The sequence below is a fragment of the Danio aesculapii genome, chromosome 10 (genome assembly GCF_903798145.1).
Source record: "Danio aesculapii chromosome 10, fDanAes4.1, whole genome shotgun sequence".
Classification (NCBI taxonomy): Eukaryota; Metazoa; Chordata; class Actinopteri; order Cypriniformes; family Danionidae; genus Danio; species Danio aesculapii.
Genome location: NC_079444.1, coordinates 5,924,815 through 5,996,903, shown reverse-complemented (window position 1 = coordinate 5,996,903; position 72,089 = coordinate 5,924,815). Strand labels below are relative to the sequence as shown.

The 72,089-nt window shown below is 44.4% G+C and overlaps 1 protein-coding gene across 1 annotated transcript; it reads right to left on the bottom strand.

Annotated features, from left to right (window-relative positions):
- Positions 1–18,919: 18,919 nt before the first annotated feature.
- On the bottom strand, positions 18,920–42,382 carry LOC130236683 (uncharacterized protein K02A2.6-like). Its single transcript, XM_056467433.1, has 3 exons — positions 42,343–42,382; positions 36,162–38,405; positions 18,920–18,990 (listed from the first exon to the last, which is right to left on the bottom strand). Exons 1-3 carry the CDS (start codon positions 42,380–42,382, stop codon positions 18,920–18,922), a joined length of 2,355 nt encoding a protein of 784 aa, XP_056323408.1.
- Between the last annotated feature and the right edge of the window lie 29,707 nt (positions 42,383–72,089).

Genomic DNA, 72,089 nt, shown 5'->3' with positions numbered 1-72,089 from the left:
GGGACGTCCCGGAAAAAGGGTCTCCCTCTCGGGCATGGCTTGGCGGGCTGGGGCCTGGGTCTCATAAAGTACCCCGGTGAGCGTCGCCAAGCCCTTGCCACCGGCCGTTCCCGAGACCAACCATCTTCATCATGGCCCCAAATGGACTTTGGTTTCAAAAGCTTGCTGGAAAGACCCAACCATCATCCCAAATGCTGATGCTGACACCAGGGCCACCGCTCCCACCCCTGTACCCCAGGGCACACACCTGTCCGGGGGCAGGGCCCACGTTAGAGGGGCTGGAGCCCCTGACTCCCAAGGCCACCACTGCCACCCCCTTACCCAGGCCCACACCCTGTCCGGGGGCAAGGCCCAGTTAGAGGGGCTGGAGCCCCTGACTCCCAAGGCCACCACTGACAGCCCCTTTCCCCCAGGGCCCACACCCTGTCCAGGGCCCACACCCTGTCCGGGGGCGGGGCCCAGTTACAGGGGCTGGAGCCCCTGACTCCCAAGGCCACCACTGACAGCCCCTTTCCCCCAGGGCCCACACCCTTTCCGGGGGCAGGGGCCCACGTTAGAGGGGCTGGAGCCCCTGACTCCCAAGGCCACCACTGACCCCCTTTCCCCCAGGGCCCGCACCCTTTCCGGGGCAAGCACCGGGCCCAAAGGGTCTTCTAGTTTGACACCTGCTCACCAGCAGACCCCGGGCACCCCACACTTAAGCCACGAACATTGACTTAGCTAGTGGCACTCGCTACGCAGACGTGCCGTGGTGAACCATCTGGATGTGGGGAACCACCCTCTCCATCACCTCGCCCGTACTGTGGTACAGAGATAGCTCGGGGGCACCAGCCTTTCCCACTACCGCCACCGGCGCAGTGCTCAATTGTTGAGGCGGCTGGGGTGCACCAGCGGCACGTAGTTCAGGGGCGTTCAATATGGGAGTTTTGTGCTTGCCTTCTTCCAGTGTCGGACGTTCGCCCCGGCCAAGGCCAAGGCCAAGGCCAAGGCCAAGGCCAAGGCCAAGGCCAACAGCACTGGCCGGGTTCGGGGCACTGTCTTTGGGCAAGACTTAAATGTCTGAACCGCTTGGTTGGGGCGGGACCCCCACCCTCCAAGGCCAACGGCGCTGGCCTGGATCGGGACACTTTGTGGGCAAGCCTTTAATGTCTGAACCGCTTGTTGGGGCGGGATCCCTACCCCCAATGCCAGCGGCGCTGGCCGGGATCGGGGCACTATCTCGGGGCAAGCCTTTAATGTCTGAACCGCTTGTTGGGGCGGGACCCCCACCCCCCAATGCCAGCGGCGCTGGCCGGGATCGGGGCACTATCTGGGGCAAGCCTTTAATGTCTGAACCGCTTGTTTGGGGCAGGACCCCCACCCCCAATGCCAGCGGCGCTGGCCGGGATCGGGGCACTATCTCGGGGCAAGCCTTTAATGTCTGACCCGCTTGTTGGGGCGGGACCCTACCCCCCAATGCCAGCGGCGCTGGCCGGATCGGGGCACTATCTCGGGGCAAGCCTTTAATGTCTGAACCGCTTGTTTGGGGCGGGACCCCCACCCCCAATGCCAGCGGCGCTGGCTGGATCGGGGCACTGTCTTTGGGCCTGACTTCAATGTCTGAACCGCTTGGTTGGGGCGGACCCCCATGCCCCAATGACATGGCGCTGGCCGGGATCGGGACACTTTTGTGGGCAGCCAGCCAAGCCATTGACCCCCCCTGGGTCGTTCAAAACGCAAAGCCGCCAAAACCTAAGTCCACATTTCTACGCCTTCCCCGAATTCCAGATGGCAGGTCAGAGACAATCAGCCCCAGACAGGCACCTCCAGGCGCGGGACATCCCGGAAAAGGGGTCTCCCGTCGGGCAGGGCTTGGCGGGATGGGGCCTGGGTCTCACCAAGTACTCGGTGAGCGTTGACACTAGCCACGCTAATTCTCGCTCAATCAACTGTGTCACTGGTGCCCCTGGAACCCCCTCACCACACCAGAGCCAACAGTGCTCGCCGGGGTCGGGGCACTGTTCTGGGTAAGCCTGCAATGTCTCAACCCTTGGCTGAGTTTCTCCATGCCCACGGGCGCCCGCCAGCTCGCCGGGTCGGGGCACTGTTCCTGGGTAAGCCTGCAATGTCTCAACCCCTTGGCTGAGTTTCTCCATGCACGGGCGCACACCAGCTCGCCCGGGGTCGGGGCACTGTTCTGGGTAAGCCTGCAATGTCTCAACCCCTTGGCTGAGTTTCTCCATGCCCACGGGCGCCCGCCAGCTCGCCCGGGGTCGGGGCACTGTTCCTGGGTAAGCCTGCAATGTCTCAGCCCCTTGGCTGGGTTTCCCCATGCCCACGGGCGCTCGCCAGCTCGCCCGGGTCGGGGCACTGTTCCTGGGTAAGCCTGCAATGTCTCAGCCCCTTGGCTGGGTTTCCCATGCCACGGGCGCCCGCCAGCTCGCCCGGGGTCGGGGCACTGTTCCTGGGTAAGCCTGCAATGTCTCAGCCCCTGGCTGGGTTCCCATGCCCACGGGCGCTCGCCAGCTCGCCCGGGGTCGGGGGCACTGTTCCTGGGTAAGCCAGCCTGGCCATTGAACCCCTGGGTCGTTCAAACGCAAAGCCGCCAAAACCTAAGTCCACATTTCTACGCCTTCCCCGAATTCCAGATGGCAGGTCAGAGACAATCAGCCCCAGACAGGCACCTCCAGGCGCGGGACATCCCGGAAAAGGGGTCTCCCGTCGGGCATGGCTTGGCGGGATGGGGCCTGGGTCTCACCAAGTACTCCGGTGAGCGTTGACACTAGCCACGCTAATTCTCGCTCAATCAACTGTGTCACTGGTGCCCCTGGAACCCTCGCCACACCAGAGCCAACAGTGCTCGCCCGGGGTCGGGGCACTGTTCCTGGGTAAGCCTGCAATGTCTCAACCCCTTGGCTGAGTTCTCCATGCCCACGGGGCACACCAGCTCGCCCGGGTCGGGGCACTGTTCCTGGGTAAGCCTGCAATGTCTCAACCCCTGGCTGAGTTCTCCATGCCACGGGCGCCCGCCAGCTCGCCCGGGTCGGGGCACTGTTCCTGGGTAAGCCTGCAATGTCTCAACCCCTTGGCTGAGTTTCTCCATGCCCACGGGCGCACACCAGCTCGCCGGGGTCGGGCACTGTTCCTGGGTAAGCCTGCAATGTCTCAGCCCCTTGGCTGGGTTTCCCATGCCACGGGCGCTCGCCAGCTCGCCCGGGTCGGGGCACTGTTCCTGGGTAAGCCTGCAATGTCTCAACCCCTTGGCTGAGTTTCTCCATGCCCACGGGCGCCCGCCAGCTCGCCCGGGGTCGGGGCACTGTTCCTGGGTAAGCCTGCAATGTCTCAGCCCCTTGGCTGGGTTCCCCATGCCACGGGCGCCCTCCAGCTCGCCCGGGGTCGGGGCACTGTTCCTGGGTAAGCCTGCAATGTCTCAGCCCTTGGCTGGGTTTCCCCATGCCCACGGGCGCCCGCCAGCTCGCCCGGGGTCGGGGCACTGTTCCTGGGTAAGCCTGCAATGTCTCAGCCCCTTGGCTGGGTTTCCCATGCCCACGGGCGCCCGCCAGCTCGCCCGGGGTCGGGGCACTGTTCCTGGGTAAGCCTGCAATGTCTCAGCCCCTTGGCTGGGTTCCCCATGCCCACGGGCGCCCGCCAGCTCGCCCGGGGTCGGGGCACTGTTCCGGGTAAACCTGCATGTCTCAGCCCCTTGGCTGGGTTTCCCCATGCCCACGGGCGCCCACCAGCTCGCCCGGGGTCGGGGCACTGTTCCTGGGTAAGCCTGCAATGTCTCAGCCCCTTGCTGGGTTTCCCCATGCCCACGGGCGCCACCACAGCTCGCCCGGTGGTCGGGGCACTGTTCCTGGGTAAACCTGCAATGTCTCAGCCCCCTGGCTGGGTTTCCCCATGCCCACGGGCGCCCTCCAGCTCGCCCGGGGTCGGGGCACTGTTCCTGGGTAAGCCAGCCTGGCCATTGAACCCCTGGGTAGTTCAAACGCAAAGCCGCCAAAACCTAAGTCCACATTTCTACGCCTTCCCCGAATTCCAGATGGCAGGTCAGAGACAATCAGCCCCAGACAGGCACCTCCAGGCGCGGGACATCCCGGAAAAGGGGTCTCCCGTCGGGCAGGGCTTGGCGGGATGGGGCCTGGGTTCTCACCAATACTCCGGTGAGCGTTGACACTAGCCACGCTAATTCTCGCTCAATCAACTGTGTCACTGGTGCCCCTGGAACCCCCTCACCACACCAGAGCCAACAGTGCTCGCCCGGGGTCGGGGCACTGTTCCTGGGTAAGCCTGCAATGTCTCAACCCCTTGGCTGAGTTTCCTCCATGCCCACGGGCGCCCGCCAGCTCGCCCGGGGTCGGGGCACTGTTCCTGGGTAAGCCTGCAATGTCTCAACCCCTTGGCTGAGTTTCTCCATGCCCACGGGCGCACACCAGCTCGCCCGGGGTCGGGGCACTGTTCCTGGGTAAGCCTGCAATGTCTCAACCCTTGGCTGAGTTTCTCCATGCCCACGGGCGCCCGCCAGCTCGCCCGGGGTCGGGGCACTGTTCCTGGGTAAGCCTGCAATGTCTCAGCCCCTTGGCTGGGTTCCCCCTGCCCACGGGCGCTCGCCAGCTCGCCCGGGGTCGGGGCACTGTTCCTGGGTAAGCCTGCAATGTCTCAGCCCCTTGGCTGGGTTTCCCCAATGCCCACGGGCGCCCGCCAGCTCGCCCGGGGTCGGGGCACTGTTCCTGGGTAAGCCTGCAATGTCTCAGCCCTTGGCTGGGTTTCCCCATGCCCACGGGCGCTCGCCAGCTCGCCCGGGGTCGGGGCACTGTTCCTGGGTAAGCCAGCCTGGCCATTGAACCCCTGGGTCGTTCAAACGCAAAGCCGCCAAAACCTAAGTCCACATTTCTACGCCTTCCCCGAATTCCAGATGGCAGGTCAGAGACAATCAGCCCCAGACAAGGCACCTCAGGCGCGGGACATCCCGGAAAAGGGGTCTCCCGTCGGGCATGGCTTGGCGGGATGGGGCCTGGGTCTCACCAAGTACTCGTGTGAGCGTTGACACTAGCCACGCTAATTCTCGCTCAATCAACTGTGTCACTGGTGCCCCTGGAACCCCCTCGCCACCACAGAGCCAACAGTGCTCGCCCGGGGTCGGGGCACTGTTCCTGGGTAAGCCTGCAATGTCTCAACCCTTGGCTGAGTTTCTCCATGCCCACGGGCGCACACCAGCTCGCCCGGGGTCGGGGCACTGTTCCTGGGTAAGCCTGCAATGTCTCAACCCCTTGGCTGAGTTTCTCCATGCCCACGGGCGCACGCCAGCTCGCCCGGGGTCGGGGCACTGTTCCTGGGTAAGCCTGCAATGTCTCAACCCCTTGGCTGAGTTTCTCCATGCCCACGGGCGCACACCAGCTCGCCCGGGGTCGGGGCACTGTTCCTGGGTAAGCCTGCAATGTCTCAGCCCCTTGGCTGGGTTTCCCCATGCCCACGGGCGCTCGCCAGCTCGCCCGGGTCGGGGCACTGTTCCTGGGTAAGCCTGCAATGTCTCAACCCCTTGGCTGAGTTTCTCCATGCCCACGGGCGCCCGCCAGCTCGGCCCGGGGTCGGGGCACTGTTCCTGGGTAAGCCTGCAATGTCTCAGCCCCTTGGCTGGGTTTCCCCATGCCCACGGGCGCCCTCCAGCTCGCCCGGGGTCGGGGCACTGTTCCTGGGTAAGCCTGCAATGTCTCAGCCCCTTGGCTGGGTTTCCCCATGCCCGCGGGCGCCCGCCAGCTCGCCCCGGGGTCGGGGCACTGTTCCTGGGTAAGCCTGCAATGTCTCAGCCCCTTGGCTGGGTTTCCCCATGCCCACGGGCGCCCGCCAGCTCGCCCGGGGTCGGGGCACTGTTTCCTGGGTAAGCCTGCAATGTCTCAGCCCCTTGGCTGGTTTCCCCATGCCCCACGGGCGCCCGCCAGCTCGCCCGGGGTCGGGGCACTGTTCCTGGGTAAACCTGCATGTCTCAGCCCCTTGGCTGGGTTTCCCCATGCCCACGGGCGCCACCAGCTCGCCCGGGGTCGGGGCACTGTTCCTGGGTAAGCCTGCAATGTCTCAGCCCCTTGGCTGGGTTTCCCCATGCCCACGGGCGCCCCCCAGCTCGCCCGGGGTCGGGGCACTGTTCCTGGGTAAACCTGCAATGTCTCAGCCCCCTTGGCTGGGTTTCCCCATGCCCACGGGCGCCCTCCAGCTCGCCCGGGGTCGGGGCACTGTTCCTGGGTAAGCCAGCCTGGCCATTGACCCCCTGGGTCGTTCAAACGCAAAGCCGCCAAAACCTAAGTCCACATTCTACGCCTTCCCCGAATTCCAGATGGCAGGTCAGAGACAATCAGCCCCAGACAGGCACCTCCAGGCGCGGGACATCCCGGAAAAGGGGTCTCCCGTCGGGCAGGGCTTGCGGGATGGGGCCTGGGTCTCACCAAGTACTCCGGTGAGCGTTGACACTAGCCACGCTAATTCTCGCTCAATCAACTGTGTCACTGGTGCCCCCTGGAACCCCCTCACCACACCAGAGCCACAGTGCTCGCCCGGGGTCGGGGCACTGTTCCTGGGTAAGCCTGCAATGTCTCAACCCCTTGGCTGAGTTTCTCCATGCCCACGGGCGCCGCCAGCTCGCCCGGGGTCGGGGCACTGTTCCTGGGTAAGCCTGCAATGTCTCAACCCCTTGGCTGAGTTTCTCCATGCCCACGGGCGCACACCAGCTCGCCCGGGGTCGGGGCACTGTTCCTGGGTAAGCCTGCAATGTCTCAAACCCCTTGGCTGAGTTTTCTCCATGCCCACGGGCGCCCGCCAGCTCGCCCGGGGTCGGGGCACTGTTCCTGGGTAAGCCTGCAATGTCTCAGCCCCTTGGCTGGGTTTCCCCATGCCACGGGCGCTCGCCAGCTCGCCCGGGGTAGGGGCACTGTTCCTGGGTAAGCCTGCAATGTCTCAGCCCCTTGGCTGGGTTCCCCATGCCCACGGGCGCCCGCCAGCTCGCCCGGGGTCGGGGGCACTGTTCCTGGTAAGCCTGCAATGTCTCAGCCCCTGGCTGGGTTTCCCCATGCCCACGGGCGCTCGCCAGCTCGCCCGGGGTCGGGGCACTGTTCCTGGGTAAGCCAGCCTGGCCATTGAACCCCTGGGTCGTTCAAACGCAAAGCGCCAAAACCTAAGTCCACATTTCTACGCCTTCCCCGAATTCCAGATGGCAGGTCAGAGACAATCAGCCCCAGACAGGCACCTCCAGGCGCGGGACATCCCGGAAAAGGGGTCTCCCGTCGGGCAGGGCTTGGCGGATGGGGCCTGGGTCTCACCAAGTACTCCGGTGAGCGTTGACACTAGCCACGCTAATTCTCGCTCAATCAACTGTGTCACTGGTGCCCCTGGAACCCCCTCACCACACCAGAGCCAACAGTGCTCGCCCGGGGTCGGGGCACTGTTCCTGGGTAAGCCTGCAATGTCTCAACCCCTTGGCTGAGTTTCTCCATGCCCACGGGCGCACACCAGCTCGCCCGGGGTCGGGGCACTGTTCCTGGGTAAGCCTGCAATGTCTCAACCCCTTGGCTGAGTTTCTCATGCCCACAGGCGCACACCAGCTCGCCCGGGGTCGGGGCACTGTTCCTGGGTAAGCCTGCAATGTCTCAACCCCTTGGCTGAGTTTCTCCATGCCCACGGGCGCCCGCCAGCTCGCCCGGGGTCGGGGCACTGTTCCTGGGTAAGCCTGCAATGTCTCAGCCCCTTGGCTGGGTTTCCCCATGCCCACGGGCGCTCGCCAGCTCGCCCGGGGTCGGGGCACTGTTCCTGGGTAAGCCAGCCTGGCCATTGAACCCCTGGGTCGTTCAACGCAAAGCCGCCAAAACCTAAGTCCACATTTCTACGCCTTCCCCGAATTCCAGATGGCAGGTCAGAGACAATCAGCCCCAGACAGGCACTCCAGGCGCGGGACATCCCGGAAAAGGGGTCTCCCGTCGGGCAGGGCTTGGCGGGATGGGGCCTGGGTCTCACCAAGTACTCCGGTGAGCGTTGACCACTAGCCACGCTAATTCTCGCTCAATCAACTGTGTCACTGGTTGCCCCTGGAACCCCCTCACCACACCAGAGCCAACAGTGCTCGCCCGGGGTCGGGGCACTGTTCCTGGGTAAGCCTGCAATGTCTCAACCCCTTGGCTGAGTTTTCTCCATGCCCACGGGCGCCCGCCAGCTCGCCCGGGGTCGGGGCACTGTTCCTGGGTAAGCCTGCAATGTCTCAACCCCTTGGCTGAGTTTCTCCATGCCCACGGGCGCACACCAGCTCGCCCGGGGTCGGGCACTGTTCCTGGGTAAGCCTGCAATGTCTCAACCCCTTGGCTGAGTTTCTCCATGCCCACGGGCGCCCGCCAGCTCGCCCGGGGGTCGGGGCACTGTTCCTGGGTAAGCCTGCAATGTCTCAGCCCCTTGGCTGGGTTTCCCCATGCCCACGGGCGCTCGCCAGCTCGCCCGGGGTCGGGGCACTGTTCCTGGGTAAGCCTGCAATGTCTCAACCCCTTGGCTGAGTTTCTCCATGCCCACGGGCGCCCGCCAGCTCGCCCGGGGTCGGGGCACTGTTCCTGGGTAAGCCTGCAATGTCTCAGCCCCTTGGCTGGGTTTCCCCATGCCCACGGGCGCCCTCCAGCTCGCCCGGGGTCGGGGCACTGTTCCTGGGTAAGCCTGCAATGTCTCAGCCCCTTGGCTGGGTTTCCCCATGCCCACGGGCGCCCGCCAGCTCGCCCGGGGTCGGGGCACTGTTCCTGGGTAAGCCTGCAATGTCTCAGCCCCTTGGCTGGGTTTCCCCATGCCCACGGGCGCCCGCCAGCTCGCCCGGGGGCGGGGCACTGTTCCTGGGTAAGCCGCAATGTCTCAGCCCCTTGGCTGGGTTTCCCCATGCCCACGGGCGCCCGCCAGCTCGCCCGGGGTCGGGGCACTGTTCCTGGGTAAACCTGCATGTCTCAGCCCCTTGGCTGGGTTTCCCATGCCCACGGGCGCCCTCCAGCTCGCCCGGGGTCGGGGCACTGTTCCTGGGTAAGCCTGCAATGTCTCAGCCCCTTGGCTGAGTTTCTCCATGCCCACGGGCGCACACCAGCTCGCCCGGGGTCGGTGCACTGTTCCTGGGTAAACCTGCAATGTCTCAGCCCCTTGGCTGGGTTTCCCCATGCCCACGGGCGCCCTCCAGCTCGCCCGGGGTCGGGGCACTGTTCCTGGGTAAGCCTGCAATGTCTCAGCCCCTTGGCTGGGTTTCCCCTATGCCCACGGGCGCCCTCCAGCTCGCCCGGGGTCGGGGCACTGTTCCTGGGTAAGCCTGCAATGTCTCAGCCCCTTGGCTGGGGTTTCCCCATGCCCACGGGCGCCGCCAGCTCGCCCGGGGTCGGGGCACTGTTCCTGGGTAAGCCTGCACTGTCTCAGCCCCTTGGCTGGGTTTTCCCCATGCCCACGGGCGCCCACCAGCTCGCCCGGGGTCGGGGCACTGTTCCTGGGTAAGCCTGCAATGTCTCAGCCCCCTTGGCTGGGTTCCCCCGTGCCCACGGGCGCCCACCAGCTCGCCCGGGGTCGGGGCACTGTTCCTGGGTAAGCCTGCAATGTCTCAGCCCCTTGGCTGGGTTTCCCCATGCCCACGGGCGCCCACCAGCTCGCCCGGGGTCGGGGCACTGTTCCTGGGTAAACCTGCAATGTCTCAGCCCCTTGGCTGGGTTTTCCCCATGCCCACGGGCGCCCTCCAGCTCGCCCGGGGTCGGGGCACTGTTCCTGGGTAAGCCAGCCTGGCCATTGAACCCCTGGTTCGTTCAAACGCAAGCCGCCAAAACCTAAGTCCACATTTCTTCGCCTTCCCCGAATTCCAGATGGCAGGTCAGAGACAATCAGCCCCGGACAGGCACCTCCAGGCGCGGGACATCCCGGAAAAGGGGTCTCCCGTCGGGCAGGGCTTGGCGGGCTGGGGCCTGGGTCTCACCAAGTACCCCGTCGAGCGCCGACACCACCAGCCACGCCAATTCTCACTCACCCAACTGTGCCACTGGATCCCCAAATGGGCTTGATCGTCTTTTCAAAAGCTGGCTGGAAAGACCAACCATCATCCAAATGAGGCTTTGTTGTTCCAATCAATTATTTTACTTCCTCATTATAGTAGTGTTTTATTGTTCATGTTTGTTTGAAACTTTGATTTAGAAAACTAAAATTGTTTAACATTCCCCGTGTTGGCATGGGTTTCCCCTGGGAGCTCTGGTTTCCCCCACAAGTCCAAAAACATGTGGTTAGGTGAATTGAGTAAGCTATATTGGCTGTATGTGTGTGAATGAGTGTGTATGGATGTTTCCCAGTGATGGGTTGCGGCTGTAAGGGCATCCGCTGTGTAAAACAAGTTCTGGATAAGTTAGTGGTTGATTCCGCTGCGGTGACCCAGATTAATAAAGGCACTACACCGAAAAGAAATGAATGAATGAAAATTGTTTAACCAAGTTGAATGCCTCTCATTCTATCACCCAAACAAAGGTCTTAAAGGGACAGTTCACCCAAAAAAGAAAATATTTTTGGTTCCAAGATATGAGGCATCTTGTATTGAACACAAAAGAAGATACTTCCGTAGCAGGGAAAACAAATACTATGGAAGTCAACGGTTACAGATTTCTTCAAAATATCTTATTTAAATAACGGAAGAAAAAACAGTTGACCCTTCACTAAGCCACATCCAAAAACTTCCACCCACCAATCGTGGCTTAGCAACCTTAGCTACGCGCAGAGGCTCTGTAAAGCTTTCGAGTGACAACAGTATCCTAAAAGTTTGGACAGGGTGGTGGAATTTTTTTCACTTTTCAGAACCAAAAACCCAAGAGGACAAATGCCAGCGTGGATCAAGCTGTGTGAGGGGCGCTAAAGGAGTGGAGTTAAGTTGTTTTTGTTTTGATATTCCTGACACATTTAGTGATAGACCAACGGCAATAACTCACACACCTCTTACACTAAACATTGGAATTGAAGATCTTTTCTGTTCCTCAAATGCGTTTCCTTCTTGCGTGTGACAACGCGTTCCATGAATAAAATCCAGTCTAGAGTTAAATCTGAAGAGAAAAGGGTGAGTACAGTGTTGGAAATCCCTTCTATCTTAACTGTTTCATGCAAGATTTGATTAGAGAACAGAAAGCTGACTCTACTCTTGAGTTGTTTGATCGAGTAGTTCCTAATTATGCCTTTGTTGATCTCTCGTCTGGATATTACCTAGATGGTGGTGTGTTGTGTCGAAAGTGGGTGCCCCATGGGGAGTTTGTGACTGGTGATCCTATGCTTAAAGTTGTAGTACCCAAGTCTCTCTGCCAAGTTGTTCTGCAAACTGCACATGACACATCTGGACATTTAGGAGTGATAAAAACATACAAGTTGCTTCTGAAACACTTTTTTTTGGCCAAAGATAAAGCATGACATATGTAAGTACATCAAGTCATGTCAGGCATGTCAGTTAGCTGGAAAGCCAAATCAATCTGCTAAACCTGCTCCTTTGTATCCAATTCCTGCTATTAGTCAACCATTTCAACCATCTTTTGATTGTGTGGGGCCTAGGTCGAAGTCAGGGAATGAGTACTTGTTTACAGTTATGTGTCAGGTGACCAGGTATCCAGCTGCATACCCATTGCATTCTATCACTGCAAAGTCAGTTTAAAGGCCTTGACTCAGTTCGTTTCTGTGTTTGGAATACCCAGAGTCATTCAATCTGATCATGGGAGTAATTTTACTTCCAATTTGTTTGGTGAAGTTTTGAAATCGCTCCATGTTCAACATGATCTTTCCAGTGCTTTTCATCCCCAGAGCCAGGGAGCTCTGGAATGATTTCATCAGACATTGAAATCTATGCTGATGTCATACTGCGTACAAATGGGCAAGAATTGGGGAAACTGGACTTCCCTGGTTTATCATGTCTGCTCGTGAAGCTTCTCACAGAATTTAACCCCCGCTTTTGGGCATCCCTTCTCCGACCTCTTTATGCAGCCCAAAGGACCGAGCCATCCCGGGAGACGCCTGCAAAAACCCAGAGTTGGACCATGGGCCATATGGCCATTCAACGCCGGTGCAGACCTGGACAGTTTCGTCCAGCCTGGCACCTCTTTGTGTTGAAAAAGGGATCATTTGTCCCGATGGGCTTTCAACCAAGGCTGAACCTGGACGCGGGCGTCCCACGCGACACTTTTACCACAGGAGACAGGGATCATTTGTCCCAATTGGGACTTAGCAAAGGCTGAACCTGGACGCGGCCGTTCCACGCGACACTTCTAACACTGGAGATAGGGATCATTTGTCCCATTCGAAGCTATTTTTTATCGCACAGATAGAGGAATAATAAAGACACTGAACACCATATGACCTTTATTGTTAAATATTTATTCAGAGTCTTCTGTTGCTTCGAGGGGGCATTTCCCCTTTGAAGGTGGCAATGGCAGCATCCTCCTGCTAGTTCCCTCCTGAAAAAGAGAAAAGGCCAGTTAGCTAACACCACACGTCCCTCTGTTGAGATCCATGCCAAAAAGGAACTGATTTACCAGGGGTGACCCGGGACTCTCTGTCCACTTGCTTGAGTGGCATTCTCTGCCCGCTGCCTCCTCCTCCTCCTCCACCAAGGCCCTCTCGAAGAGTCTGCGGCGCTCACGTGCTTGGAGAGGACAGAGGTGAAGCGCGTAGAACTTATTTGAGGTTGAGGTGTCGTGGCACATGAATTGTGCCACCTTCCTGCGATCCTCGGAAGAATGTGAATTCTTTGCCTGCGTCAGAGACAGACAGACAGAGACTTTTTGGCGTCAAAGCCGCTGGCAGGCATGGGGGTCAGCGGGGGGGCACTGGCATAGATACTCACGTGGGTCGCGATGGCAGTTCGGACGTCAGTGAAGGTGGGCTTGCCGGGAAGCCCCATGCTGGTCCACGCAGATTGAAAATATTTGTTCAGGGTTCGACAGGGACTGGGTCTGGAAGTAAAAAAACAATAGGAGGCCTGGTCCCCCCGGGGAGGCTAGCCCGCAGCTGCAAGAACCTCCGGAACCAGCTGTATTCTTCCTTGTTGAGAGACAACTGGGCCGCGCCGAAGGCTCGGTTTGTCTTATGCGTGGTGATCTGGGGAAAAACAGAGAGAAGATGAGTGAGCGCCTACCCCTGGTGGCCCCCACCCGCAAAGTTACACTCACGTTAATGACATAGGCGGACTCGTCCGGGCTCCTGGAGGCCTCTTCGACCTCCAGGATGGTCAGGTTCTGGAAGACCCCACAGCGATGGCCCGTGATGCAGGTCAGGTAGCCGGTCAGGTAGCCATAGAAGCGCCACTGCTGCCTGGTGTCTGGGCTGGACTCGAGGCCGTCTGACAGAAGGAAGTTAGGGGTTAGACTTTTCCAACAAACCTTGTTACACCACCAACGGTTTAAACTTAGCGATAGCCGCTGGTGCCCCAAGGCAAAAAGATAATCTCTGCTCCGGGGCACCAGCGGCTCTCGGTCAAACGAGCCACGTCAGCGGGTACGCTCAGGGGTTAAGGGGGGGTACACTGACGTGGCTCGTTTGACCGAGAGCCGCTGGTGCCCCGGAGCAGAAGAGGGAAGAACGGAGAGAAGGTCAGCGTTTCCACAAGTGGTGGAAACGCAGACTGGCGGGATCAAACACTCACCTAGAAGGGCAGGTAGTTTTCAACCAGCCGTCCTGTGACAGCGTAGAAGGGTGGCTTTGAAGATGAGTCTGCCTTCTTTGGTCTGCTTGATTCTTACCTCGTGTACCACAACGCGGCGGCGTATGCCGCGAATGAGAGCTCGAAGCTCCCTGCGAACCAGCAACAGGGTGGTACTGGAGAGGCGGCAGGAGGTCGGCAGGGTTTCGGAGAGATAATCCAGGAACTGCTCCACGTTCTTCAGGTAGTGCTGCCTTGTGGGCTCAGCCATGCCCGTTTGGCCTAGCAGGGCAGACCAGGCTCGGATGCGCGCCGGTTGGTTGAGGAAGGACAAGGTTTCTGGGTCCGTGTGGCCTTTCGCCCTGAAGCCTAGAAGGGCCTTGACCCTCGCCAGTTGGCTCGCTCCCTAATTGGAAACCCTCAAACTCTTCCAAAAGCAAGTCTGCAGAGTGGGGGCGAAAGTCAAAAGTCAGCCTAGACGACATACCCCCACCACCAGCCCAACAGAAAAGTGCCATAACCACTCAACTCAAGGCGCGGGCGTGGTCCGGGTACGGGTACTTTGTTGGACCGTAGGCTTCCACAGGCCCGGAGGCCGCCAGGAGATCTTGGGCCGCCCCTCGCTCGGGGGCGGGGTCGGGGGATGGTGCCGGCGGGGCAGGACACGACCTTGCCCGCCTGCTCTTCCTCCCCTCTTCCCCCCTCCTTAATTCTCGATAGCGGAGGGTGAATTCGAGCTGGGTGGACCTCACCTTGTCCACCTGCTTGTGGAGCTTTGAGAGCTGGGCCTGTATGCGCTCCTTTGCGAGCCTGCAGCGGGGGTCAGTGCAGGGACGCTCGGCTTCTGGGTCGTCTGGTTTTCGTACCTCTTCGGAGGACGACACCAGCCGAGACACCACTGGTACCGTCGGTTGAGTGGACTGCAACCACCGCAACTCTCGAGCCACTTTCCGACGCTTCGCTTAGTCCATGGACTTTTTCCTAGCCGAGACGGAGAGTCCACGCGGCCAGCGCCAGCAAAAGCTTCTCGTTTGCGTTCAACACCTTGTGGACTGCGGACAGGTGCAGCGAGAGGCGGCTGTAGACCTTGAAGCAGAGTGCACATTCGGTCATGACCGTCCAAGACCAAGGCTGGAGGAAGAGAGACCCACACGCCGCGTGGAGCGGTTTAAAAGATGGCGGACGAGGCGTCCACTTCCGTGTCAGCGACGCTGGTCACCCCTCCCCCTCTTAAAGGGGAAGACCGATACCTACGAGATCTCTCTGGTCCAACATATATAATTTTGGAAGCAGTTGTTATGACTTTTGGTGGATTTTTGTACCTGAAACAATGTACCGTTTCAAGCAGCCTTACCAAGTCAGCAGCGGGGACTTTTTTTTTGCGCTGCTTTTTGATTCCCTTTTCCCACACAAAGGGATGGGCATGAGCCCCGCCTAACACGCACCGTTTTGGGCAGCTTGGACTGCGCCAGACCGCAGGGGCTTTTTGCATAGGCTTTTTATAGTTCTCTTCTCTGCCCCCACAAAGGGATGGCATGAGCCCCGCCGAATATGCACTGTTTTGGGCAGCTTGGACTGCGTCAGCCGCAGGGGCTTTTTGCATAAGCTTTTTATAGTTCCCTTCTCTGCCCCCACAAAGGGATGGCATGAGCCCCGCTGAACACGCTCGGTTTTGGGCAGCTTGGACTGCACCAGCCGCGGGGGCTTTATACACGGCTTTTTACCACTTTCAAAGCAGTTGCGTAGAACCCCATCGAACACGCAGCTTTTCCGGGGCTCACTGCATCATGAACCGCAACCATCAAAGAGGGGGGGGCCAAACCGTAAGCCCGGACACCACTGACCCCGGCTTGTTTCACCTCGCCAGAGACTGGCGGCCACCCTCCACCACCACCACCCACCCCCACACACCTCCGGGGGAGAGGGGTAGGGGGCTGGTGGTGCAGGGGGAGGGACCGCTGAGGGCCGGCAAGGATAAACCCGAAGGGGTGGGCTGGCTTGCGGACGGGCGGGAGATGCAGCATTGGTCACTCGCACACACAGTGGCTGGAGCCGGCGCCAGCCCATACCCCACGCGGCCCCTGGGCTCGATTCCCCACGCTGGAGACTCTACCGAGCCCACCAACCACCCCCAGCCCTTGTCCAGGGCGAGGGGGGCGCGGACTGAGAATCAGCAGGGGGGGACAAAGCACAGGGGGTCAGGCGGGCGGGCTGACGGGCAGAGCGGCGGACATGCTCTTGGTCAAAACCAGACGGGCCATTTGAGTTTTTTCTCCCACAGATAGAGGCGGGAAAGGGGGGGGGTTGTGTGCGGAGGAACACCCCCCCACACCTCCCTCAAAGCACGCCCGAGGCAGGGAGGAACCAACCACACCCATAGGAGCCGACCCACCAATGTTGGGGGGGGTGCTGGGCAGGGGCCTAACCCATGGGGCGTCAAACGAGCTCCTATCGATCAGCATACTTGGTCCAGGTGCGAAACGGTCAAAACCTAAGTCCACTTTTTCCCGGCCGCGAAACTGTCAGAACCTAAGTCCACATTTCTTTGCCTTCCTCGAATTCCTGATGGGAGGTCAGAGACAATCAGCGCCGGACACGCACCTCCAGGCACGGGACGTCCCGGAAAAGGGGTCTCCCGTCGGGCATGGCTTGGCGGGCTGGGGCCTGGGTCTTTTCAAGTACCCCGGTGAGTGTCGCCACCTCCCCCCTCGCCACCGGCCGTTCCGGAGACCATTCATCTTCCTCATGGCCCCAAATGGACTTTGGTTTCAAAAGCTCGCTGGAAAGACCTACCTTCATCCCAAATGCTGATGCTGCCACCCAGGGCCACCTCTGCCACCCCCTGTCCCCAATGACACACACCCTGTCCGGGGGGCAGGCGCCCACGTTAGAGGGGCTGGAGCCCCTGACTCCCAGGGCCACCTCTGCCACCCCCTGTCCCCGATGACACACACCCTTTCCAGGGCAAGCATTGGGCCCAAAGGGTCTTCTAGTTTGACACCTGCTCACCCGCAGTGCCCGGGTACCCCACATCCAAATGGGTCACCACCCTCTCCACCACCTCGCCGTACTGTGGTAGAGATAGTTTGAGTGCACCAGCCTTTCCCAGTTCCACCACCCGGCGCAGTACTTAATTTGTTTTGGTGGTTGGGGTGCACCAGCGGCACATAGTTCCAGGGGCATTCCATATGAGGGTTTTGTGTTTGCCTTCCTCCAGTGTCGGAGGTTCACCCCCACCGCCCAAGGCCAACAGCGCTGGCCTGGATCAGGGCACTGTCTTTGGGCAAGCCTTTGATGACTGAAGCGCTTGGTTGAGGCGGGACCCCCAGGCCCCCAATGCCAACGGCGCTGGCCAAGATCGGGGCACTGTCTTTGGGCAAGACTTCAATGTCTGAACCGCTTGGTTGAAGCAGGACCCCCACCCCCCAAGGCCAACGGCGCTGGCCAAGATCGGGGCACTGTCTTTGGGCAAGACTTCAATGTCAGAACCGCTTGGTTGGGGCGGGACGCCCACCCCCCAAGGCCAACGGCGCTAGCCAAGATCGGGGCACTGTCTTTGGGCAAGCCTTTGATGAATGAAGCGCTTGGTTGAGGCGGGACCCGCAGGCCCCCAATGCCAATGGCGCTGGCCAAGATCAGGGCACTGACTTTGGGCAAGACTTCAATGTCTGAACCGCTTGGTTGGGGCGGGACCACCACCCCCCCAAGGCCAACGGCGCTGGCCAAGATTGGGGCACTGGCTTTGGGCAAGACTTCAATGTCTGAAATGCTTGGTTGGGGCGGGACCACCACCCCCCCAAGGCCAACGGCGCTGGCCAAGATCAGGGCACTGTCTTTGGGCAAGACTTCAATGTCTGAACTGCTTGGTTGGGGTAGGACCCCCACCCCCCAAGGCCAACGGCGCTAGCCAAGATTGGGGCACTGTCTTTGGGCAAGCCTTTAATGAATGAAGCCCTTGGTTGAGGCGGGACCCGCAGGCCCCCAATGCCAATGGCGCTGGCCAAGATCAGGGCACTGGCTTTGGGCAAGACTTCAATGTCTGAACCGCTTGGTTGGGGTGGGACCCGGGGTGGGACCCCCACCCCCCAAGGCCAACGGCGCTGGCCAAGATCGGGGCACTGTCTTTGGGCAAGACTTCAATGTCTGAACCGCTTGGTTGGGGCGGGACCACCACCCCCCAAGGCCAACGGCGCTGGCCAAGATTGGGGCACTGGCTTTGGGCAAGACTTCAATGTCTGAAACGCTTGGTTGGGGGGGGGGCCCACCCCCCCAAGGCCAGCGGCGCTGGCCGGGATCGGGGCACTGTCTTTGGGCAAGACTTCAATGTCTGAAATGCTTGGTTGGGGCGGGACCCCCACCCCCCAAGGCCAACGGCGCTGGCCTGGATCGGGGCACTGTCTTTGGGCAAGCCTTTGACGACAGAAGCGCTTGGTTGAGGCGGGACCCCCACCCCCCAAGGCCAACGGCGCTGGCCTGGATCAGGGCACTGTCTTTGGGCAAGACTTCAATGTCTCAACCCCTTGGCTGTGTTCCTCCATACCCACGTGCGCCCACCAGCTCGCCCGGGGTCGGGGCACTGTTCCTGGGAAGCCTTTAATGTCTCAACCCCTTGGCTGAGTTCCTCCATACCCACGGGCGCCCACCTGCTCGCCCGGGGTCGGGGCACTGTTCCTGGGCAAGCCTTCAATGTCTCAACCCCTTGGCTGAGTTCCTCCATACCCACGGGCGCCCTTGTTACAGACTTGTTACTTGTTACTTGTGCCTTGTTACAGACTTCTCAAAATGGAATTTCTCATCCAGTTGGCTTTTCTAGGAAGTTTAACCATTAAAAACTTAATTACTTCGTAATAGAAAAGGAAGCACTTGCTCTGATTTGGGCATTACAGCACTTTGAAGTGTATGTGGAATCATCTGTGGGACCTCTGGTGGTTTTTACAGATCACAATCCTTTTAGTTTTTCTTCATTTGTTACAAAACCCCAATCAAAGGTTGATGAGGTGTTGTTTATTTTTGCAGGGTTACCTGCTGGATATTCGCCACAAGGGCTCTGAAAATGTTACAGCAGATGCTTTATCTCGTATTTAAGGTTGTATAGAGGTTCTGTTTTTCTCTCTCTTGTCTCTGTTTCTCTTAAATTGCTTCCTAGGCGCCATGGTTGCTAGGAGGAGTTAGAGAGCTCAGGCTGAGGATGAAGAACCAGTCTGACCTTTTTCATGCTGAGTTTAGGGGGATTGTGGGTTTCTGATGTTTGATATGTTAAAAGACTTTGGTCTTCTTTTTTTAAGGGGGTGTGTGACGAGTCTCTTAGACCATCCCACTGTTCGGCCGAAGCGGGAAGGACTCATCTGCGAAGTTGGGAACACCTGGTTTATCCTCTATAAAAAGCAAGCAGTGTTTGCTTGTAGGGTGCCATGCTTTCGCTCCTGTTTGTTTCTTTCTAGCTTTAGTTAATATTTGCTTTTTGCTAACATCAAGTAAGCACTTGTTTAATCTTCAATGTTTAAATATTTTTCGTTACCAAACCATCTTGTGTATGTCCTCCCTTTAATTTGTCATTGCCTTTGAGCTGGGTCGTGAAAAAACATTTTGTACAGTATAAAATAATGGAAACTTATGGGATGTCCCCACAAACACAACTGAGTGAGTTTGTCTACTGGTTTTTGCTGTTTACAAGGACATACATTTGTTTAATTTCATGGTTTTGATCTAATTGTACTCTAAGCTGGTTTACGAAGGCATGCCTTGTGTCCTCGCAATTAAACTTTAAAAAAATCACACTTAATGGCATCTAATGACATTCAAATGACATTCAAATTGCCACAGGTTTTCTGTAAGGGTTTTTCTGTGAATGATTTAGGTAGGGCCATAAAAGAAGTGTTTTTCACTTTATAAAATACATTACACCTATGGGAATTCCTGGTAAACCAGCAATAAAAAATCAAATAAACTAAACTGATATTATAACTACAGTCTCATAACAAATAGACTGCACACTAAAGCTCTATTGACTTAAATTTAAGATTAGCCAGAACAAATGATTTGCTGAAATAATACAGCAGAAGAGTCATGAATCCTATACTAAACGGCAAATAATATCACTGATTTACGGTCCATGAAGATATTTCCTTTCACCAATTCAATTTCAAACACAATTGTGATCGCTCCCTCAAACACCAAACAGGAGCAAGCATGCCGAAAACTGCAAAACTATTTAACTCAAAGACTTTTTCCATTTACTTAAAATCATATTTCCTGCGAGTTTCTCTCTCAGGAGCCGCACACATCACATACAAATTGTAAAGCTCCCTTCTGAGAGGAATGCAAGTCTCTTTCCAACATCTGAGGCCATATTATTCCGTCACCATGTGCTTATTTGTTCCTGTCAGTAATCCAATATCTCCATGCTAGTGGCAATAAAGTGAGATAAAATAGGCTCAACAGATTCTTAACAAGGCATTAGTGGGGTCTATAGGGACTGTTCACACAGAAGTCCATTAGTTAGCCACTGGGTCATATATCTTTTGCTACAGATGGCTTTCCCTTTTAAGTGTCACCTGAAACCATTGCTTCCACCATCATGGGCTCAGCTTTGCTTTTAAACTACTATATTGTGGTAAAGACTGCTGAAGTGTGCAATGCAATGACATAATGCACTAATCCTGTGTAAATGTACTGTAGCAAAACAAATACTAGAACATTTTTTTTTTTTTTAGTTTCAACATGCAAACTGAAGCATTTCTGAATTGTTGATAATTAGGATTCTGGTTTCATAGATTAGATATTAAGTATATTTCAATGTATTGTTACCTAGTTTTAATCCAAAACTGCTAGCATATTTAACTTTTTCAAGTTACATACTTGATATTCTTTTTTTTTTATTTAGTACCTAATTAGAGAACTGATCAAGTAAAACATATACGCCAATAATATTAGGTTTTAATAATCATTTTAAAATGTTAAAATGTATTATCTATTAAATAATTTTTACAGCACTACAGTTAAACAATTGTGTTCGATATTCATTTATATTAAAATGTAATTCATACAAATGACTCAAAGATGAGCTTTCAGCATCATTACTCCAGTCTTTAGCATAATTTATTATTATTGTTAATATATCATTGGTGTTAAGACTCTAAAATGATACATGTTACTTCCAGGGTTATTTTAAAAATTGATTAATCATTTGTGACATTATTAATGTCTTTAATGTCACATGTAATCATTTCCCATTAAAATTCTTTCCCTCCAGTGAACTGTTAACATGTGAATGGCTGCAAATTGGTTGTTGAGTCAATAGTCTGTCCAATTTATGAATTCATCATCTAGTTAAATGAAAACAGTACACTCACAAGATATTTACCAGTTGTCAAATTAAATCATCAATCTGAAATTGTATTGTCTTGTAAAATAAAACCTCCCTACTATTTCAGATTCCATCAGGTTCCACACAATTCTTCATGTTGATACAAAACAAAAATCCATAAAGTTAAAGTAACTAATTTAAGTAGATTGAACATAAAACAATTCAGTTTTCCCAAAAAGTCTTTAGAATTGTGTTCGTTCTGCTCACTTTAAATAAGTAGTTTGAATTAAGAGCAAAAAAAAAATCTTTTGAGTGTACACAGTAAAAATGCTTGCTGCTATAATTTGTTTTAGTTTAATCAATTTACCTTTTTAAGTCATCTCAACGTATATCAGACTGACAAAAAATGTTAAGTTAAACTAGGTTTATCGTAAAAAAATTGTTGAAACCTCAACATATTAAAATAAGTTAAAGTAACATAAAAACATTTCTTGTCACGATTTTCTGACATTTTTGACACTCTCTGACAAGAATCCTGTATGTAATATATGATGTTTAAGACTGCAAACTGCCAAAATGAGAGGCAGTTGGGTGCAATGTACTAATACTGTATATCTACTGTACTAATATCAAAAGGGTTTTTTTATATATATATATATATATATATATGTATATATATATATATATATATATATATATATATATATATATATATATATATATATATATATTGTGGAGAGGTAAGCATGATCGAACACCCAATGAGGGGGGAGAGCAGGCTTGGAGCCCGGCGGCTAATCAGCAGGCCAATCAGAAATAATAAATAACACCTGTTTATTCTAGTGATTGGGCCGGAGAGACAACCTTCTTAAGGAGAACAGAAGGAGCAGCCGGGAGAAGAGGGAGAGAGCACACACACACATACTACGAGTGTTGTGCACTCAGCTAAAAAAATAAAACTTGACTGTTTACCTGAATTGCCGACCCTGTCTTCTTCTTCCCTCAATAACGAACTTTGCTACAGTGGTGCCGAAACCCGGGAAGAAGAAGAAACTTTGCTGCCAGAATGGTTACTCCGTCTGGCAGTCCATGTGCGGAAGTCATCCAGGCGCTCGCGGCCCTCCACCAACAACAACACCATGCGCTGAGGGACCTGAGAGAAAATCTGGAAAGACGCTTCCAAGTCCTCGTAGAGGCCCAGCGGGAGGACCGCGAGCTAATCTGAGTCTGCTGGCCCAGGAGATCCGGCCCGCTCCGACATCTGCCGCCCACCCTCCCATCTCGCTACAGAAGATGGCACCGGAGGACGACCCGGAAGTGTTCCTGAACCTCTTTGAGAGGTTGGCGGAGGCGTGTGGCTGGCCGCGGGCCGAGTGGCCGGTAAGAGTTATCCCCCTGCTGTCAGGCGAAGCCCAAATTGCCGTGCAGCAGCTACCGTCCCAGAATCTCCTGGAGTATGCTCACCTGAAGCGAGCCGTTCTCCAGCGGGCCGGCCGCAATCCGGAAGAGCAGCGTCAGCTCTTCCGCTCCATGGAGCTGACTGCCAGTGGCCGGCCCTTCGTGTTCGCTCAGCAGCTCCGTGACGGCTGCCGCAGATGGCTGGTGAAGGATGGCCGGACCACCGACCAGCTGGTGGATGCCGTGGTGCTGGAGCAATTCATCACCCGCCTCCCCTCCCGAACATCGGAGTGGGTCCAGTGCCACCGGCCAGAGGATCTGGAGACGGCCATCCGGCTGGCGGAGGATCACCTGGTGGCGAGGTCCAGGGCTGGCGAAATAACCTCTCTCTCTTCTCCCCCTCTCCCTCTCTCTCCTCCTGTTCCCAGGCCCAGACTGCGGGGACCGCCCACACCAGCACCCAGATGGCGGTGCACAGAGGCGGATCGGCCGAACGTCCCAAGAGGGGCGGGTCCATATCCGGACGACGGGGTGGAGCCACGACCCCTGACGGTTCCCCAGACAGCGCCAGGTCTCTCTCCGGTTCAATCGGTTGGTCTTGCTGGCCCTAGGGGTATAGTGAGAAGGGCTGGGCCGATGCATTGGCGCCGCGGGGGCGAGAATAGCACACCACAAATCTGCTCCATGAAGGAGGTGAGTGCGCTGATTCGGGTCCCCGCCACGCCAATCGTCGCCCCCAGTCGCGACGGGCTATACCGGATACCAGTGAGTATAAAAGGGGGTACATATCAAGCTTTGGTGGATTCGGGGAGCAACCAAACCTCCATCCACCAAAGCCTGCTTCAAGACCCGGCATTGGATATGAGCCACACAGTAAGGGTAAGGTGTGTGCACGGGGATGTAATTCACTACCCGCTAACGGCGAGACATTCAATTCCGGGGTAAAAAGCATAGCGTTGAGGTAGCAGTTAACCCGCACCTCAAACACCCGCTAATTCTGGGAACCAATTGGCCTGGATTTAATAGATTATTAGGGGTCTTATGTGCGGTGTGTCTTGGAAGAAGAAATCGCCGGATAGGGGATGTGTCGCTCAGCTGGGGGAATCCCAAGCGGTGACGTCACGCGCTGTCTCAGGGGAAGGGCTGGGAATTTCCCGGTGTAAAGACTTTCCCCTGGAACAGTCGCGTGATGACACGCTAAGACATCGATAAGACATAGATGGGGAGAACCTTCAGCCTGACCGGCCCCTCTCCTATCCATATTTTGCGATCAATGACAGGGTGTATCGAGTGACCCAAGACGCTCAGACAAAAGAAGATACTACCCAATTATTAGTACCAAAGAGCCGCCGGGAAATGCTTTTCCAGGCGGCTCATGCTAATCCTATGGCTGGACATTTAGGTCAGGCGGCCACATTAAATCGCCTCATGACCCGATTCTTTTGGCCGGGCATTCACGGGGATGTCAGCAGATGGTGCGCTGCGTGCCGTGAATGTCAGCTGGTAAATCCACCGGCCACCCCAAAAGCGCCTTTGCGCCCGTTACCAATTATGGAGATGCCCTTCGAGAGAATTGGTATGGATCTCATCGGGCCATTAGAGCGATCCGCACGCGGGCACCGGTTTGCATTAGTCCTAGTGGATTATGCAACCCGCTACCCGGAAGCAGTAGCGCTCCGTAACATCTCAGCAAAAAGTGTTGCTCTGTTTCGTATAATCTCCCGAGTGGGAATCCCCAAGGAGATTCTCACTCATCAAGGCACCGCGTTCATGTCACGCACCGTGCGCGAACTTTATGGATTATTGGGCATTAAATCCATTCGCACCAGCGTCTATCACCCACAAACAGACGGGCTGGTGGAAAGGTTTAATCGCACGCTTAAATCAATGATCCGTAAATTCGTTCACGAGGACGCGAAAAATTGGGATAAGTGGTTAGAGCCCTTGTTATTTGCTGTGCGGGAGGTTCCCCAAGCCTCCACGGGGTTTTCCCCCTTCGAGCTTCTCTATGGCAGACAGCCCAGAGGGGTTTTGGATGTCATTAGAGAGGCTTGGGAGGACGAGCCTTCTAAGAGTAAAAATGAAATTCAGTATATTCTGGACCTTAGAGCAAAACTCCACACACTGGGGCGGCTCTCTACGGAGAATTTGCTTAAGGCTCAGGATGACCAACGCCGGCGATATGACAAGGGCACTAAACTACGTAAACTTGCACAGGGAGATAAAGTCCTTGTATTGCTACCCACTTCCAGCTCTAAATTACTCGCCAAGTGGCAAGGGCCGTTTGTGGTCACACGACGAGTCGGTGATCTCGATTACGAGGTGGTTCGTTCGGACAGGGCTGATTCACGTCAGATTTATCACATTAATCTGCTGAAGCAGTGGAGGGAGCCGGAGGAAGTGGCACTGGCTACGCTTGTTACTAACGAGGATGACCTGGGGCCAGAGAGCCCCGGCCGGAAACGGCCGGGCGCTCTGGTCACCGGAGGGGATCATCTCTCAGCGAGCCAGCCATTCGTCCTCTGTTCAGATCATGCTCCTCTCCAGTGGCTTCACCGCATGAAGGATACCAACGCGCGGATCACCCGTTGGTATCTAGCGTTACAGCCTTTTAAATTCAAGGTGGTCCACAGGCCGGGGGCGCAGATGGCTGTGGCCGACTTCCTCTCCAGGGCGGGGGGGGTGGGGGGGGGCTGCAGGCCGGACGGCTCCCCGGCCTGAGGCGGGCGGTGGTGGTATGTGGAGAGGTAAGCATGATCGAACACCCAATGAGGGGGGAGAGCAGGCTTGGAGCCCGGCAGCTAATCAGCAGGCCAATCAGAAATAAAAAATAACACCTGTTTATTCTAGTGATTGGGCCGGAGAGACAACCTTCTTAAGGAGAACAGAAGGAGCAGCCGGGAGAGAGCACACACACACATACTACGAGTGTTGTGCACCCAGCTAAAAAAATAAAACTTTACTGTTTACCTGAATTACCGACCCTGTCTTCTTCTTCCCTCAATAACGAACTTTGCTACATATATATTAAACCCCCTTTTGATTTTTTAAATATTTCCCAACTTATATTTAACAGAGCAAGGAAATTTTCACAGTATGTCTGATAATATTTTTTCTTCTGGAGAAAGTCTTCTCTGTTTTATTTCGGCAAGAATAAAAGCAGTTTTAAATTTTTTTAAATCCATTTTAAGGTCAAAATTATTAGCCCCTTTAAGCTAATTTTTTTTGATAGTCTACAGAACAAATCATCGTTATACAATAACTTGCCTAATTACCCTAACCTGACTCGTTAACCTAATTAACCTAGCTAAGCCTTTAAATGTCACTTTAAGCTATATAGAAGTGTCTTGAAAAATATCTAGTCAAATATTATTTACTGTCATCATGGCAAAGATAAAATAAAACAGTTATTCGAAATGAGTTATTAAAACTATTATGTTTGAAAATGTGTTGAAAAAATCTTCTCTCCATTAAACAGAAATTTCGCCAACATACATTTATTTAAAAATCTGGTATTTAAGGGTTCAAAAAATATTTAAAAGTCTAAATGAATTGCTTAGCAATGCATATTACTAATCAAGAAAAAGTGTTTTGATATTTATAGTAGAAAATTTAAAACTATATACACTATCTGACAAAAGTCTTGTCATGTAACCCCAAACCATGACTTTTGAACCACGTGGGTTTCCTTCGGGTGCTCCAGTTTTCCCCACAGTGCAAAGACATGTGGTACAGGTGCATTGGGAAGGCTAAATTGTCCGTAGTGTGTGAGTGAGTGTGTATAGATGTTTAAAACGTAAAAACATGCGTAAAACATGTGCTGGATAAGTTGGTGGTTCATCCTGCTGTGTCGACCCCAGATTATTAAAGGGAAAAGGAAATGAATGAATGAATAATTTCATTTAGACTTTAATGCATAATTAGAATTTTGAAACATTCAAATTATTGATGTTCTACCAAAAATATAACACTAAATGGGTTTGGAATGCCTTGAAGGTGAAGACATTACATTTTACAGACGTTTCACAGAGATAATTTACATTTGTAAAAAGCTTATTGATTTAAGGAGCGTTTTGCATGCATATGTATTGCTTTCCATCGCTCTTTAATTTCAGGATATAATGCACAGTGTTGTTTAAATCAATAAAATGCCACCAATACAAGCTTTTATTTCTTTCAAGTTCAATGGCCTTCAGTGAGTTGTTCAGCGTTTATTTCAGCATGCGTCAAAGACTGTGTGTTGATGTTGCTTATAGCTGCAAAAAGGAGGAAATGCTTTCAAAATGATCTCTTTTAGATCCTCCCACTGATCGTGACAATGTGCCAATGCTCCACACTGACTCACACTCTAAATCAGGACTTAATTAATTGGCGAAGTGTAGTGAGAAAGTATCACGTTTCTTGAAACATCAACTTTAAACTCTACGCCAATAAAACACAATCTTTAACCCGATTTTCCACATGGTTGATTGCTCTGCATGGCACATGGAGCGATGCTTCTGTATCTATCATCTTTACAATGCTATAACCATACGTTCATTCTGGCATATGGTAATAAAGCAGCCTGCTGAACAGCATTCAAGCATCCAATAATAGCAACTGCATGTGCTTACAATACTAGATATATTTTCATTGGCTTGTTTCAAGCTGTTTCAAAACAAACAAGCATATATGACATTTATTTTAGTTGATTATGCGTTACCAGACCTAATAAACGTAAGCACGTAAAGTAAACTTTGTGATTTGTGTGACCGTGGGAGGATTGCACTAAACAAGCATTAAAATTACCATGTGTTAAAATACGTTTAGAAACGTTTCAAAGATATGCTGATCTTTTTTTTCTTTTTAAATAGTGGTTAAATAGTGAAGTTGTATTTAACAGTCAAGATTTTCTTTTTTAATAAAGTTAATTACTGTTGGTATCAGAAGAAAACTTTTTGTTTAATCAGGAATTCTGGTCAGTGTTTTGTTCTATGGTGTTTGAGGAGTAGTACTGTATGTATGACTATGGATGCTAGAAATAGGATCAATAAAATTATTTAAAAAGCTGGTTATTATTGGTTTAAATCTTCATTCTCTTGAGGTGACTGTTAAAAAGAGAACAATGGCTAAATTAAAGGTAATTTTGAAATATGAAGGACATCCACTAAACATAATACTTTTAGAATACTTCGGGTTCATTCAGTGAAAGACTAGTAATGCCCAGGTGGTCCACAGAGTGATTTAGAAGGTCTTTTATTCCAACCACTGTTAGGTTTTTTTAATTAAGTAGTGTAATTTGTATAGTACGTCATGATTTTGCCAAGTACGATGCAATCCTGGATTGATAACTATGTCGATCCTGGAACATCATTTTTTTTTGGAAAATGTAATCCATACCTCCCTACCCCTAAACCCAACCATAACCATGTGCAATAACCTAACCGTAACCCTAAACTTAACATAAACTGTACTGTATCCCTTAATTCTGATTGGAATGTTGTTTCAGGACATGTTCAACTTGATGAAATTAGATTGGCAAAGTTGCATATGTGTAGCTTTTAGTTTTTATATGCTCAGTTACTTACTGTGTTGTGATGTAGTTGGTGCAAATAGTGTGTTTTTGTACTGTTTTTGGTATGTTGTTTTACTTTTTTTTTATTTTTTTGGTATTTGTTGTTTATTAATTTATTGTATGTCAATGGTGGCAAATGAGTTTTCACTAAAAGTGAATATTAAAAGGTGATTTGTAACAAGTAAAGGGTGACTAAATAATGACAGTGTTATGACCATTTAGGGCTCGATCACAACAGAAAAGAAAAGAGAGCCAATACCAGAGAGAATTTGAATGTAACAAGCTTTGTTTATTATAGGAGATAAGGATATATCTTCAGGGGAAGACCAGGCCAAAAATAACAAACAAAAATAGCTTTTTTTACCAACTATCTTACCTAAAGAAAACCAAAAGAATAAATAAAAAACAGCAATTACTTACCTAACTCTCTTTTCCCAAAACAATAACAAACGTACAAAAAAAAAACATGGTGTCAATCCTTCTACATCTCCTCTCACAATTATTCACAAGTGTGTATTATATTACAAATGTGTATTGTATTAACCACAACTCTTGACATTATGGGTAGAAATGAATGAGCAAGAAACTTATAAATTGAGAGAAGAAATAACCAAAAACTAAGATCTGTAAGTGGCACTTGCCAATATTCTTTCAGCAAATCCAATTTGGTGACAAACTTAGCACTGCCTACTCGATCAACGCAATCCTCCATTCGGGGGAGTGGAAAAGAATCAGCTTTCGTTAAAGCATTAACCTTCCGATAATCAGTATAGAATCGAGAAGAACCATCTGGTTTAGGAACAATCAAACATGGGGAACACCATGGACTCAAACTGGGAATGGCTAATTTGTGCTCTAACAAGTACTTGGTTTCTTGTTTCATTATTTGTCTTTTGACCAGGTTTACACGATTAGCATTTTGCTTCACTACCTACATCAATGTCAGGGCTTATCACATGAGTAACTGAAGGAAAATCACTAAACAGAGTTGGATAATTCCCAATTAAATTGGAGATGTCTAATTGAGCAGATACTGACAAGTCTGATAAATTTTCTGACAAATGTAACAAAGTTTCAGAATTTGGCAACCGAGCTGATGACAATATTGCGGTACCCATCGTCAAATCATCACTTTCAGGTGAATATTCTGACAGTGGCACAATAATTGGTACAACAGTAGCAACAGGTTTACCAGCCTAAAATCAGAGCGTGATATATATTCTTTGAGCATATTTACATGACACACTCTAGATTTTCTTTCACGGTCTTGAGTTTTAACTACATAATCCGTATCTCCAAGTTTCTCTTTTATCTCATAAGGTCCAGCAAACTTGGCCTGAAGAGCGGAACCAGAAACTGGAATTAACACAAGGACCTTATCACCAACTTGAAATGATCGGGTGACTGATTTTTGATCGTAAGGAATTTTCATTTGGTTTTGTACTGAACTGAGCGAATCCATAGCTAATTTCCACACTTCATGCAAACAATCACGAAATGTACTAACATAATCTAAAATGTTAGTAGTTGATGACGGGTGATTAGATGACAAAATCTGCTCTTGCAGAATCTTCAAAGGTCCACGGATAGTATGTAAAAAGATCAATTCAGAAGAACTGAATCCAAGAGAAGTTTGGTTAGTGTTTCGAATCGCAAATAACAAACGTGGGACTTGCTCATCCCATTCCTTTCATGTTCTACACAAATGGTCCTAAGCATCGACTTTAAAGTTTGATCGAATCGTTCGATAGCACCTTGTGATTGTGGATGGTATACACTTGATATTTGGGGTTTAATAGCCAACTGTTTCATCACCTTTGCAAAGACACTAGACATAAAATTAGTGCCCTGGTCAGATTGAATGTACTTCGGCATTCCAAAAGTTGTACAAAATTTAACGATAGCCTTCACAATCGTATGAGCTTTAATAGAACGTAAGGATATTGCTTCTGGAAATCTGGTGGATGCACACATTAACGTCAAGAGATAGGAATTTCCAGACTTTGTTTTTGGCAATGGCCCAACACAGTCAATTAGGATTCATTCAAATGGCTCTCCTAATACAGGTATAGGTTTCAACGAAGCCAGAGGAACTACTTGGTTTGGCTTACCAGCAATTTGGCATGCGTGACAAGATTTACATAAATTGCATCTACATCTGACTTCATAGAAGGCCAAAAGAAATGTTTCATCAACTGATCATACGTCTTACGAACACCCAGATGACCGGAGAGCTCATGATCATGTGCTACACTTAACATTTGCTGTCTGTAAGGCTTCGGAACAATTACCTAAAAAACAGTACTGTAGTCATCCTTAGCATGACGTGGTGACCACTTACACATTAAAACCTCAACCTCAAAGTAGTATGTCACTGAATGCTCAGGCAAAGCAGACATTTCAACAGCTGATTTTCTGCAATGAAACAAAGTTGGATCATCACGTTGAGCTTCAATCAACATTGACTTATCTATAGGTAAATCAAGGTTCGGAAGATCACACACTTCTACCTCAACTGTGTCTCCATCATTCTTAACACTGTTAACTTTTTCAGTACAAAGAAAAGAATGAGAAAGATCCACAATATCTCTAAATCTATGTGCTTGAGACAGAGTAACTGCACATGTATTAAACACATCAGAAAACTCCTCACACAACACATCACTATCAGGCTCAACAGGGTTATCTATTACTTCATGTAAACAAAAAACTTTGTCACTTGCCAAATCATTCCCAAAATGAGCGACACTCCCTTAAAAGGCAATTGTTCACGCAATGCCAATTTTACCTTTCCTGAAATAATTCCTGACTTTAGAAACACCTGATGTAATGGAGCTTTAACGACAGTGAGATCGATTCCTTGGACTAGTACACTAGAACAACAACTAGACTGTTCAGTAAATGGCAACACGCTTTGCAAGACAAATGACTGGGCGGAGCCAGTATCATGGAGGATGCGACTACGCTTAGTCTCAGCACTGGTTTCAGTAAGTGAGACTATACCGTCATATATGAATGGCTCAAAAATTGACTCAATCTGTGAACTTATCCATTTGTTTTGTACAAGTGCTAAATCTGACCTCTCAATCAATGCAACACTTTGTGAAGAGTTTTCCTTTCTACTTGATTTGCATCTCAAAGTGGGACAATAATAGCATTCACGACTTTCCTTGCTGTCTACATTTATTATTTTTTTCTGTACTACAGCAGCATCTTTAGAAGTACTCACTCGACTAACAACATTGCGTTTTACAGGTGAAAATTTCACCCTGTGCGTCAATACAAATTCATCATAGAAAACTGCTGCTTCAGAAAGAGAAGACACTTTCTGCTCATTCAAATACACAACAATTTTCTCTGTCAGACAATTTTTAAATTCCTCCAGCAGTATTAACTCTTTAAGTTGATCAAAAGTGCTTACTTTATTTGCGGCACACCATTTATCAAACAAATTTGCTTTTTCTCTAGCGAATTCCACAAATGTTTGGCTAGGGGTTGTCACAAGATTTCGAAACTTTTGCCGGTACGCCTCAGGAACTAGCTCATATGCACGCAACAATGCATTTTTCATCACATTATAATCTAAGATTTGCTTGAGCGTTAAGGCTGAGCAGACTTCTTGGGCTTTACCCATGAGTTTGCATTGTAATAACAATGGCCAAACATTTCTTGGCCACTTCAATGTTGCAGCGATTCATTCAAATACAGTGAAATAAGTGACTCTGGTTCTGCTGTTTACTTAACTCTAGCTCAAGCTCTTTAAGTCTGATTGCATGCCGTGGATCAGTTGGAGAAGGAATGTCAGCGGGATCCATGCTGGCCATCTCCTCAGGTTTGGGAAGCTCCTCCCCCTCAACCATGAAGATTGGCACCTGTTTTGCAACACCCGCTTCACACACCTTTGACAAAACTCCATTTTCCACCAAATGCTTATAAATCACCTCTTTAATTTCATGTTTCAATGCACCTCGAGAAACTTAAATTTAATATAACTCAGCAATTGAAAATAAGTTATCCTTACGACAAACATCTAATTGCTCAACGGAAGGTTGAATTGCAAACTCTTCTAACTGGAATTTTGATGACATTTCGAATTCCCCTACCCCTACCAATCACATTGTTAAACATTTCAATACATACCTAACAAATTTAAATCTCTCTCTGGCATAGTGCTCAATGGTGGGCAAAAAAGAGAAATATGCTGGAGGAACACAAAGGCCCACAAAGCTAACGCATAACACCAGTCATTGTGGCACAAAAATCCTTGATCAGTGTTCCAGCACGTCCTTTTATTCAGGTTAGGTTGAGATAAAGACCAATCGAATCCATCCTCAAATTTCCTCCACAAACCAACTTCCTTCAAACAAAAGCATAAACACACAGAGAGAACACAAGATGGCAGCATAGATCCGCACACATCAACTAAATGTCATAACAACAGCATTTTCATTTGTGTATGAACTATCCCTTTAAGTGACTTCATATATATATATATATATATATATATATATATATATATATATATATATATATGGTGTAACGGTTCACAAAAATCACGGTTCGGTTCGATACGACACAGTGGTATCACGGTTCAGTATGTTTTCGATGCAGCAAAAAAAAAGAAAGAAGCCAGAAGATTTCTCTGATTTAACTTTTTTTTATTTTTTTTTACTTTAAACAGTGATAGAGCAAGACTTCTGGGGTTTCTGCTTAGCAGCAAATAAAACAAATCCTTCTTTATACTCAAAACCAAAAAGTTGCTTATAAAAAAAATGTAATATTGTAGTAGTTAAACAAATAAATAGAAAATAATAATTTAGTTTTTATATGGAACTCAGTTTCTATCATTTTTTAAGTTTTTTTTTTTTTTTAGAAAGATGAGTGTCCACCTTTTCTTCAGACAGCACAGATCTGCTTGATTTGACTGTCAACTGCCATTTTAGTGGATCTGAAAGCAGGAATTATCTGACTGAAATGGGCTTATGAAGGAATAATGTAACGGGACTACATTTAACATTTTCTTGAAACCCGAAATTTCCACTACGATTAAGGTCTCTCATATCCACAGCTATAGATGTACCGATCACCTCAGTGATTTGTTTTGATGTTCCAGTTCCAGTTACTGATTTCGTGATGTCAGTGTAAATGAGTTATATGCTCAAATATTACCACTAAAATAGCTTACTGTCATAGCAGTTGTGATTGTTTGTTTTTTTTCCCACCACTCTCTTGCCATCACCCTCATAACTTACAGGGAAACGAAAGTGCTCCCAAATGCCATACCCGCTGTTGGTTATAGACCTTTTTCTTGGCAAAGTCTAGATCAGATCCGGCCGGCTGGAAGTGCAATATGCACATTTAGCTGCACATATAGCTGCATTTTTTATGACACTGTATAACAATAATTAATATATTTACAGTACTGTGACAGTTGGGTTTAGGGTTGGGGTGGGAATAGGCATTAAAAAATACAATTTATTGAGTAATTTAATAGATAACATAAAATAATACTCTGTACAACTGCTGTTATTACATTACTGTGATGGTTGGGTTAAGGGTTGGGGTTTACAGTATACCCTACTGTACTGCCCCACTAACACATTGATCTAATAAGTGTGACAAAGTGAAAATAAAGTGACATTTTGAAATGACAAGCCAGCAGAATATGTGTCACAGACTTTTATTGGTCATTTTTGTAAATTTCATGCCTTTAGATACTGTTTCATGCCAGTAATCTGGTTTGCTCTAGAATGCAGTGAAGTATTGCGTGTGCGTATGTTGAAGAGCCGCTGAGCTAACAGCTGACAGGCCGGGGAAACACACACACACTGTATTTCTGACGGCAGACATGTGAACTAGGAGAATGTTTTTCTCTCGCGCTTGAATCACTTCTGACAGATTATAACGGCTTTAACACACACTTTTCAAAGTTTTGTTTCACAAAAACACTCAGTAATCCACTCAAAACGCTATTGAAACCCATTTTCAGAGCGCAAATTACCAGTTGTAATGTTAAACGCTGTAAATAGAAGTTCTAAACATTCTACCTGAAGACGCTGGTTGCTATGGCGCCCTCCATGCATCTGCCAAGAAAAAGGGCTATAGGAGGATTACATTAACGTTACTAGCCATTTTGCAAGCTAGTGCAGTATGTACCTGACTAGAGTAGTGTTTGGAGGTGGGCGGGTGTGGTGATATGTGAACAGGTTATTGAGATTGGCTGTTCAGTGTGGGGTCCAGGGTTGCTGGGGCAACTAGGGCGGAGCCAGCACGAGCAGGCTGACACAGAAGGCAGAAAGATTGCTAATGAGTGCATGCTTTAATAAAGTGATTTTCTGAGTTCAAAAGTGATGTTCTACTATGTTTAATATGACAGGGGGGAAGGCAGCATGTTGCCTGCCACGTCATTTGGGATGCCATATTGAGCGTTGTTGCACTGAAAACATTATACTTTGTACTTATTCTCTTGTATCTTTTTAGATGTTAGTCTGAATCGTTCGGTTTGTAATGCGTACCGAAAGTCTCATACCGAACGGTTCAATAGCCGACGAGTACGCATATCGTTATACCCTTTATATATATATATATATATATATATATATATATATATATATATATATATATATATATATATATATATATATATATATGTATATACATCAGGGAAAATATATATTGAACATGTCACCATTTTGCTCTGAAAATATATTTCTAAAGGTGCCACTGATTTGACATTTTCCCCGATGTTGATAACAACCAAAGAAATCAATATATGCAAAGACAAAAAATCTAATTAGTTTATAAATTAAATTATGCATAATAAAATGAAATTACGCAGGGTAAAAGTATTGAACACATGAAGAAAGGGAGGTGCAGAAAGCCATTGAAAGCCCAGTCAGCAGCTGAAATATCTCTGTACTTATTCAGCATCCCTCTGTCCTTCCTCATTATAAATAATATTTTCTGCTTTAGTCCAACATCAGCATTATCTGGATGATGAAGATGAAACCAGGGTGTATTATATCCGTGTGGATAATGAGAACGTTGCATAAAGAATAAGATGACACACAGACTGGCTTTACTGCTCTTCTTTTTACTTCGCTGTTTTAGATAACAAAACACAACCGGGGATTTCCGGTAAACACCACACTGCATTCTGGGTGCTGTAGTGAAATAACAATGCCACGAAATATACAACATTTCCTTCTAGCACCATGCAGAATGAATGAGTAACATTCAGTTTACTTTTTTTTACTTTCTATAAACACAGATTTTATTTATTTATTCTAAACGCTTCATGATTAAATGTCTTAAACGTCCTTGGTACATTAACACAACTAATTCCCTGGGAATGAGGGTGGACTACCTCAAACCCAAGCTTACCCTTAGGGGATTATTCTGCCCCAATGCAAATACTGTAAGGGTAGCCCTTAACTAAGTATAATCCAAAAAAACGCGGAGGTTGACGCCGCTCCCTCATGGGATACCGGCGGCTTACTTGATTCCCATTTTCAGTCGAAACAGGAGGTGACAGTTCCTTAGTAGGTGGGGAATTTTGATCTTGCTAGGCTCTGTAGTGACAGTCACAGAAGCTGGTGAGCTGCCACCTTGATCACAGAAGTCGGTACCTTCAGGAAGGTCAGTGAATGTACTGGCTCCACTCAGCAACTGATCAGTATGTCTCCTCCATAGAAGATTACCAGCAGTTTTAACCCTGTAGGACACGGGACCCGTCTGGGTTTCCACAGTAGCTGGAACCCATTTTGGACCGGTGCCATAGTTCCGGGCCAGCACCGATGAGCCAATCAAAAAGGATCTGTCCTTGGCTCGCAGTTTCCGTCGCTGTACCTGATTTTCTTGTTGTTTTAAGACAGTTTCTTTGAGTGTTGCTGGTTTAAGTAGCTCAAAGCTTGTCCTGAGCTCTCGATTAAACAACAAATATGCTGGTGACACTTTGGTAGTTGCGTGCGGAGTACTGCGATAGCACAGCAAGAAGTTATGAAGGCGTTGATGAAATGTGCCTTGTCCAATAGACGCTTTCAAAGCATTTTTCAGGGTTTGAACGAACCTTTCTGCAAGCCCATTTGTTGCAGGATGGTTGGGTGATGACTTGATATGTTATACTCCATTTGCAAGTAGAAATGTGCTCATTTCATGCGAAATAAATTGGGGTCCATTGTCTGAAACAAACTGCACTGGTGGTCCAAAACTACTGAAAATTTCCCCCAACTTTTCAATGGTCTTTTCTGCTGAAGTAGATTTCATGATGGCTACTTCAGGCCACTTACTGTGTGCATCAATGACGACCAGCAGCATTTTGTCCTCAACTGGACCTGCAAAATCAGCATGAATGCGATGCCACGGTTTCTCTGGATATTCCCAGGGGTGCAGCGGTGCCAGTTGTGGTACGTTGCATATGCTTTGACATGACGTACATGTTCTAGCCTTCTCTTCTATTTCTTGGTCCACTCCCGGCCACCAGAAGTAGCTCCTGGCAATCTCTTTCATCCGGACCATTCCACAGTGTCCCACATGCAGCTGTTTTAGCACTGATTTGCACAGCGTTGGTGGAATGATCACTCTCCTTCCCCACAACAAACAGCCTGTCTGCACTGAGAGTTCATGACGTCGAGTAAGATATGGTTTAAGCTCTAGGTCATGGTTCTCATCTTTTCCTGTCATGACAATATCCATGACCTTGGACAAGACAGGATCATTACGTGTGCCCTTGCGCACTTGTGTAGCTGTTACTGGGGTCTTTTCCAGTTGGCTAAAGTAGAAAATTTCAGCTACTTTTGTTCCTTTTACTTGGTCAGCGAGAGGCAATCTGGACAGTCCGTCTGCTTTTCCGTGCAATTCTGACTTCCGGTACTTGATGTCATAGGTATGAGCAGATAATAACAAAGCCCATCTTTGCATCCTACTAGCAGCAAGAGATGGGATGCCATGATAAGGACCAAAAATCGCCGTCAGTGGGCGATGATCAGTCAGCAGAGTAAACTTCCTTCCGAAAATATACTGGTAAAACTTGCGCACTCCAAACACAATGCTCAATGCTTCACGTTCAATTTGAGCATAATTTGCTTCGGCTTTGCTCAGACTTCTAGAAGCAAATGCGATCGGCTTCTCTTGACCGTTCGGCATGATGTGGGACAAGACAGCTCCCACACCATATGGGGAAGCGTCACAAGCCAGCTGAATTTGCAGTGAAGGATCAAAATGAGTGAGGACTTCTGACTTCAACATAGCCTCCTTCGCTCTTTGGAAAGTCTCCTGACATTCAGCGGTCCACTTCCAGCATTTTTCCTGACACAACAATTTGTGTAAAGGTTTCAACAGAGTAGCGATGTTTGGAATAAACCGGCCATAATAATTAAGCAAGCCGAGGAATGAACGCAGTTGGGTGACATTTTTAGGTGTTGGAGCCTCCACTATGGCCTTAACCTTTGATGGGGACGTATGCAGACCAGAGGCATCAATGACATGGCCTAGGTACTCAACTGCAGACTGGAAAAATTCACATCTGTCCTTCCGCACTCTCAATCCGTACTCTTTCAGTCTTTTTAGGGTACCATCCAGATGCTGCAGGTGTGATTCGTCATCAGTACCGGTCACAAGAATGTCGTCTAAGTAACATACTACTCCCGGAAGTCCTGCCAGAATCTGGTCCATCACTCGCTGAAACAGGGATGGAGCCGAAGTAATTCCAAACGGTAAGCGCTGATACCGAAATAGGCCCTTGTGTGTATTTATGGTCAGTAGTTCTCTTGACTGTTCCTCAACATGCATTTGCAGATATGCCTGGTTGAGATCAATTTTACTGAATTTTTGTCCTCCAGTGAGGCCTGCAAAGAGATCATTTATGAGAGGTAAGGGGTATTGTTCTGCTGACAACACTGGGTTCACAGTGACTTTAAAATCTCCGCAAATTCTTATGCCACCGTCTTTCTTTAAAACTGGAACAATAGGTGTTGCCCACTTGCTTACACTGACTGGCTCCAGGACACCATCTTTCACAAGTTCAGTTAAACTTGCCTCCACTTTGGGTTTGAGTGCATATGGCAAAGGTCGGGCCCTTAAGAATTTTGGCTGGCATTCCGGCTCAACGGTCAATTTCACTTTGATCCCTTGCATGCTGCCTAACTCCTTTTTGAAAACTTCGCTGTGTTTCTGAAGAACATCCTCTAAATCCAGTGTATTAGATGTCATCATGTGAAAGACCTGCCAGTTTACCTGTAGTTGTTCCAGCCAAGAACGTCCCATCAGTGAGGGGTAATCACCCGAAACCACATACAATGGCAGCTTTTTTATTTGTTTGTTATGTTCAACGGTAACCTGAAGAAGCCCTTTCATGCTCACTGATTCGCCAGTGTAAGTTTTAAGAGTCACATCAGGTGGTTTAAGTGCCAGGTGGCTCAGAATTTCACGGTATACCACATCTGACACAAGCGACACCGCAGCACCAGTGTCAATCTCCATCTTCACTGGCTGTCCTTCCACCAGCACTGTAGCTTTGTATGACTTGGTTCCTCCTTCCACGGTGAGCACATGCAAAGGAAATTCATCATCTGATGTGTCTGTATCCCTCTTGTTCTCTTGGTCAACTGTGAATACTTGTTTCTTTTGTTTTCTTCTAAATGTTGTTTTATGCTGCATTTTTCCTTTTTCTGTTTTATTTCTACATGCACGCTCTATGTGTCCTTTCTTTTTACAGCTGCGGCACTCCATGTCCTTAAACCAACACGTGGAAGGTGTGTGTCTAGTTTTTCCACAACGAAAACATGGACCTTTATTTTCCGTTTGTTTTTCCGTGACCATTTTATACACTTTGCTGTTTGAGCTCAGTTGCTGAGCTTCTTTAGCAACCAATTCCATAGCCACACTCAGTTCAATTGCTCTTTGTAGTGTCAGGTTGCTCTCAGTTAATAGCCTTTTTTGAATTCCCTCACAGCAAAGTCCACACACTAATCTGTCCCGAAGTGTGTCATTTAATGTATCACCAAATTCGCAATGTTCAGCTAATTTTTTTAACACTGCCACAAACATTGTAACAGTTTCTCCTTCTAGCTGATTTCGTCGGTGAAACCGGAATCTCTGCTATTACTAATGGCTTTGGGGAGAAATGAGCTTTGAGAGTGTTTACTATTTGCTCATACGTTTTCTCCCCCGGTTTCTCTGGTTGTAGGAGGTTACGCAGTAATGTGAATGTCTTTGGACCCATCACACTTAAAAAGGTGGGTACCACTTTATCTTCAGCAACTGAATTTGCTGCCACAAAGTACTCAAATCGTTCTGTATAAGAACTCCACTGCTCATTGCTTTCATCAAACGGACACATATTGCCGAAAACTGTTGCCATTTTGTTCCACTTTCGGTCATCAACAATCAATTCAGTCACTTATCTGAATCGCTGTCGGCCCTCCCATTTTAGAAGACGTGAAAAAGCAACCGGCCCGTAATTTTTCTCTCGCTTCACTCAAGCTGCTTCACTTCTGCGTTGTCATATCACACGCGTGAGTGTTTCAATCCTCGTCGCCACTTTATTATATCCGTGTGGATAATGAGAACGTTGCATAAAAAATAAGATGACACACAGACTGGCTTTACTGCTCTTCTTTTTACTTCGCTGTTTTAGATAACAAAACACAACCGGGGATTTCAGGTAAACACCACACTGCATTCTGGGTGCTGTAGTGAAATAACAATGCCACGAAATATACAACAGGGTGGACATTTCAGCAAGACAATAATTCAAAACACAGCCAAGGAAACTATCAAATGCTTTCAGAGAAATAAAACCAAGCAGTAGAATGGACCAGCCAATCGCCTGACTTGAATCCAATTTAAAATACAAATTAAAGATCAGATTTCATAGATGAGACCCACAAAACCATCAAGATGTTTACACTCTGTTGAAATCTGTGAAAAATATCACACCTGAGCAATGCATGTGACTTCAATCTCCATATGAGAGGCGTCTAAAAAAGCCCTTTATATATTAGTAAGTATTAAATCCGTTTTTGTAGTTCAGAACTTTCTCCTTGTCATTTGATTGTTATAACACAGTACTAATTGTTCAGATTTTTTGTTTGTTTTATTTTTATGTTGTATTGTTTTGGTTTTACCAAAATCTGGTACAATTCCATGTCAACAGCTCCTTTAGAAATATAGCATGTGAGCGGAGCTGAGTGGTGTGACATTCCACTAAGCATTCGTTCCATGGTCGTGAGCTCCACTCAGTCGCTAACTGCCCATACATGCTGAGAAAAATGGTTCAGTTTATTAGTAATTCATTGTTTTAATTAATTAACTAAACAGGCGACACAGTGGCGCAGTGGGTAGCACGATCGCCTCACAGCAAGAAGGTTGCTGGTTTGAGCATCGGCTACGTGAGTTGGCATATCTGTGTGGAGTTTGCAAGTTCTCCTCGTGTTCGCGTGGGTTTCCTCCAGGTGCTCCGGTTTCCCCCACAAGTCCAAAAACAGATGATAATGGGTGAATTGGGTGTGCTAAAATTGACTATAGTGTATGTGTGTGAATGAGTGAGTGTGGATGTTTCCCAGTGATGGGTTGCAGCTGGAAGGGCATCCGCTGTGTAAGTTGGAGGTTAATTCTGCTGTGGTGAACCCGAATTAATAAAGGTAAATGAATGAATGAATTAACTAAACAATATGGAACAATATGGATTAAAAATTACATTTATTATTTTTTGTAATAATATGGAACAACAAGATTGTAGCTTAGACAAGGTTTATTGTAAAATTACATCCAGGATCAAATTGATGGTTTAAATGTAAGCCTGCATATGTTAAAACATGTTTCCAGACAGACTTCCGTATGGGGCAACAGAATTATTGGATAAACTTTGATTTAACCTAGATTGAAGCTTCATTGTTGGTGTAACCCTCCCTGTGTGTGAACAAAAGAGTCTGACTCTGAACAATGACTTTGACAAGTCATTTAAATGGCACGGTTTGGCAAGCCTTGGGCAATAAAAAGGTTGTAGCCTTGCATGAAGTGCAGGGCATTCTGGGATAGAACAGGGGCCAGACAATCAAGTCATCCAGTGCCATTGACTTGTTTGCCAAATTAGGATATATTGTCACTTTAAATTCCCCCAAAGACCTCCCTCCATTATTTGAGTGGACCATTTCGCTTGTCGGCTGAGGAAACATTCTTTGTTCTTCTTTCAGATAAAAGGCACTTAATTACTTCCAATAATTAAGTTCGTCCTTGAGGATTTTCGCTCAGTCAATTGTGAACGTCTCTGGTGAAATATTATTCTCTTATTAAAGTTTAAGAGCCAATTCTGGCACTTTTCTGATGGATGACCATCAGCAAATGGCATTGTAATAATATGACAAGACTCTATTGTTTCTTCTTGAAGGGATAGTTCATCAAAAACTGAAAACTCTGTCACTCTTTGCTAACTTTTACTTGTCACAAACCTGTTTGATGTTCTTTTTTCTTTTGAAGTTATTTTGAAAAATGTTGAAAAGAAATACAAAGAAATATTGTATTTAACAGAAAAAAGGAAACTCAAAAGAGTTTGGAACTGCTTGAGGGTGAGTAAATAGTGTGTACATTTTTATTTTTGTGTGAACTATCCCTTTAAAAGACTAATGAACATCCAGACACTGTCTACACTGTAGATTCAATTTTTTCATGCATATACAATAGATCTGCATGCTCTCCTTTCCTCTCAACACAATAAACATTTTTGACCAAATTGACAGAGATGAGAAGACAGCAGTAACGTGATGTGGATACAGTATGTTTCAAGTGCTGTGTAATTGACTGACATCATGTCAACCGAGGTCATCAAAAGTACACATATGATTGATCATAGTTTGATTATAAGGTATATTTGAGACTACATGCCGTACAGTTCTGCCTCTGTTAGACTACAGTTTGAATGAATCACTTTAGTTGTATTGCACATTGACATTGCAGAGCACATTTAACCCATTTTACTTTTAAGTTTCTAAATCACAATGTATTGATAATCATAAAAATCATTTTCACACAAACAGTGCACAGATTTGCAGTGCTTGATTGTAAGTTTAACTGAAGTGTGCCGTAGTTTTGACAACTATTTTATGGTAAACTGAATTACATCAAACTTTGCATTTTATGAAATTCAGTTTGCCATAAAACAGTTGACAAAAAACTTTGTTGCACCAGGCTCATTATTGATACGTACCCCTAAATACATTTATGGAGAGCATAAAATACATCCCAGGAGGTACGTTTCTTTTGCAGTTTTGGTTTTTGCAAATCCACCAGAGGCCACTGTTTAGGCTTTTTCAGAACTCAAAGTTCTCTCGCGAGTGGCATTTGTGTCTGAGTGTTTTCAAAAGCAATCCAGAAAAAAGCCCTCATGGCCACCTGATTTTTACCAAGTTTTTAGATTTTACCACATTCTCACACTATTATTTACTAGTTTAATTTTTTTAGCTTTTGTTTTACCTCCTTTCTGGAACGGTTCTTCGCTGGATTTAAATCCCATCGTTGCGGTCGACTCCTCTCTGCATCTCAAATCTGCCAATGTACAAGGTGAGCTACCGAGCAAGCTGGTAACAGTGGAAAAGCCATCCTCATGAAGATAATCGGTCAGCTGGTAGTGCAAAAAGAAATGGAAGCCGTTGGCGGCGTCATACGTAGCATTCATTTTAATGAAAAAATGTAGCCATGCATAGCTCTTGCTACACAATTAATGCTCTCCAGTAATTTATACAGAAGTACATATATTGCTTCTTTCCCACTTTAACCATTTACAAAGACAATACAAAGTAAGATCTTAATAATTATATTTTAAATACAAAAAAAAGTATGTAAATATAATTGTAAAATAAAAAAGATGTACTTAATTTTTATTCTTTTGCGGATTTTTTAGACAGTCCTGGTTTAAAACATGCTCCATATTCCATCAATACTGCTTAATTTACACTTTTAACTGCTGGGTTAATAATGCGATGCAGCTCTACTCATGCATTTTATTGCACGGTGGATTAAGTTGTTAAACATTGCAGGTGCTACCAATCATGACAGTCCAAATGTTACAATAATAACAAACTTTTTCACACCAGTCAACACTGCAGACACGGGAGAACAAACATCATCTTTTTTGCCATTCTCCAGCAGGGTCCCCTCAAGAACCCTGTCACTAGACGTTTATTCAGCAGACGTCTGTATAAAGCCTGCAAAGCTAAACACTTGTGTCAGCCTGTCGCCCTGAGATGTTTATGTGGCCAACTCCTTCTCTTAGTCAGAGAGTTTATGCAAATGAGACTCTTATGCACTGACGCATATTGCACTTTGCATCCAAAAGCAGTCGAACATGCAAAGCGAACCTTTCACATTTAGCAAAAACTCAAAATATTTTAAGTTAGATGAAACATGTCAATGTTGTCAGCGCATCCAGAATGGGTCGCAGAGGGGGATCCATTGTGTTCCCCAAAAAGAGTAAATTTGTGACATTATTCGCTGAGTGACATGAAAAGAATACTCAAATCAGGGCTTGTCAGGCTCTTAATGGGGATGGGTTTCTGCCGTTGTGAACAAGATCTCTTCAGAGGAAGAAAGGAAAATGCGGGACTGCGCTGAAACAGATCCATGTTCTTGTTTAAATTATTATTTGACTTTCCCATGGTCCTCGAGCTCGCCTCTGTGTAATAAAGAGAGACAGTTTGACAGACGAGGGAAACTGCAAATCTGGCTAAAATTAGCCTTTCCTCATTCCAGCTGTCGCCACAGGTGAAGAGGCATTCAGAATCAGTAGTCCACTGCAAAAAATGTGTAAACATCAGGCCTGCAACAATATAGATGTAACATACAACAATGGAAAAAGTCTCACCAATATTTGAAATCTGCTGCATTTTTTGTTTGGGTGACAAGTTTTACGATTAAAGCTAGTCTGAGCGATTTGACTAATGGTAGAATTTCATCTATTTCAAAATTACTGAGATGACCAATCAAATCAAAGATTTCAAAGAGAGCATAGGCCTAACACTTTAGTTTTACCACTATCAAAGAGTGTGATTTAAGATGTTGGTGGGTATATGCCTGTTTTATGATATACATGCAAATATACAAAGATAACTTTCTTGTGATAGACTTCTAGATTAGACTTTTTGTCAAATACTGAAAATACGGTAACACATTACAATAGGTTGTCTTAGTTAATGTTAGTTATTCAGGCCTGCAGCCAGCCTGGTAAAATGGTTGTTTCTTTTTTTCTCAAAAACTGGACCTTACTGCAGTTATACATCTCATTTTATATTTAATTATGAGATTTAAATACTGCATTTTAATGATATTTTAAGGATTTTTTAGCTGAATTAGCTTGTCGGATGGTCATTATAACCACACTTTTTGATATGGCAAAAATAGATTTATAATAAAGAAATGTGAAATAATACTTATTTTTAAAAGACATACTTATTACATCATTGTGGTGGGGAGAGCGTGGCCGAAGACCCAGAAAGGGGGGCGAGCGAGTGGAGACACCGGCGGCTGGTCAGTAGCCTAATCAGAAATAATTAATAACACCTGCTTTCTCTAGTGATTGATCCAAGAGAGACGCCTTCTTAAGGGAGCGAGAGAGACCAGTCCGGAGAGACAGAGCTGAGCGACAACCAGCACATGAGCTTGTTACAGAAACACTGAAAATAATAATAATAATAATAATAATAATAATAATAATAATAATAATAATAAAATCTGTAATGTACCTTAACGCCGACCCTGTCTTCTTCTTCCCACAACAAAGAACCTTTCTACAACCATATATCATTAGAAAAAAATTGAAATCTTCTTTAAATTAAGTTTTAAATTAAAAACTCTGGTCTATTTTCGGCAAATAACAAACTTTCCTCAGTCAGAATTTGGCCATCTGAATAAAATTTAGTTTAAAACATAATAATAATAATAATAATAATAATAATGTAGATCTTCACATTTTATTTTTGACAATTCATGGATAAAAACAATAGCCATAATATTTTGTTTATTTTTTGTTTCAAGAAAAAGGTCCAAGATTTTGAATAAAAGTTACCTATAAAATGTTTTCTCTGTTTAAAAACATTGCACTAGCGAAAAATCCCTTCTCTTACATCCGATTGTAAAATGAAAAACTGATTAGCTGAAGTCACACCGAAGCGACAGAGGATTCCGCTTTTCCTTTTTCTATGGGTTATCTTCACCTTTATGATGGAATAGCAGTCAAAATAGAACAAATGAGCTCATTTATGGGGCAAATTCTGGACCTTTGTCAGTGAGGGGTGGGTCTTCCGAACCACACAAATTGACCCGAAATAAAGTTGTTTATTGTTAGTTCATGTTAACTCACTGTGGATTAACAATTGTTAATAAGCATGACTTTGGATTTTAATAAAGCATTAGTAAATGCTTTGACTATCAATATAAAATGCTATACAGGTTTTGTTCATCCTTTGTTCATGTTAGTAAATGCATTAACTAACGTTAACTTATAAAACCTTACTGTACTGTATTGTGAGTATTAAATTAGATTAAATTACATTACATGAGATGTTATTTTCAACATATTCACACATTTTCTGTATTTTAAAATAAAATGTTAGTAGTTGAACATGAAATTATATGCAAATGTTTCTCTTCATTTTTCACTCATTTTCCAAAAAAATTATAAACATGTATATACTGTACTTTGCTTATTTGAAACCAAAAATGATTCTGTTGTTAAGATAGTGTTTTATTGCTGGGTTAAATGGTTAAACGCTTTCATTTTATGCTATAAATTGTACTATCTTGCACTGAATGAAACGTCAACACACTGATGTGTTTATTTAAGGGACAATTATGAATTTATGTGATTTTGCTTCCCCCTTGTGGTTGGGGAAACCAGAGCCACACACATTTATCAAACATCCTCATATATTGGCCACAGTATTTTCATTTTGATTCATTGAAATGACAAACAGAAGGGTAGATCTATTGCCTTATATTAAATACTTTTTGTAATGGATTTACAATCATTCTACAGGGCAGACTAAGACAGGAGATCATGTTGAATTAATTCACATTTTAAAAACAGGCTTTTGGCACCACTCAGTGGATACTAATGTGATACACAGGTACAGATTATTCATTAATTCATTCATTATTTTTTTTTCAGCTTAGTCCAGGAGTGTCCAAACTCAGTCCTGGAGGGCCTGTGTCCAGCAAAGTTACAACCCTAATCAGACACACCTGGCCTAGCCAATCAAGCTCTTACTAGGCTTTCTAAAAACATTCTTTCAGGTGTGTTGAGGCAAGTTGGGGATAAAATGCCCAGGACACTGGCCCTCCAGGACTAAGTTTGGACACCCCTGGCTTAATCCCTTTATTCATCAGCAGTCCCTTCAGCGGAATGAACTGCCAATTTATCCAGCACATGTTTTAAATAGCGGATGCCCTTCCAGCCACAACCCAGTACTGGGAAACATCCATACACACTCATTCACACACATACAGTGCGGCCATTTTAGTTTATTCAATTCACCTATACCGTATGTTTTTGACCTGTAGGGGAAACCGGAGCACCTGGAAGAAAACCACGCAAACAGGGGAAGAACATGGAAACTCTGCTGTAACTCAAACCAGCGATCATCATGCTGTGAGGCAATAGTGCTAACCATTGATCCACGGTGTCACCCTGTACAGATTATTATTATCATTATTATTATTAATAATAATATTATTATTATTATTATTATTATTATTTATCCTCTGAGATGTTGCTCAAAATGTATTTTCAAATAGTATTATTGTAACTTTTTTGGTAATGTCCATAACATCATCATATTTTTTTCATTGGTGTTTCCAATAATAATTTTTGAGATGAACAATGAATGCTATAGCACCCATATACTGTATAAATAACTTGTTAAACCCAGTATGGTTCTTCAATACAGTATGCCAGGAAACCAGTATGGTTTCTTTGTGATTGTAAAGGTGCCATTTCACATCAGGGGCATGCAAAGAACATGAATAGTACATTTAAGGATTTCTAACTCTCTCTTTCCTGGTTTGTACTCATTGCGGAGTTTGCGGATGTTCACTTTGGGTGCGAAATATGATTTCGGCTGGTGGAGGCTCATGTTTTTTTTTTTGAGACTCAACATACAGTGCGTGAGGTGCCACATTTGATTTGAGTTGAAAATGAATCACTTTAAAGAGATTTTGTCTGAAACAGGTATGACTATACAGACATCTTTATGATCCATGATCATAGAGATAACCAGAAATTGCAACAGCCGCAGGAAAGGAGGAAAGTTTTTGTTAAAAGGTTTGGAAAAACCTGAGGAATAAGTTTGTTAAGGCCAAAAGAGGCCATGGAAAAAGTGAAGACCCAGGTGCACAAATTTAAAACAATTTAGTAGTTGCAAAACTATAATTAAGGAACTAATTTTTTTTTCAGAATCAGAATCAGAAAGAGCTTTATTGCCAGGTATGATCACACATACGAGGAATTTGTTTTCGTGACAGAGCTTCTACAGTGCAACAGGATAACAGAGACAGGACAAAAAACAGATAATAAATATATTTAAAAAAAAAAAAAAACTTTGATAACTGGAAAAGAATATTTGAACCTATCGGTTTACAATATACTGACACCCTGTTTTTCTAGGCTTTACTGGTGATAATGGTCAGGAATGTCAGACCATTATTGCCTTTTTAGCATAAGTCAGAAACTAGCCAGGCAGTAATGTGTAAATTGTGGAGCGGGCTAGATCTAAAAAATTATATTTTTTAGTAAGTCAACTTTTTTTTTTTCTTTTTTTTTGCCATAATAAAAAATATATTTGTAGAGCAAGCCATGTTCTCTTGTCATTAATATTATAAGAAATTATAATAGATAGAACGGTCCGAGATATGAACAAAAGCAAGTGATGCATCAGCGTTATAAATCCAGCTTTAGTCTCTTAGTTACTTTGGGAAAGGATTAAAAACCAACAATAGAAATATTGTTTAATTCTAATTTATTCCACTAAAGGTTTAAAAGGTTCACAAAAAGATTCTTTAGATCAATAACGTGTCCTATAATCTAATAAGTAAACTACATTATTTTAAACTATATCGTTTGGAACATTTAGGTTACATGTAGGTTACAACCAACTCTCGGTTTAGAAAATGATCTGAGAAAACAAAGCTACTGTTCTGTGGGTCAAAAAGTTTTAACACAAGAAAATTGGTCAAACTGGTCAAAACTAATGGAAGAGCATCAGTGACCTAAGAAATGTTTAATTCAATTTGAAAAAAAAAAAAAAAGTTGGGATCATATTTGGAAACTGAAACTGGAAAAAAAAGAAAGTAGTGGCTTCTAAATTTTCATTGAATTACATTATTTGATGTGTTCCTCGTGATTTTTATTTATTTATTAAAACAAACACATATTCCAATTTGGGTTCTTGCAACACAGGAACTTTTCATTTGCATTCACCATAATGTGCCAACTTGTTCTTATTTAGGGTTGTAGTATAGCTTGCAAGCGTTGCTTAATTTTTAATTATTAGGTTGGTTGTATTGGGGATTTTGTGTCTGTTGCTAAAGCATCTTCTTAAATTGATATCCACTGGACAATAACAGCAACTGAACAACTGCCATTGAGATAAATTGCTTCCTCTACATACATTAGACTTCCATGGCTGAGCTCAGAATTCTAGACCTGCACAATAGGGACTTAAGAGCAAATCAAGATAAACTGGTGAAGCAAAAAAAAAAAAAAAATCCACTGTTTCAAACAGAGTAATATAGTTTAGGGGCTTAGTTTCAACCGGGGGGAAGGAACCAGTAGGGGCTTTAAAATTATTTTAAAAACACAAAGTATAAGTAAATACATATATATACATAAAAGAATCAATCAATCAGTAAGGCAATGATGTAAATTTCTTAATTTAATGTATTCCCTTAACATGTATCATATCATAACAATTATAAACCGTGATTTATATAGGCTCCTTAACTTTAAAGTGTAATGTGAAGGAACTCTTTAAAATAATAATAATAATAATTATTATTATTATTACTTCTAGTAGTAATACTATACTAATGTATACCTTTATATTAAAAATAAAAATAATATTTTGTAACAAAACAGTATAAACAACTTTAAAAGCAATGTAATACAGTGATATTTTCAAGAACTAAATTTACAGTTATGAGGGGGAAAGTTTTTTTTAAAGAATGCTTGATAAAAACTAAGAATTTCAAGATTATAAGTCAGCAATGCAAGATATAAAAAGAATTAGGCAGGAAGTAATTTTGGAATGTAAACCCAGAAATACAAATTTGATTCACCATTACTAATTTCAACAGTAATTATAATAATATGATAACTGGTGACGCAGTGGCACAGTAGGTAGTGCTGTAGCCTCACAGCAAAAAGGTTGCTGGTTCGAGCCTCGGCTGTGTCAGTTGGCGTTTCTGTGTGGGGTTTGTATGTTCTCCCTGCGTTCGCTTGGGTTTCCTCTGGGTGCTCCTGTTTCCCCCACAGTCCAAACACATGCGATACAGGTGAATTGTGAAGGCTAAGAGTGTGAGTGAGTGTGAGTGAGTGTGTATGGTTATTTCTCAGAGATGGGCTGGAAGGGCGTCCGCTGTGTAAAACATTTGCTGGATAAGTTAGCGGTTCATTCTGCTGTGGTGACCCCAGATTAATAAAGGGACTAAGCCGAAAAGAGAATGAATGAATGAATAAATTTGATAACTTATGATTGCTTGTGGCTGGTCCCGCATTATTCAATTTATGATTCATAAATTGACGATTTCTAAGCCACTATAAATACCCTAAGTTCCATATTATAGCCATCTTCGTTTTGAAGACCACTCCACTCCATATCAGCCACCTACAGCTACCACAACAAATACTTCAAAAACAACAACTACATCTCAACTATAACTCCAACAACAACTCAACAACCACTTTAACAACAACATCAAAATATTCCGCTTGAAACTGCCTCACACAACACATCCACTGTGTCTTCAACCCGATTCTCCAGCAAGATCACAGTCCAAAACTCGATCAGCGTCCTCGAACTCCACCCAAACTCTCAAGACGCTGACGATCCAAGCCATTTCAATGAAGCCAAACTCTCACCACTCTCCTAGCGGTCCCCCTGCGGTAACATACATAGCATGCTTTAAGGGGAAGCCTCGCAAACTACTCTCCAACAAAGACTAAACATTTAAAAAATCTTTTGAAAAACGAGACTCATGTGAATAGAATGGTTTCAACCAAAGAAACTCACCTCTCAAGCCTCCAGCCAATCCACAGTTCCATACATTCTAACAGCTTTAAGTAATTTGACTGCAATGGTCCAAGCAATCCAATCCGTAAAACATTAGTCCACAGCATATTCATATATTCATAAACATCCATGGAATGCAATGTTATAATCCTAACTAGTCGCTGGAGTGCTTTCAGTAGAGTAGCGTCTTCAGACATGGGCTGTTTCTCAATATGCGTTCTTCAGTGACCTTGTGTCCTCGTGTTGTGATACGTATATTTGTAAATATGACCTACTCAGTCTTCAAGAGGTACTTCCAGGACTACCAGACAAACCACGCTCCTTCTTCTCAGCTCTCCTTCCATCTGCCATCCTGCGGGAGGACAAATGCCCACCTCTACCATCCTTGAACATTGTGACAATGAAGATATCGTACCATGCATTAACAAAAGGCGCTTCCATTCACAGTTTCCCATGCCCTTATTAAGACGCCATGCATGGATATCAGCTAAAACAATTCATTATTTCTGCCGTACATGCACCATGTTGTAAAAAGTTCACATTTCTGATTTTCTTTTGTTTCTCATTTCAGAGATCATGGCAGCCGGCTCCAGAAGATGACACTCATCCAACCTATTACACTCCACATCCATTCTAAAAGCATTTACACTCTACGAAAAGAATACATTTCACACAACGCACACCCTCGGATATGCATCGTTCACACTAGCCGTTTTTTTGTTTTTGAGATGATCTGAAATAACATAAAATTTTAATACCACAATCCACCCCACCATATCTGATCTAACTTTGCAGGTTGAAGAAATTCTAACTTTCTTTATTAAGCTAAGCAAAACAGATCAATTTCACAAAGGACATTTTATATACATTTTTGACATCCCCTCCCCACACACGCATTCCAAACCCTCTTAGCAGCCTTACACCACATCGGAACAATACCACCTTAGGGAAACCTAGCGGATCCTCTCCAGCCGACTTCCACCCACATGCGTTTCTAGGTATAAGCACGACTCTGCTATTTCCCCCTATTTCCCCTCCTATTAACACATGAGCTCCTTCACTACCCTTCCCCTTTTTTCTTGCTTTAACTTTTACCCTCCAAACTCGAACTATCCCATACTTCCATTCTCTCTCATTCACCACAGCTCCGACACATTAAGGGGTTGCCCCAAGTTTTCAATGTGAGCAGTGACACTCTAAAAGAGCTCATATACACTTAAATTTCAAAATACCACTATCGTCACACTCCCCCGCACTAATACAGCAGTAAATGCTTCTGCGGGAGTGAGATCACATACACTTCCATTTATTTAAATAAACCTCATCAAGATGGCGGCGCGGATGGCCACTTCGGTGTGGAGCTCTTCAGTGTTTGCTCTTTTTTTGTTAGTCTGTCCTGTTTTATGTTTATCAAACACGATCCGTTACACCAGGGACGAGCTGCTGGACATTCGGCAGTGCACACCAACTAATCAAGAACTGGATTTTGATTTTTGTGGCGTTTTGCGGAACATTGTTTTCGACGGAGCAGCCGCATTGTGGAAACGCTACAAGACGCGCAAGTGAGGGAAACGAGCCGGCGCGCTCGTCAGGCTAAGACAGCGCGGCTTCAGAACGGCGCTGCCCAGCATCCACCTGGCGAATCTCCGCTCTTTTCCTAACAAAATGGACGAACTACTTCTGCTCACATGCAAAAACAAGAACTTTAACAACTCTGCTGTCCTGTGTTTCACGGAAACCTGGCTAAACGAAGCCATTTCGGACAGCGCATTAAACCTACCGGACTTTCAGCTGTACAGAGCTGATCGCGATACGGAGTCAACGGGCAAAACGCGCGGTGGTGGGACATGCTTTTACATCAACAGAAGGTGGTGTATGGATGTAACTGTGTAAAGAAGATGTGCTGTCCTGATGTGGAATTGCTTTTCATTAACTGTAAGCCGTTTTATTCACCAAGAGAGTTTTCGTCGTTCATTCTCGTCTGTGTTTACATTCCACCGCAAGCACACGTGAGTACTGCGCTGCAACAGCTGGCTGATCTGATCACAGAAACAGAATAACAACACCCGGACTCTGTTTTTATCATACTTGGGGACTTTAATCAGGCAAAACTCACACATGAGCTGCCTAAATTCAAACAGCACATTACATGCCCCGCCAGAGGCAATAACATTTTGGACCATTGCTACACCACAATAAAGGATGCATATCGCTCCGTCGCCAGAGCAGCTCTAGGACTCTCCGATCACTGCCTGGTTCATCTTATACCAACTTACAGCCAAAAACTTAAAACTACTAAGCCAGGATTAAGGACTGTCAAGAGATGGACCAACGACACAGAGCAGGTCTTACAAGCCTGTTTTGAATGCACTGACTGGAATGTTTTTGAAGCTGCAGCCACAGATCTGGACGAGCTCACAGAGACTGTAACATCATACATCAGTTTCTGTGAGGAGTTATGCATCCCTACCAGGACCTACCTGTCATTTAACAATGATAAACCATGGTTCACACCAAAACTCAGACAGCTTCGTCAGGCCAAAGAGGATGCTTACAGGAGTGGTGACAGGATCTTGTACAATAAGGCCAGGAACACATTGACAAAGGAGATTGGTGTGGCTAAGAAAAGCTATGCCAAAAAGCTGTAAGACCAGTTTTTAGCTAACGACCCTGCATCAGTGTGGAGAGGCTTAAAAGATTTCACTTATTACAAGACACCGTCCCTCAGTATCGACAGCAATAAACATATTGCAAACGAGCTGAATATGTTCTACGTAGATTTGACACCTCTGACCAGACACCTCACACCCGCCTGGACCATCTCCCTACACAGCCATCAACACCACATCAACACAGCCCGGACCATCTCCTTACACAGCCATCAACACCACATCAACACAGCCCGGACCATCTCCCTACACAGCCATCAACACCACATCAACACAGCCTGGACCATCTCCCTACACGGCCATCAATACCACATCAACACAGCCCGGACCATCTCCCTACACAGCCATCAACACCACATCAACATAGCCCAGACCATCTCCCTACACAGCCATCAACACCTCCAGCCATCTTCCTCTCCCCCCTGAACTTCAGATCAGTGAGGATGATGTACGTCAGATCTTCAGTAAACAGAAGAGAAGGAAAGCACCAGGGCCAGATGGTGTCTCACCAGCCTGTCTGAGAACCTGCGCTGACCAGCTGGCTCCCATTTTCTCACATATCTTCAATAGATCACTGGAACAGCGCAAAGTTCCATCCTGCTTTAAGCGCTCCACTATCATCCCAATCCCGAAGAAGCCAAAGGTCACAGGACTCAATGACTACAGACCTGTGGCCTTAACATCTGTGGCCATGAAGTCATTCGAAAGACTGGTGCTAGCATATCTGAAGGACATCACTGGACCCCTGCTGGACCCCCTGCAGTTCGCCTATAGAGCAAACCGGTCTGTGGATGATGCAGTCAACATGGGACTGCATTATACCCTACAACATCTGGACAAACCAGGGAACTACGCAAGGATTCTGTTTGTGGACTTCAGTTCTGCCTTTAACACCATCGTTCCATCACTGCTTGAGTACAAACTGGCCCAGCTCTCTGTTCCTAGCTCTGTCTGTCAATGGATCACAAGCTTTCTGACAGATAGACAGCAGCTTGTCAAAATGGGCAAAATCACATCCGACAGCCGCACCATCAGCACTGGTGCCCCCCAGGGATGTGTTCTTTCTCCACTGCTCTTCTCCCTGTACACCAACGACTGCACTTCAAAAGACCCCTCCATCAAACTCATTAAGTTTGCAGACGACACTACTGTTATCGGCCTCATCCAGAACGGTGACGAGTCTGCATACAGACAGGAGGTGGAGCGGCTGGCGTTATGGTGCAGATACAACAACCTGGAGCTGAACATGCTCAAAACAGTGGAGATGATAGTGGACTTCAGGAGAAACCCCCCTGCACTCCCCCTGCACTCCCCATCATGAACAGCACTGTGGCTGCAGTAGAGTCATTCAGGTTCCTGGGCACCACCATCTCTCAGGGTCTGAAGTGGGACATTCATATAGACTCCATTGTGAAGAAAGCCCAGCAGAGACTGTACTTCCTTCATTAGCTGAGGAAGTTCAACCTGCCACAGGAGCTGCTCGTACAGTTCTACTCAGCTGTCATCCAATCCATCCTCTGCACTTCAATCACTGTCTGGTTCGAAAACCGACCTCCGTAGACTACAGCGAATAGTCCGGACTGCTGAACGAATCACTGGCACAACCCTTCCTACACTTCAAGAACTGTACTCTTCCAGAGTGAGTAAAAGGGCTCGCAAAATCACTCTGGACCCCTCACACCCAGCACACTACCTGTTGGAACTGTTACCGTCTGGTCGGCGCTTCAGAGCACCAAGCACAAAAACAGCCAGACACAGGAAAAGTTTCTTTCCTCAGCCTGTCTACCTTATGAACAGTTAAATATCCCCCTACTGTGCAATAAATATATGCAATACTTTTTCATACGCACTTGTACACAGCACCTTATATCAATATACAATGCAATAACTTCCACATTCGCACTTGTACACAGCACCTTATAACCTGTATATTTATAACAATCTGTACATACAACTCAACATCCAGGTTTCTTCACTAACCGCATCTGTTTAATGTTCATCATTTTTATTTTATTTTTTTCATATTTATTTTGTGTTGTCACTTGTCACTTTATGTACACTGGAAGCTTCTGTAGCCAAAACAAATTCCTTGTGTGTGTGAAGCACACTTGGCAATAAAACTGATTCTGATTCTGATTTATACTATTACACTCCCCAGCACTGTCACAGCTGTTAAAACGCCTGCAAAAGAGTTCTTTGATACTGACTTCTATCGCTCCTCTGCAGCAACAGAGATGTTCCACTGAGCTTATCCTGACATTTCATCACTGCCATTATAGAGTCTCTTTAGCAGAGCTCATACATCCTGCATTCAAATCATTACATCTGTCTCACTCTCCCATCTGGTCACGGAAGTGCTACGAGAGCACAAATAGCGTTTTCAACATCGGCTGCCAGTTCACCACTTCAGTAGCAGTGATCACTCTAACCTAAACCATTTATACTCTTCACCGGTTCCATCTTTGCTCCATCTGTTTCTCCTGGTACCATCTTTCTAACACTTTCCATTCAGCAGCCGGTTATGCCTTTGATCTTTATTGCCTTTTGGGGGTTCTTTAATAGGCGGCTTCTGTCCCGAGCTTGTTAAGGCATCTTGGGGTCTTGGGGAGTTTTCGAGATCTACCTGAGCTCAAACTCCCCTCTTGCCCGGGCTCGAGGATCTTATGAGCTCAGGGCTCTATCCCGGGACAGCATGCCAAACAAGCTTTATAATCAATCATCAGCTAAGTGTCAACTCTTGAAGTGAAGGTTTTCCCAGGTTTCTTCCCACTGTCCAAAAACATGCAACTTAAGTTAATTGAATAATCCAAATCAGCACCATAGACATTCAATTAAATTCATCTTTATTTCTTTAGCGCTTTTACAATGTAGATTGTGTCAAAGCAGCTTCAAGTAGAAGATTATGGTAAATTGAAACAGTGTCAGTCCAGTTTTCAGTGTTGAAGTTCAGTTTAGTTCAGTTCAATGTGGTTTGATATTCACTGCTGAGAGTTCAAACACTGAAGAGCAAATCCATCGATGCGCAGCCTCACAGGTCCTGAATCATGCAAGCCAGTGGCGACAGCCTCGAGAGAAGCCAGGCTCAGTTGGGCACAACCATTACTCCTATAGCCAAACATCTTGTGCAGAGCTGCATTTTAGGCGCCGAAAGCTGGAGAGAGCTGGACGTCCATCGTGAAGGAGCTGAAGGTGGGGGTGGTCACCGGCTGATGTACAGACTGGCCCTTCAGGATCAATGTGAGAACTAATCTGTCACTGGGGTCCAACAGGGATCAGTCTCATTCTCTCCACCAATGCATGACCACCAAATCAGCTGCTTAGGATATGGCCTTGTCCAGGATTATGGAAACCTTGGGAAAAATAAAATATTCAAATTATAATGTCTTTTTGGGAAGTGTTTCCGGCTCCGGTTGCCCTAAATAATGCAGACTAACAATCCTTTAGAAGATTTGGATTTCAACAGCATTTGTGTTTTATGTGTATGCTAATGCCAAGAGATGTGTTTATAATCTAGTTTTGAACTGACAGAGTGGGTCTGCTTCCCGAACTGTGCTAGTAGGGCTGTTCCAGAGTTTAGGTGCCAGATATGAGAAAGATCTTCCGCCGTGACATTCTGGGAATAATCAATTGTCCAGAATTAATTGAGCATAGAGGACGTGAGGGGCTATTATACACCAGGAGCTCCCTCAAATACTGGGGAGCTAAGCCATTCAGATTTTACTAGGCCTAAGTGATAAATAATATGTTATTGCAATATGTAAAATGAAATAATATGTTCCTGGAATAGTCCTACTAAATCTATGAAACTAAAAAATTTACTTACAAAATAATTCATGGCATTTAAGCCTGCATGAACAACAGAACACATACAGGTACGAAATTCAAATCGAATAGATTCTAAAAATAATTTTTTATTTAAGTCATAATATGTAGGCTAGCCTAAAGAGAACTATTCTAAACACATGCCGTGAATTTGTCTGCATGTCATCAGGGCTCCGTTGCCCGTAGCCTGACAACAGACATGCGGAGCATGTCTAGCCGAAGGCTGGGGAATGTGTCATTTTAAAAAGCATATAGCATATGCAACCAACAAACCAACTGTTTTTCCATTTGGAAAGTAAAGTTATTAATAATAGTTCTTATAAAAGATCCATTTTTAAAATCTGCACCAAAACTGAGGCATTATTTTTTATAAACTATAAAACATCTATGCAAATTAGGCTAATGCAATACTATATGTAAAATAAACTAATTTATTATATACTATAGTAGCCTATAGGCTATAAGTCAATATATTGCCTTGTTGTTTCTTCACGTGCAGTGCACGCATTGGACCGCGAGTGACAGAGAAAGAGAAAGCACAGAAATCAAGAAAGTTTAAATAAAATGCTTAAGTCATAATCTTTAAATAATGACTTCAGTTAAAATGTTAACATAGATTTGTGATTATTAACAATTACAGCAGAGCAGTTAAATGCATAATTTTTGTGGAGTGATCAGCTTGCTGTTTTTATTTGACAGAAAGAAAAAAAAACATGATTTGAAAAAATAGCCAATGCTGGTTCTTTAAAAGGACTCAGTCAGTGTTTTCGTTTTAATCTAAATTTCTAATTTAAGTGAAACATATCTAGGGCAGGCCTATTTATGTTATTATTTATTTATTCTATGCTGTTGGAAACGCAGGTGCGTGAAGATATTCTGTTAATATGTTGTATGCTGTTGTTCGAATGTTAAAATAAATCGGTAACACTTTATAATAACTACACACTATAAATCATTTATTAAGCATTAGCAAATAGTTAATTCTTTATCTGTTAAGCATTAACTCTACATTAATAAGCGTATTCTTGACTTACAAACATATTTATAATGTGCTTAATACTTGTACTTTCATACTTTGTTAATGATTTATTTTTCATTACTAAATTAAGTTTTGCATTATTTACAAACCATTTGTATTTAAAAGTAGTTGAGGGTTTTTAGGATCATTCAGAATGAGTTAGTAAATGATTATTAAACTATTGAAACCAACATTTATATGTCTTATTATTCAGGCATATATTAAGGGTTACTATGTAATAAATGTAATAAAATGTACTATGTAATAAAATAAATCTTTGCAACCTTATCTAAAATAAAATAACTGTAGAGTTTAAACATTGCATCTTATTATATTGTCAAATTATTATCTTGTTGTTTTTGTATTATCCAGTTTTATGTCGTATTTTGACACTCCTGTTATTTGGCAATGTTTAAACTTTACAGTAATTATTTTTTTTTGGAAAAGATTGCAAAGATTATTGTTCATTTGATTCTGAGCCTTTAATTGTCATTTATAAGTGATTTACAAAGCATAAATAGTGCTTACTTTAGATTAGGTCACAAAATTGCATGAAGCTGAGTTAATAAAGCATTTATTAACATATTAGTTAACTATTAGTATATACCTGAATAATAAGATATGTAAATGTTGATTTCTATAATTTATTAATCATTTACTAACTCATTGTGAATTATCCTAAAAACCCTCAACTACTTTTAAATACAACTGGATTGTAAATAATGCAATACTTAATTTAGTAATGAAAAAAAAATCATTAACTAAGTATGAAAATACAATTATTAAGCACATTATATAGGTGCTTATAAGTCAAGAATACAGCATTTGTAGCTGCAGTTATAAACTGCTTACTAACATTTATTAATGTAGAGTTAATGCTTAACAGATAATGAATTAACTATTTGCTAATGCTTAATAAATGATTCATAGTGTGTAGTTATTATAAAGTGTTACCAATAAATCAGTATTTTAAAATGCAATACTTAATGTGTCAGACACTAAATAAAATTGTGTGTGTGTATATATACATATATATATATACATGTATATATATATATATATATATATATATATATATAATTAAATACATTTTTTGCTTTTTCAAAACGTCATTGTTCTCCTAAAAAAATTACTGTTATGATTTTTGAAATTATTTAAATTAACTGCCCAGTTTCAGTGCGTTTCATGTGTTTAATTTCTTTTCACTTTTTTTTTTTATGTGCGTGTGAAATATGCACACATGTCAGCAACAAAAATGGGAAAAGGTATTGCAGCAAATCATTTTAATGCGTTTAAAACCTGCCATGTTTGCTTGGACACAAACAAATTAAAGGATACCTTATTAGAGATGTACGAATGCGTTTGATAAATTCGATAATCTACACTGTCAGAAAAAAAGGTACAGTGAGGTTACAATTTTGTTCCTAGAGGGAACAAAATATATAATCGGTCCCAAATTGGTCCTTAGGGTACACTTTTGTATCCAAATGGGCTATAAAAGGTACAAACGTTTAGATTTAGATTTTAAAGGTACATTTTTGTACATTTATAGCACATTTGGGTTCAAAATTGTACCCTAAAGGACCAATTTCGCACCAGGTATAATTATATATTTTGTTCCCTTACAGGAACAAAATTGTACCCTCAGCTCATGATAAAATCAAGACACCATAAAACACAAATTTAAATGTATTTGTGCATCACGCAAACCCAGCCCCCAGAATGTCCCCTGAATCAAACATAACACAACCCGCCCACTTCAGCAGGAATCAGGCAGATAAAGCACACATCATCACGAAACGATTAAAATGAAGACAACCTAAATAAACAAATGCCACGCTACTGTACAGCATTACATTATGTTTATGTAATCCATAGTAATTACAAGTAGGAATAAAAGGGAAATATATATATATATATATATATATATATATATATATATATATATATATATATATATATATATATATATATATATATATATAATATTCAAAATGACTTCATAGGTAAGTATTTTTTTCCTGTTTGTTTATTGTTGATGATTTAGTAGTTTTATTTTCTGATTTTTGTGAAATGTGAAGATTTATTGCTAACTTGCCTTTAAGAGGTTAAATTTGAGCTCACCACTGACCTATCAGGTGAAAGGAAATGTGTGCGGCGGATCGACGTAAACAACGTCAGTGACGTCAGAGGAAGAAACGGAAGAGAAGCGAGCGCATGGAGACAGAGATCGGACAGTTAAACCAGTGAAATTTCAGCAATTGCACCTGCTGTTTAACGTATTATCTTCATGACAGAAATGTGCTGGATGACAGAGTAAGCTGGCATCACACTTTCTTCCTTCCGAACCTGCACTGTGGTATGTTCTGGACAGCAGGACGGTAGGCCTTAATATATGGATTGAAATCGAAACTTAATATTTTCCCTCAAGATTTCAGAGACTGGTAGCTACAATACAACATAAAGACTGTTGGAATTACCCTTCACTGAGCTGTTTATTATTTTTTTGACAGTATATTGTTTCACCATTGATATTTATTTGCACTGTTTTGTGTGAAGACAAATTGTTATTTTATTTCATAATTGTGATTTATTCACTTGTCATTTGGGGTTTATATCTTTTGTTTTCTAAGCTGAGTTGCTCATGTGAGTATTTTGCTTAAACGTACATAAAATTAACTGATGCTACGTGCAATTAACTTCAAATGAAGTAATTTAACCAGGACACAATAATTAGCTATAAATTAAATAGGTCAAACTTTGTACTTAAAATAGATAGATAGATAGATAGATAGATAGATAGATAGATAGATAGATAGATAGATAGATAGATAGATATTTAAATCCATAAAATTGAAATAAATAAAATAGTTCCTTTGTCAGAGAAAAAAGGAGATTGAATAAGAAAGTTACAAAGAAAAAATAAAACTTCAGGGAACAATTAATTTTTTGATTATTTGGGTGTTTTATAATTTTTTTTTGTTTTTGATAACCAGGCTTGTATTTTTTTCTTTGAAAAGAAAAAAACTGTTCTTCATTGTTGTTTTTCTTCTGGAGAGAGAAATTAAGACAATTACTATATATTTTTCCCTTTATTATATAAAGTTCATTATAGTTGAAATTCACCTGTGTTGTCTGTTCTCTTTAGTCAGTCTCTCATTGCTGCTCCTACGAACCTACACTACTGGTCCACGTCTTCCCTCAGATTCACTTGGGTGTTAAGCAGTTGTAGTGACGCGGGTGACCTGAAGGTGGTGCTACAGTTTGGCGAGCCAGCCAGGAGCAGTAAGTAGACAGATTTAAAGAGACTACAAAGATGGAAATCATTGAACAGGAGAGCATTAAGGTTCCAAATCCTCTTATTGTAAGTGGAACTACAGACACAGCATCTAGGTAAATATGGGCGCATAAATAGAATTGTCCGCATTGACAGTTCTGAGTCCCCCTATTACAGAAATGTGATAATTGAATATGAGAGTGGGGGTGCACTGAAAATCCTAGAGAGCCAGTTACCATTCATTTTTTAAAAGTCCACATCAGGCTAATCTCCAGTATGAGATCAAAGGTTTGTCCAGTATTTATGTTCAAACTGTCACTAGTAGTGCCACCAAGGGCTATATGGAAAAGCTGAAAAGCAATGCAAAGCTTAGTGGTAGGCATTTTGAGGACCTCTTACAAGAAGAGCTTTCAAAATGCAGGGAACCCGTAGCACAGGCTGGTGACGATGCTACCGATGTTGCCTCTGATATACAATCAGATATTCCTCAAGTTAACCCTGCTCAGGGGAGCCAGGAAATGCCTGTTGGTGCTGCTTTTGTTCCATTTGCTGGAACGAATGTTCCTAATGTAAATCCCCCAGAGATACAGCGTGTTGTAGTTGAGCATATTGTGAAGAGTGAAGAAGCTACTTCTCACATGCATGCTCCTCTCAAACTAAGATTTTTTTCTGGGCGGTCCCCTCGTCCAGCGAATGAGGTAGATTATGAGATCTGGCACAATAGTGTAGAACTCATGCTACAAGACCCAGCCGTGTCTGATTTAGTCAGATCTAGAAAAATTATTGCAAGCCTTCTGCCTCCAGCATCAGACATTGTGAGGACACTAGGTCTGCATGCAACACCTAGAGCTTATCTTGACCTTTTAGATTCAGCTTTCGGAACAGTGGAGGATGGTGATGAACTCTTTGCTAAGTTCTTGAGCACCATGCAGAATGCAGGAGAAAAGCCATCACAGATTTTACAGCGATTACAAGTAGCTCTTGCACAGGCCATTAGAAGAGGTGGTTGTCTTCTGGTGAGGCTGACCGACACCTAGTAAGACAGTTCTGTAGGTGTTGTTGGGACAATGCCCTCATTTCTGAATTTCAACTAGAACAAAAGTAGGCCAATCCCCCTCCTTTCTCAGAATTGTTATTACTGTTGCAAACAGCGGAAGACAAAATTAGCACAAAAGAGCTCCGTATGAGAAAACATCTTGGCGCATCCAAGCTGCGAACATCCTCTTATTCTATGTGTGCCTCATCGGATGAGGTTGTATCGACTCAAACTATTGTTTCCGATTTGAAGAAGCAAATTGCAGAGCTTCAGAACCAGGTTGAGGGTTTAACAAAAGCTAAAGAGCAAGCTCAGTGTGCTCCAGAGGGCAGGGTTTGTGATTTGCAAAAACAAGTACAAGGGTTGAAGGGTCAAATTGTTGAAGCTAAGCCAAGCAAGTCTGCAAAAACTAAATCTGCTACTAGGATGAACAAAGCCCAGTCCGTGCAAACAAACTTGAGTGAAGTTGTAAGCAATGTCCCTCTTAAGCAGTTGAGTAAACCTAAGCCCTGGTACTGTTTCCACTGTGGTGAGGATGGACATATTGCTTCTACATGTGAAAGGGATGCAAATCCTGCCTTGACAGCTTCTAAAAGAAAGCTTTTAAAAGAGCAGCAGTCGTCCTGGGAGTTACAAATGGGGTCATCCCATCGTACTCCTTTAAATTAGAACCAGCTCCAGTTGTGGGACAAACGGGGGCTGAGAAATGTAGCAAGCGTCCCAAGCATAGTAAATTTTATAAACACCACGCTAGCAGTAGAAGCAAACCTTTTATTTTGCCTAAGGACTTGGTAGGGGCAAAATGCACGGCTGAAGTCTTTATAGCGGGTCAAAAGTGTAGTGTTCTTTTTGACACAGGTTCGCAGGTAACCACTGTTTCTCAGACCTATTATGAACAGAATTTGTCCCATCTAGAGATAAAACCGCTTGAACATCTTGAGGTGGAAGCTGCAAATGGACAGTTTGTTCCATATCGGGGCTATATTGAAATCGATGTAGTGTTGCCAAAAGAATTCCTTGGGACAGAGATCACACTTACCACTCTTGCTTTGGTCACTGCAGACACTAGCAGTAACATCCAGTCTCCTGTTCTTATTGGCACAAATACCCTTCCCTTAGCCTATGAAGTTCAGTTTGATTCAGAAGTTGCACAGCCTCCACATATATTACCATATGGATTTAAAATCGTCATGAATGTTCTCAGACACCGATTCTTCGACAGTTCTTGGGGAGTAGGATGGGTTGTACCAGTAATTCGCTCAGCAGTCCAAACTATTCAACGTAGTCTTTGGAGGTCATATTTAGTAGCTGAGCTAAACCAGACAGTTATTGATGTGCAGATGACTGATTCAATGATGGAGGTGTAGAACTGTTTCAGCAGCTCCTTTGGGAGGTTGAAATTCCTCAGCTGATGAAGAAAGTACAGCCTCTCTTGAGCTTTTTTGACAATGGAGTCAATGTGAGGGTCCTACTTCAGGTCCTAAGAGATGGCATAATAGTCCCTGCAAAGAGTGTCATTGCAGAATTATATTCACTGCAGAGTGTGAATGTTAAAGAATCTGCCACAGAGTCCAACAGTCAGGGTAAAGAGTTACCACCGTACTCTTTGGATTTTGGTGACTCACCAATATCTTGTGAGTGGAAAGAAAGAATTTCACAAAAATTGTGTGCGATGTCAGATGTTTTTGCTCTTCATGATCTAGATTTCGGCAAGACTGATAAAGTGACGCATCGTATAAGGTTGCATGACCAAACCCCATTTAAACAGAGAGCTCGCCCCATACACCTGCAAAATTTTTATGTTGTGCGGAAACATCTGCAGGAGTTATTAGATGCCAATGTCATCCGGGAGTCGGAGTCCTCTTTTTATTCACCGATCGTAGTTGTTCAGAAGAAGAATGGGGATGTCAGACTCTGCGTTGACTACCGCAAACTTAACCTGCAAACGATCAAAGATGCTTACGCGTTCCCAAATTTAGAGGAAACTTTTTCCGCTCTTACTGGTTGCCGTTGGTTCTCTGTGTTGGACCTCAAATCTGGTTACTACAAGATCGAAGTTGAAGAGTCCGATAAGCATAATACCACTTTTGTCTGTGTTACGTCCTGAGACGTATCTTTTTGTGTGCACAATGTGCTTGTGTTTTCTCTCTCTGTGTCTCTCTCTCTCTCTCCCTGCAGGTAATTGTGTCCACCTGGTAGCGATCATTGGATCTTTCCAGTGACTGGCTGTTAGGAGAGGAGAGAGACTATTTAACCTGATCTACACTTCAAACCATTGTTGGTGGTGGCTAGATCGTGCAGTGGCTGAACTTTTCTCCACATACAGACCTTGTGTTTGTTAAAGCTTTCAAAATTTGATTTGACCTCAATATTTACAGTGTGGTGAAGCTATTTAAGTCAAACTTCTACTTTCAGTGATCTTGTTGTTAACATCTAAAAATTCACCCAAAGAGAAGTGAGTCTGGTTGATTTGTTTGTTTTGAGGGTTAAGTAGGAAGGTGGGTGCCATTTTTGTTTTGAATCAGTTTTCTTCTGTTTATGTTAGTAGAGGGAGTTAGTTTGTTTATGTATTTTTGTTTCTTTTTATTTCAGATTAGCAAGAGTTCATATTAGGAGTTAGCTTGTTTTTGTTTGTTGTTTTGGCCTTGCCCCCTTCTGAATTAATACCCTGTTTTCTTTGTTATATTTTGATATGTAAATAAAATTCTCTTTTCTGGATTTGACCTTGTTTAAGTCTCTAGAAATTCTGTTTGAGGAGATGAGTTATCAATCTCTCTTTTTTTCTAGCCATTGCACATCACCCACCACCAATCATTCATTTTCTGTTACGGTCACATCCTTAGACCTGAAAAGATCGTAACAGTCTGTCCGTTAGGTTTTTGGGAGTTCAATCGAATGCCACAAGGGGTTACAAATGCTTCCAGTACCTTTCAAAGACTGATGGAAAATTGTATGAATGATGTCCATTTAAGAGAGGTCGTTGTTTTTCTGGATGACATGATAGTGTTTTCTGACACCTTAGAGGAGCACGAGCGTAGGTTGTTAAGAGTGTTGCATCGCTTGCGGGAGTTTGGGTTGAAGCTTTCTTTGGAAAAATGCAGATTTTTTCAAACTTCTGTAAAATATCTTGGACACATTGTGTCTAGCAGCGGTGTAGAGATCGGTCCAGAGAAGGATGCGGCACTGAAAACTTGGCCTGTTCCAAAAAACCTGAAGGAACTGAGATCATTTTTAGGTCTTTCAGGGTATTACCGCAGATTTATTCGTGATTATGCTGCTATTGTGAAACCTTTAAATGATTTGACCCCCCACATAGAAAGAGATGTAAAGTTAAGGAATGGAGAGATTACCACAATCCCAAGGAGCCTTTTGGGAGCCGTTGGTCTGCAAACTGTCAGAAAGCGTTTGAAGCAATCATTGAAGCACTTACTACTGCTCCAGTGCTTGGCTTTGCCGACCATAAACTTCCATATGTTTTACATACGGATGCCAGCACAGTGGGTTTAGGAGCGGCTTTGTACCAGAAGCAAGAAGGGCAGTTAAAAGTAATTGCTTATGCCAGCCGTGCACTTTCTCGAAGCGAAGCCCATTATCCTGCTCAGAAATCAGAGTTTTTGGCCCTTAAATGGGCGGTAACTGAAAAATTTTATGATTATTTATACGGTAACCAATTTACTGTAGATACCGACAGTAATCCACTTACGTATGTATTGACCTCTGCTAAACTAGATTCTACGAGCTACAGGTGGCTTTCTGCTCTTTCAGCATTTTTCTTTAAACTGCAGTACAGAGCTGTAAAACAGAACTTAGATGCTGACAGTTTGTCCAGACTTCCTCGTGGTGCTTTAAAGAATGATGTTGCATCTCAAAAGGAACAGGAACGAATTCGTCAATTTGCACTGAACCACCTGTTTGATGATGTCCAGACCGTATCACCTGAAGTCATTGTGGCCATATGTGACAAGCACATTGTCTATTACGAGTCCGTGGATTGTGGTGTTCCTCCTATGACTTTAGTTGAGTCCCTTGCAATCCATGTTTGCAATCCCAGGCAGTTTTGATCATGATGAGCGTAATTCTGGTAGTCCGGTAGTGCCAACATTTGGAGAGAATGATTTAAAAGAAAAACAAAGATCTGACCCCATTATCCGCGAAGTCATTATTCAGTTAGAAACAGGTGAGACTATCCCTCCTTCAGTACGGAAAGAACTTCCTATGCTCTCTTTGCTTATGAGGGAAGTCAGTAAGTTGGAGTTGCAGAATGGAATTCTCTGTCGGAAGAGGCATGATGGAAATTCCATCACGCATCAACTAGTTCTTCCTGAGTCTTTGCGTAGTATGGTTCTGACATGTGTACATGATGACATGGGGCACTTGGGTTTAGATTGTACACTGGACCTTGTGAGATCTAGGTTTTATTGGCCTAAAATGATTGTGGATATTGAAAGATAGATCCGAACCTGCCCTAGGTGTGTGTGTCGTAAATCTTTACCAGATCATGCTGCCCCCTTAGTTAATATTCAAGTGACTCGGCCCCTTGAGTTAGTGTGTATGGATTTTTGTCCATTGAACCAGATTCTCGAAACACCAAAGATGTGCTGGTTATCACAGATTTCTTTACCAAGTATGCAGTTGCTGTTCCAACTTGTAATCAGAAGTCGCGTACGGTTGCTAAAGCTCTTTGGGAGAATTTTATAGTTCATTATGGAATTCCTGAAAAATTACACAGTGATCAAGGCGCCAACTTTGAGTCAAAGACTATTAAAGAATTATGCGAATTAATGGGAATTCATAAGATTAGGACAACCCCTTACCACCCCAGGGGGAACCCCATTGAACGATTCAACCGTACTCTTTTAAACATGCTCCGTACTTTGAAACAGTGTGATAAAGTACATTGGAGTAGTTTTGTGAAACCTCTTGTTCATGTGTATAACTGCACCAAGCATGATTCTACTGGGTTTAGCCCCTATGAGTTAATGTTTGGAAGGCAGCCACGACTACCTGTAGATTTAGCATTTGACGTTCCGCTGAACAGAGAGGAGTACAAAACTCATTCGCAGTATGTGCATGATTTGAAGTGTAGGTTGGAAAAAACGTATGATTTGGCAATGAAAAGTACTGCTAAAGTTGGAGAAAGAAACAAAGCTCGTTTTGATAAGCATGTCGTTGAATCCGTTTTGGACATTGGGGATAGGGTCCTGGTAAAAAAATGTACATTTGAGGGGAAAACATGAGTTGGGAATCACTTGTATATGTTGTTGTGAAAAAAGCGGATGATCTCTCAGTGTACACTGTCAAGCCAGAGGGTAGAGAAGGCCCTTTAAAAATGCTTCACAGAGACCTTTTACTGCCTTGTGATTTGTTACAGTTACCTGAGGAAGTACTTGATTTGCCCAGTACTTGGAAACGTCCTCCAACTCGTAAAAACCCATGTAACAAAGTACAAGAACAGGTAGATTATGACTCTAATGATGATAATGACAGCAGCTTAGAGCTAATGCACAGTGATCTTTTAATACCGACAAACATAACGTTCACTGAGGTTTATGAAGCTGGAACCAGGTCACAAAATGAAGTTCCCTCAATTCCAATAGTTCAAGATACTGTTGGTCACATTTCAGAAGACAGTGCTGTTGAATGTTTACTTGAAATAGAGAATTTTCAAATAGACAATGCACCTACCTTGAATGTTCTACCAGTTGATGATCCAAATGTTGTGGAGTCTGATAAAAACTTACCTGCAGAGTTTCCTGTCTTTGTGAGTTATCAGCGAATACCTGTAGAGGAAACTGTAAAAGTTAGTGAGCATGAAACTGAAACGGAGAAACATGGAAATGATGGTAATGTTATCCAGAAGTCTGATAGAGTTAGGCAGAAACCACATATTTTTATTTATCCTGAACTGGATAACCCATTGGTCTCTATAGTGCAGTCTTTTTTTCAGAGCCTTAGCACAGCTGTGACTGACTCCATCATTGAAAACAGCTTTACAAATGCAGCTGATGCAATAATCACACAAACTGTTAGTTTCATGCACAGAGACGTGCATAGAGTTAACGGGGGAGGGAGTAATCCATAGTAATTACAAGTAATAAGGAATCCTGTCTTTTAAACTTGACAGAAAGTTTAGAAAGACATTGATATTGATTCATCGGAACTGACTGTTTGTTGATCCAGCAATATTGAATTAATATTGACGCGGATGCAGTGAGGACATGGATTGCGGTTGTCATCGCGTGTAATGAGATGGCGAGCCACCCAACGGATCTCGATTGAACACATTCATGGTGAAATTTCAGCGATTGCACCTGCTGTTTAACGTATTATCTTCATGACAGAAATGTGCTGGATGACAGAGTAAGCTGGCATCACACTTTCTTCCTTTCCACCTGTACTGTGGTATGTTCTGGACAGCAGGACGGTAGGCCTTAATATATGGATTGAATTCGAAACTTAGTATTTTCCCTCAAGATTTCAGAGACTGGTAGCTACAATACAACATAAAGACTGTTGGAATTACCCTTCAATTGTTATTTATTTGCACTGTTTTGTGTGAAGACAAATTGTTATTTTATTTCATAATTGTGATTTATTCACTTGTCATTTGGGGTGTATATCTTTTGTTTTCTAAGCTGAGTTGCTCATTTGAGTATTTTGCTTAAACGTACATAAAATTAACTGATGCTACGTGCAATTAACTTCAAATAGAGTAAAGTAATTTAACTAGGACACGTTAATTAGCTATAAATTAAATAGGTCAAACTTTGTACTTAAAATAAGTTTTATATATATATATATATATATATATATATATATATATATATATAGATAGATAGATAGATAGATAGATAGATAGATAGATAGATAGATAGATAGATAGATAGATAGATATTTAAATCCATAAAATTGAAATAAATAAAATAGTTCATTTGTCAGAGAAAAAAGGTGATTGAATAAGAAAGGTACAAGGAAAAAAAACTTCAGGGAACTATTCATTTTTTAATTATTTGGTTGTTTTATAATTTTTGATTGTTTTTGATAACCAGGCTTGTTTTTTTTTTATTTGAAAAGAAAAAAAGTGTTCTTCATTGTTGTTTTTCTTCTGGAGAAAGATATTAAGACAATTACTATATATTTTTTTCCCTTTATTATATAAAGTTCATTATAGTTGAAATTCACCTGTGTTGTCTGTTCTCTTTAGTTAGTCTCTCATTGCTGCTCCTACGAACCTACACTACTGGTCTAAGTCTTCCCTCAGATTCACTTGGGTGTTAAGCAGTTGTGGTGACGCGGGTGACCTGAAGGTGGCGCTACATTAATACGCACAGGCCTGTGTATTTTCATTCATTATATTTTTTTACTCGCTGACCGACTGTTGGCATCGCACATCAAGTGGTCTCGCCACTAACGGAGGTATGACTAAGTGCACCATCCATAAAATAAACCCACAGAAATTCTCCGGTAATAACTCTTATTTTATAACATCCTCGTTTTGATAGACGCCATCCAACATTCTGCCCAAATGCTCCGGAGAGACCTAAAACATTTTAATTTTTCCATAGCCTATATAACAGGTAACAGGTATTTCCCCTTTATTTAAGAGAATAAATTAAGGATGTTGCATAGTATTTGTTTATCTTAAGAAGAAAAATTTATAGTGTTTCAGGACATAGGAGGAAGTAATAAAATATAGGCTATAGCATTTTGTTGCGCTCAGCAGCTAAAGCTCTACATTTAAATTTATTTTATTTATTTTTTTTTTTTTTGATGTTAGGAGTGCCAACCAATAAAATCTCTGTTTTCGAACTATTCAGTTTGATATAATTATGTTGCATCCAAGCTTTAATTTCAGTTAAGCAAGCGTTAAGCGATGACATTGATGCCGATGAATTGGGAGAAGTGTTAATATAGATTTGTGTGTCATCGGCATAACAATGATATCTAATCCCAAATTTTTGCAGGATTTGTCCAAGAGTCAACATATAAATACTAAAGAGAAGTAGACCAAGTACTGACCCTTGGGAGACACCATCACATAAAAAAATTAGTTTTGATAAAAACAATGTTTGAGGACATAGAACACATTTTTACGTGCAATTTTTTTCAAATCCATTTGGAAAGTGGCGCAGCGATGACAGAAAAAAAGGTCATTTCTGATGTTTTTACTCTCCCGAAAAATTCTCTCTTTGCATGATTTGATTAATATGATCATATCCAAATACTTTATATAAATATTTCAAAACTCCTTTGTTGTTTATTGTTTTTAGTAAATACATTTTTAGTTATGCCCTATAAATCCAAAACCTGATAGGTGGACAAATCTAAGCTTGTTTTTATAAAACAAATATAAATATGCATATAATAAATAATACTACTACTAATATTAACATTATACAAATGCAAGTTGTCATGAATAAACTAAAAAAAGTCCCCCAAGATGAAGGAGGCATGGAGGCAGTGGTTTTTATATTTATGTAGAAAATAATTTCGTTTTTGTAATATTTTAATCTTTTAATTATTTTTCATTTGTAAAGATAGATGCATATTGCTGTACATCCTGTGTGTATTCAGCAATGTGTAAGTGAGGCGCACAGATAACGTGCTCTGTGCTTGACTTTAGAGCTGCTTTCAGCTGGTCTTTCAGCTTTCAGCTTGCTTTAAGCTCGTCTAATATCATTGTATCCAAATATTTTATAAATAATATTTCAAAACTCCTCCATTGTTTATTGTTTTTAGTTAATATCTAAAATATATATATTTTTTCAGATTGGCCTTTGTAAAATGAAAGTTTAAATGACTTGAAACAGTTTAATTTATTTGCATTGTATACACCTAAATTATTATAGTGTAAAAATTCTGTTCTGCTGAGCGACTACAAAGTTATCAGCATGATGGTAAAAAACTGTACATTTTAATCTAACCATTCTATCTATAGTATTAATATCTAAAAATGTGGGAGAGCATTGATGTTATGTGATTGTATTTTATTACAATATGGAGCAATTAAGTGTTGATGTTAAATCAAAAGTAATTCACAAGTACTTGATAATGAAATTATTTAATGACAATACTTCTCTGTGGTTACAACTGAATTAATTACAAATAACAGTATAAAATGATAAAATATGAAATGATAAAAACGTATGATAATAATTGTACCCAGCTTAAATGTAAAAATAAAGTTACATAAGAAAGAGAGAGACAGGGGGAGGGAGGGAGAGATAAAGAGAGCAGGCCCCGAAGAGTGCAGTAGAATCAGAGAAGATAGACTCCAGAGGAGGAGAGGAGCAGAGCAGGAAAAGAGACAGAGTAAAGTTTACCAGCTTTTTTGTCTCTTTCTTGATCATGTGACCAAAGCCCAAATACTGAGACATTCAGACTTACCAATCAACACGTGACCACATCGTAATACCCCCAAAGTCCACACACCAGGCCCTGATCTAATCAGAATCTGCCTTTGGAGTCAGTATGGTCCTTCTTTGGTGAAAAAGATATGTTTTGCCATAAAAACAAATGCATATGATAATTTTCATTCCAACAATTCCTCCTCTGGCACCGTTGTGACACATAAAGAGGCAAAAGGTGACATTAATAATGAAAATATGCTTTGAGATGTGTGCTTCTGTCATCTTTGGACTTCCTGTCCAGGCTTGTTGTAGGTATAAGGTTGGTCAGTCTTTAGTGTCCTTCAGCCCTGTGTGAAAGGGCTTCAATCGAATGGTGTTGCACTGCTTACAGATGTTACTACTTCAATGTGTTCCTTATGGCGCCATTCATACCGCGGCGACAGCGGTACTTGGTGCGCCAGCAGCTTTTGACCGCTGGGTGGCAGTTTAACCACAGATATTCAGCTTTGCCTTTCCACAACACTAAACAGACTTTTCTGTGCGTACCTTATGTGATCAGATGTGTTCAATTAAAATATAATTTTGATTTAGTTTTCTTAGTAATAAACATGATCTTACCAGGGCTTAAAGTATTCCGGCACCATGCCGGATCTCCGGCGTGCGGCCGTGAGAGAAAAAAAAATAGAGCTTGCACATGCGGTTTAGTTGGGGATGCTCAAAATAACCGATTAAGCAATAACCGAAAGGGCACGTTTGTAACCGATGAATGG

Excerpts from the sequence above, each read along its gene's own strand:
- LOC130236683 (XM_056467433.1), bottom strand. The coding sequence starts at position 42,382 with ATGGGATTTAAATCCAGCGAAGAACCGTTCCAGAAAGGAG. Across the intron at positions 38,406-42,342 it reads AGAACCGTTCCAGAAAGGAG|GAGGAACCAAGTCATACAAA; the intron begins GTAAAACAAAAG and ends TCACCGTGGAAG. Across the intron at positions 18,991-36,161 it reads GGTCGTCATTGATGCACACA|AGGATAAACCAGGTGTTCCC; the intron begins GTAAGTGGCCTG and ends TGCTTTTTATAG.